The 60,948-nt window shown below is 39.3% G+C and overlaps 1 long non-coding RNA gene across 1 annotated transcript; it reads right to left on the bottom strand.

Moving 5' to 3' along the window:
- Positions 1-21,678: 21,678 nt before the first annotated feature.
- On the bottom strand, positions 21,679-29,530 carry LOC141932640 (uncharacterized). Its single transcript, XR_012625870.1, has 3 exons — positions 29,501-29,530; positions 23,076-23,224; positions 21,679-21,783 (listed from the first exon to the last, which is right to left on the bottom strand). It is a non-coding gene; the product is annotated as an uncharacterized LOC141932640 (long non-coding RNA).
- Between the last annotated feature and the right edge of the window lie 31,418 nt (positions 29,531-60,948).

Genomic DNA, 60,948 nt, shown 5'->3' with positions numbered 1-60,948 from the left:
TACTGCTATATCAAAAATACTTTAGGCCAAATTTAATACTTGGAACAATTAATCACATGAAGTAATATCTTAAAAAAGGCAATTGACTTTGTTCAAAAGGGTTTTGCCATTCAGCCTGTATTAGAGAGAATGCACAGGGCATTAGTGATAATGACGGGTCTGCTGCAAATGCTGTAGATTATCAAGATGAGAGTGTCCCCGCAGGTGAGTGGTGAGTGATTAGTGATTAGTATTTTATTGGCCCTTTGTCAACTTCGGTTATGTTTTTTGAAAATTCTATTTAGAAAGCAACATTCAAAACGCTAGATTTAGGGACCTAAGTGTTAATCAGGTATTTAATATAAACAGATATCTGTACCTCACATAGCCTCAGTGTTGCAATTAACAATTTCAGAAATATTCAGGTATTGGTAGTCTTCAACAACAGAAATTAATTCTTCTAATAAAATAAGATCCCAGTGAAAGATGCTGTTGTGATGTCATGTGCTGAGATTAGCTAGAAACTCCCTAGCAATAAGCCATTATTATTTACTAGTATAGATTTTAAGGACAAGCTTTTCAAAGCCACTTAGGGGCTGAGTATGCCCAATTCTCATTAATTTTATAGGTGATTTGGTATCCAAATCCCTTTGGAAAGCTGAATAGCTCATTTTCTGAAAGTCCAACAGGCATCTATATCAGGATATTTCCTCTTGGGACCACAATTTGTACATGCCCTAGACACCTGAAGAAAGATTTTTTCCATTAACTTTTGATGCAAAAAGTCAGGACTTGACACTCATGCAATATGTATATGAAGCTAAAATGGAAACTTTGATCTAACAAGTCATGTGATATGAACAAAGATAAAAAGTGAGCAAGGAAAAGACAGGAAAGGATTTTCCTTACTGGAATATATTTTACTTCAGGGCAGAGAATCCTCTATTAGAAGGCAAAATGACCCCTGTTCATTAATACAAAAGCCATAGAATCACTAGTAAAGAATAACTTTCTTCATTTGTCTGTTTTTCTCTCAGAACTTCACACTAAATCCACAAATTCTTACAAATTTCTTACAAAGGTGTTCTTAAAACAAGTTTTTCTACCTCAGAAGTGGGAGTTTTCTCACTTGCCTTCATTAGGAGATATCCTGGTATGAGTTAAAAAGTAGGAGTTGTAATGCTAAGAAAAATTTCTAGCAGATCTATACTTCACTCCTGCTAGCAGTGATAGAAGTAGACTAGAATGCAGACAGAGTGCTATATATAAAAAATAGTGATTTCCTAGTATTAGCATTTTTTTTCTGGAATTTGTTTTTAATTGTTTGTAATTGCTGTGGTTTTGGAATAAAGCAATGTTGATTTCAGTGGAGCAGGTGATTAACGAGAAGTGAGTGAATAGTATATTACCAGAAGTAGAGGTTCAAATAATTGACTGTTATATGCTTGAAAATAAGATTTTATAAAAATCATAACATTAAAAATAATAAAGGCAGGGGTTTTAATAATTTATGGGTGTTCTGGGAAAGCTGTAAGTTTTTTCTCAGTTATCTGGAATGTTGGTTTCTTGTTTTTTTTTCTAAATCTCATACAGTTATTTTTTCATAGAAGTTGGTGCTTCCAGTAAATCTTTGTGTGGTGGCATGCTAGGAGATGTCAGTGCCCTGGCTATAGCCACAAGCTGTCACTTGGCCAGCAAAGAATTGGCCATAGTATTAATCAAGGAACATTTGCCTTGATCAATTAAGTATCAACCAACTTGTCTTTCTACCTGACCAATCTTGTTTCCCTGCAGGTATCCATTCTCTAAGACTACTCTCATGAGATTTCCAGTTTGACACCCTGCCTAAACCTGCAATGACATATCTGTGTTTTTCCTATCATGTCCAGATCTGCATCCACAACAGATACTATACAAACCTGCAGAAAAAAAAAAAAAAATTCTGAAAGAATCTGATCTTTTAACTCCGGTTTGTGCTGCCTGAGGAGTGTTTATTGGAACCTGGAAACACAAATACAAATAGCAGGAAAAATAAGAAAGGTTTATCTTCTTTTTTTTTTTCTTTATCTTTTCTTTTTCTTTCTTTTCTTTTCCCCCTAAGCTGACTGTAAGCTTGTTGGGGCAAAGATTGTTTCTTTGCTCTGTATTTACAGGGAGATCCACATCCCTACTGAGCATTCAGCTTCTGCACAATTCTTTGCTCAGGGCAGGGTATAAAGTGCTACACCCATGGTGTGCAGTGGCTTCGTATCTCCCATACAGCACATCAGTTTGCACACATTTCTAATCAACATCTAATTTCGGACTAATTTCTGATTCCCTCCTCTGGGCTTTTGAAATGAGATTGTGAGGTACACTGGCAGTAAGTTTACACTTAAAATGTATCTATATGGTAGAACTACCTCCTAGGTAGTTAACTGACAACAGGATTAAAAACATACCCAAAACAAAAAAAGAAAAAAACAAACAAACAAAAAAAACAACACCTCCCTAATTGTTAGACATCTGGAGTCTTATTTTTTAATTTCATCTGCTAAAATCAAGGAAAGAAACTAAATACTTTCAGCTCCCAGCAGTTTTTTCTTACCTCTCTTTCCATGTATTAAGAGCCTGGGTGTTATTATTATGCTGTTCTTATTTTCCTTCAGTATGCTGATGTGGGAAAGTGGACAGTTTTACTAAACAAAATGCATGCAGTTCAAAATCTATGTTCTTAAGTAATTGCTTCTAAATTATTTGGTAACCCCAGAAATGTTGGGAAAAATATGTACTTTAAATAGAATGAATGCAAATGTTCAACATTAGATGAGCTGTTCTTATTTACCCACACATATGCAGGAATGCATCTTTGGAAGTATGGCAGTAAAATTAGTATTCTTCACACAGCTTGGTATAGGCCAACAAAAGGCACAAACCCTGAAGGGTACCCAGTTACCTTTTCCTCATGAACACAGTAAAAGAGATATAGGGCTAAAGTATGCTGATAGGATCTTGGCAAAATAAATGAATAAACATCTAGGGGCTTCATCAGTAAAAGGATTGCAAAGGATGAAGGAACTTAAAATTTCAACTCATGCTCCCAAATCTAAAATTGACTTCCTGTCAGCCAAAGTTCATATCAGCAGTTAAATTTCTAGGTCCATCCTTAAGACCATCCTTTCCTCCCATTCATCTTAAACCTATACCTACCAGAAACACATGAAGGTAGATATCTTAAGCTTTTTCCCAGTTATTGGAGAGAGATTCCTTCAAAAAGCATTGCAGACCTTTTGTTGACTGAATCACCCCATAGAGACACTTGCAGATTGCAGAGTAAGCCTGACGTGTGAATAGATTCCTGTCTTTCTTGCCAGAGGTGTCAATATTACCTAAGTGCAATCCACATTTAGAATCTAAGGCTTCCTACAGTAAAGCCCTAGGACTGTGAGTTTCAGTGCCTGAAGTATCTGCCTAAGATACCAGAGACTTGCAGATCTGTGGTTTGCTGGAGCAACCAGTGCAGGCCAGCTGGAAAATCCAAAGGCACACAATGCCACTTGACATTGAAACTTACCATTGTCACATGCCCCTTGCAATTTTCAGGCACCTGAATGTTGCTTAGATATTTTTGTGCTGGTACTGAATAAGTATGGTATTCCGATTCCTCAACACAGATGAAAGAGCCATTTCATAGAATCATAGAATAGTTTGGGTTGTAAGGGACCTTTAAAGCTCATCTAGTCCAATCCCCCTGTAATGAGCAGTGGCATCTTCAACTAGATCAGGTTGCTCAGAGTCCTGTCAAACCTGGCCTTGAATGTTTCCAATGATGGGATATCTATAACCTCTTTGGGCAACCTGTGCCCATGTTTCACTATCCTCATTGTAAAAAAATTATTCCTTATACCTAGTCTAAGTCCACCCTCTTTTAAAAACATTACCCCTTGTTCTATCATAATAGGCTCTGCTAAAAAGTCTGTTCCCATCTTTCATGTAAGTCCCCTTTAAGGACTGAAAGGCTGCAGTAAGGTCTTCTCTTCTCCAGGCTGAACAGCCCCAACTGTCTCTAACTTTCTTTATAGGACAGGTGTTCAAGACCTCTAATTATTTTTGTGTCCCTTCTCTGGACCCACTCCAAGAAGTCCATGTCTTTTCTGTGCTGAGAACCCCACAGATGGACGAAGTACTCCAGGTCAGGTGTCACAAGAGCAGAGCAGAGGGGCGGATTTACCTCCCTCCACCTGCTGGCCACACTTGATGCAGCCCAGGTTACAGTGTCTTTCTGTGCTGTGAGAGCACATTGCCAGCTCATGCCCAGCTTTTCATCCACCAGTATCCTCAAGTCCTTCTCCTCAGGGCTGCTCTCAATCCCTTCATCCCCCAGCCTGTATTGACACCGGGAGTTGCCCTGACCCATGTGCAGGACCTTGCTTGAGTCTCATGAGGTTCACATGGGCCCACTTCTCGAGCTTGTCCAGGTTCCTCTAGATGGCATCCTGTCCCTCAGGTGTATCAACTGCACCACACAGCTTGGTGTTGTCTTCAAACTTGCTGAGGGTGCACTCGATCCCACTATATCATTGATGAAGATATTGAACAGTACTGGTCCCAATACTCCAGAGGGACATCATTTGTCACCAATCTCCATGTGGACATTGAGCCATTGACCACTACGCTCTAGATGTGACCATCCAAACAATTCCTCATCCACCAAACAGTCCACCTGTCAAATCCTTATCTCTCCAATTTAGAGAGATGGATGTTGTGGGGGACCATGTCAAGGGCCTTACAGAAGTTCACATAGATGCCACCCGCAGCTCTTCCCTTGGACACTGATGTAGTCACTCCATCATAGAAGGCCACAACGTTGGTCAGGCAAGACTTGCCCTTGGTGAAGCCATGCCGACTGCCTTGAATCACCTCCCTGTTCTCCATGTGCCTTAGCATAGCTTCTAAGAGGATCTGTTCCATGGTCTTCCCAGGCACAGAGGTGAGGCTGACAGGTCAGTAGTTCCCAGGTTCCTCCTTTCTACCCTTTTTAAAATGGGTACAATATTTCCCCTTTTCTGTTCACCAGGGACTTCACCTGACTGCCATGACTTTTCATATATCTTGGAGAGTGGCTTGGCAACTACATTGGCCAGTTCCCTCAGGACTCTGGGATGATTTTGTCAGGCACCATATACTTATGTACTTTCAGGTTCCTCAGGTGATCATGAACCTGATCTTCTCTTACAGTGGGAGGGACTTTGATCCCCCAGTCCCTGTCTTCTGGTCCATCCCCTTGAGAGGTGTGGGAAGAGAGGTTCCCAGTGAAGACTGATGTAAAAAAGTTGTTGAATACCTCAGCCTTCTGCTTGTCTGTTGTTACCAGTTTGCCAGTCTTGCTTACTGAAGGGGTACACTTTCTTTGACCTTCCTTTTCTGGCTGAAATATCTGTAGAAACCCTTATTATTCTTTGCATCCCTTGCTAAGTTCAGCTCCAGCCATGCCTTGGTCTTCCTGACCCCATCCCTACACAACCGGGCAGCATCTCTATACTCTTCCCAGGATACCTGTCCCTGCGCTGCTGCCTGTGGATATACTTCCTTCCCTTTAGTTTGACCAGCAGGTATCAACTCATCCATGCTGGTCGCTTGCCTTCCTTTCCCGAACTCTTACATCTGGGGATTAATAGCTCATATATACACAGCCAGCCAAAGAAACAGGTACACTCAACACTCACACAAACGCAAACAGAGCCCATGGCCTCATCTTGTTCTTCTCACTGTCTGATTATGAGGGTGTAGAGATACATGTGTACAATATGGGTCCATACAACAGCTGGTCTCAGACATTCAGTCTGCCCAGTAGCTGCCCCTGGCTCCCAGTCTTTCCAGTGGCTGGCACCTGGGCATTCAAACTGCTATGGATCCCCTGTGTGCACAGCAAAGCACACAGACACACATATACACACACATGCACATATACACACACGCTGGGTCCCTCCAGTAACTGGGCTTACACAAACAGTCCATCCAGTAGCTGCTCCTGGATCCTCATTCCCCCTTGGTGCCTCCTGCACAGACACACACAGACACACACAAGTGGGTCTCTCAGTTCACCCCCCTAAAAGGTACAGACTCTCCAGGAGCTCTCCTGGATTGCTTGGTCTGTCAGGCAGCCAGGTCCTCCAGGGGCCTCACCCTGAGACACACACACCCCCCTGGCTGTCAGGTCTGCCTCGATACTCACCAGAGCTCACACACTCACTCGCACACTCACACTCACTCCAGGTGCTGAACTGTGGACACACAGACACCATTGAGAGCAAAATGGATACAGATACCCAGAGACACCAGCGTGTGGGGTGTCTGTGCCCAGGCGCTGGCAGGGGGCTGCAGGGCGGCCTCTGTGGGGAGAGGCCGGGGCTGCCCCGTGCCAGACACAGCCGGTCCCAGCCGGTCCCAGCCGGCTCCAACGGCCCCAGCGCAGGACACAGCTGAGCCCCTCAGCCAAGCTGGGGGCGCCCGGGGGAAACCAGGTTTCAGCAAGGGCCAAAGGCGGCCCAGGCAGAGGAGGAGGAAGCCAAGGAGGGAGCAGCAGCAGAGGGACCCCGAGGCCGGAGGACGAGGAGGGCAGGAGGTGCTGCAGGCCCGGAGCAGGGATCCCCTGCAGCCCTGGAGAGACCCCGCGGGAGCAGAGACACACCCTGCTGCATAAGTCATACACAATCCCAGGATACTCTTTCCCTGCATCCCATAAGTTGTCCCATGACCCTAGGCAGTGAACCCACTTAGTGAGGTTACCCAAAGTGCTACTCCTGCTGCCTCATATTGTTGGTGCCACCCCTGGCCCATGGGAGTGGAGCTCTCCTGGGACAGCACTGGCAGGGCCAGGGCAGTGACTCATGTCTCTGATTGGAGTAATGGGCCTCTTCTGCCTTCATTGTATCTCTGAGCTCCTCTGTGTGTACGGAGACAGGCTTTATATCACACAACCTGACAGTGTTAAGCAGTGTGACTTCCTTCTCACTCCAAACCTCTAAGGCATTTACAGCTCAGACATCCCCCTGTCTTGCTCACAGACCTCAATCTCATAGTCATTTTCAGAGTATTCCTAGGAGTTCAGACTGTGAAAGGCACAGGGACAGTAAGCACCTTTAAAAGTATCTTCGAGAGCACTGTTTCCTTTTTGTGGAAGAGGGGAGAGGAAAGGGGCAGAAGAGATAACTTTGAAGCATGAAGAAATTTGGACTCAAACATTCCAGGAGAGTATTCAAACAGCCTGAGTATGGAAGCTGGGAAATCCTGTTCCCTCCTCTTAGAACTCTTCTGTTTTAAATAAGTCTTTGATGGAAAATAAAATAAAAACTGCAAGAAGCAATCTGTGGAACTGAACATACATGTCCCATGACAGAGTTAAAAGACATTTGACTGCTGAAGCTACCATTTTCTGCCATGTTCTGAAATAATGAACTGAATACTATGATTTTTGAAAGCGATGTATCAGATGTTTGACCCCAGTAATCAGTTTAGGATAGAGACCAAAAGCAGAAAGACGCATCTGAACTCCAGAGACAGAATATATAAGAAAATATATATTTGTTCGTTGCAATTCCTATAGTGATAGATGACTGGCTTAAACACATTTTCCTAGGAACTAAAGACAGTGCCCAAAAGGAAAGATTTTTGTCTCTATGTATTTTATGAAGGATTATGCAATTAACAGAGATACTTCTTCTGAGCTTTTAAGTATCTGCAGCCCTCTGTGTAGATCTGTAATTTCCCAACTACAGAACACTATTGAATTCCATGGTGCAAATCCAGAAGGTGGGTATATTTCTATAGCTATTGTATATTTTTTTAATCTAAAAGAAACCTTATCTTCTTGGTAGATCCAGTGACAGAGTCACAAAGGGCTGAAAGGAAATGCCACATAGCAGGTCAGGACCATAACTGAGACTGGAACTGAGGTCTTTGATGTCATTGGTAAAGGTCTAGTTACAAATTCATTATGCTCTCAAGATAAGCTTTTAAACTGCACCTCTGATCCTGTTTCAACTACTGCCTGCCTTTGTTTTTTTATTTTTTCCTGAATGCCTCAAATTCTTTGTTTTCTCTTCTCACTCTGTTAAGTTCAATTAATTGTGAACTCTGAACAAATACTTATTGTAGGACTGGATTACAGTGGAGATAGAGGAACTGTCTGCCATAGCTTGCATTTTGGAAAGGCAGATTTTTTATATACATAAACCTGCCTTGCCACTTTAACAGAAGGACATTTAGAAGGAAAGCTGAAGTGATTAATTATTACACAGTGGACAGTTAAATATTTATTAAATACAGGGGATGCATACTGTAGTGAACCCACTAATGTTCACATGAATTATTACCATTATGGCAATAACTGCATACTCAAATTGAGCTAGGCATCTTGCAAGTATTTAAGATGCCTAGTCCGAAGTGAGTTTGAAGCTTTATATAAGATATTAATGCACAGGTAAATCCATTTAAATTATAGGCTAAACAGTCCTTGCAGAAAAGACCACTTCTTCCTGTACCGAGCACGCTTAAGCAACTCAAGCTGATATCAGAACATGCAATCAGAGCATTTATTTGCATATATGTGTAAGGCCAAACAAGAAAATTCTCTGGAATGCCCTCAGACATAGAGCTAATGAAGGGCATGAACATCTTTTTCTCAGTGGCAGAAAAATTTTCACCAAAAATACATCTTGGGCATCTACCTCTTCATCCCAAAAACCTGTAAACACTTTTTAGGTGTTTAGGGTCCAAAGAAACAAAGCTCATAGATTACTGAATTCTAAAAGTCACTGGTGTGAAAGAAGGACTGGCTTAACAGCACTGCACAATTTTCTACTGCTTCTTTAACTCCTGTTAAGCCTTTCCCAGAGATCCTATGTTTTCCAGAGGGACTAAGGAATAGTCTAGCTACAGCTCCATATGTTGTACAAGTAACGAATACGCTCTTCCCTCAAGTTGTCTACCAGTTGACAGAATTATCTCAGCCTGGTTTTTGTCCAGAATTTATTCTTGGACTTGAGAATTGCTGTTCCTTCTTGTGAGCTGAAGAAGATTTTGTGAAACTCCTGTGCTCTTCAAAGTCTGCTCACCCTTACTGTGTGGATAAATGTAATTAAAAGTAGCACTTATTACAAACTTTGTCTCTGTTATATCTTGTGTACCACCAATGCAACTAATGTAAATGATAAAACTAATGAATGCAATAGGGAGAAAAGACATGATATAATGGTAATAAAATAAGCTACTTTTGTTCTTTAAAGAGCTGCCAGTGAATGTGCAATGGCAGCTAGGAAACCTCAAAGGAATTATGCATCTCAGGCAGATAAAAATCTCAGCAAAAATATCTTTTCTAGCTTGAGTGTGAAGGAGTCACTTCACAATAAATGCCATATCAGAGAAAATGAGGGCTAGGAAAAAACATAGGCATCTAGTGCCACTTGGGTTGCTTGAAATTATTTAAGGTTTCCACACATGACACAGAGCTTATGTGAGTTTAATATCTGTCTGAACAGTCATCTGCAGGCTGTGGTGAGATCTATGACAGGCCTGGTTTTCAATTTTTAGCTAACTGATATGTTGTCTCATGACTGAGTGGTGTTGCACCATTCCACAGATGTTGCTTTCATACACTGGAGGTTGCCTGTTTTGGAGGAATAAAAGGTTTAATGTGAATCCTTCTCATTTTGAATTATGAGATTCCAGTGAAGGAGTCGCATTATGAAGCACAGAGAGGTGTATGAGACTGAGAAAGAAATGAGAGTGACTGTGGGTAAAGGGAAGAAAGAGCAGTAGCAGTCCAGCACTAGGAAGAACAAAGATAGAAGGACATTACATGCAAAGGGAAACCAGTGAGGTAGAGCTCAAACAGGGGGAGTAGAAAGTCAGTTGATGTTGTTGACCATTGGAATTTTTCACTGATTTTCTTGGAATCCTAATCCCTTAACCTTTTCCAACTACTGAAATGTAAGTGCTTTGGTAAGTAAGAATAACCGCACAGTAGTCTTTCCATTAAAAAAAAAAAAAAAAAAAAAAGTAAAAAAAACCCCTGTAGCTTTCAAAAAATAAAGTCATCTTCATTTTGATTCAAAGACTTTTTCAGAAAAAAAAAAGGTTTAAAATGTATTCCATGTATTAAGAGTGTTTCTATGCTCCAAGAGGCTTTCCTTTGGGTACTGTAAGATGGTTTATTATCCATTATCTGTAACACAAAGATAATGAAAGTGGCTCTATTGTACTGTATGTGAAACCCACAGGAATACCAGGATTTGACAGTCATGATATATCTCAGTTAGTTTCTAATGTGTAAAGCCCTCACAAATCATAGAGAAGACAGTCTGTTGGTTAAATAAGTCTACAAAGTAAGATGATAGAGTTCTTCATTTATCTTCATTGAAACAGCTTTGACTGCTGTGTAGTTGATAAAATAAATCTAGTCCTATTCAGAATCTCTCTTCTCTGCCCATTGTAAGCAAGCAGTTTCTATTCTACTGTATTAATTCTTATGCAGCCCTCATCGCCCACAATATTGGAGTATCTTCCATTAGCACACTAAGTAAAGTGACTAACATGTTTCAACTGTAGCTCATTTTCTTGCTCAACCTCTCCCAGGGGAGAGAATTGTGTATGCAGTGAAGTGTTTTGATTGGAAGTTTTTTTTTCTTTTTTCTTTTTCTTTTCTATGTGTTCATAAAAGAGATGGTAGGTCAAAGAAATGCAATAGGAGATGGAGAGGCTCGTTATGATTGTCTGCTTTTAGGATAGCTCATGGTACTTTTGAAGAATGATCCCATGAAATTCCATGAACTTCACGGTTATATAGAAAGTTCAGTGGTGCCAACAGACCAGAGCTGTTGATCACAGTCTCACCACCTCTGTTTTCTAAAAGTGCCTGTTCCTCTCCAATGGCTATAAAGACACTTGAAGAATATGCACACATATACAATACAAACTTTAAGGCTAGACAAGATAAATATATCCTCCATCTCTTGGGGACCATAAATAAGGCTCAAGATTCTGACTTTGACTTGGTGACAAGCAGTGATAAAACCAGACAATTATGTTTGTTATGTCTCCTGGACACGCCAGATCCAATGCAGACAGTATCTGCAATTAATGATTTAATTCCAAGCTATATTTCATGGCTTTAACTCAGCCAAGAAGTGAGAAAATCATGAATGTCACAGTCATTGCTAGAGTAGTGTTAAGTCTCTTTGGGCAGCTGGTGACAAACAGAAGGCATCGCTCAGAAGTGTGGGTCAGTAAGAGTCTAAAATCAGTAAGGAACGCAGAGAGTAATAAACTATAGACTGTGTTGCCCAATGATAGGTATGCATTCTTCATCCAACAGCTGTTTCTTAGTAACAACCTTTTAAAGTGCTTTTCTTTGCTCGTCAGCATCACCGCTGACCTTTATGGCTTTAATTTCAACAAACTGTTTTTCATCTTAGACCTGGACTTGCTTTCCAAGTGTTGTGTCATGTGTACTGAACTGGTGTAGACATATAAATGGTGAAAGGTTCCTGATATGAGTCTATATCATTTTATGACTGCATTTAAATGCCATGAAGGACCAGAGAGATGGTTGATCTTTGGTACCATTTTCCATCACATTCTTTGGATGTACCTCAATATGAAAACATTCCCTTGGAAATATGACTGATGTGTCAAATGACTCAGGGAGGTCTAAGATAAAAATGTCTCTCTTATTCATCCCTGATGGTAGCAAGCCACCTATCATGCCACCAAGACTTTTTATGTGCTGGTCTGAAACTGGATTATATCAGTTCTGAGACATTAGATATAATTTTGCAAGCTTGATATTGACCTTGGACTTGCTTTTATGTGAAATTCCAGTGAAAAAAGATATTTGATTTTGGCAGAGAAAATAAGTCTTTCCTGAAAAGAGTTTTTCTTGAATACAATTATTTGTGTCTTAATCACTTGTTTTCAGGGTGACTTTGAATGGCATGACATAAAGAGAATATAGTATTCAATGAAACACATAAGAAAAAAACAAACAACAAAACCAATTATAGATTCTTAGGGAAGACAGAAGGGGAAGAAAAAAAGAGTGCTATCAGAGTGAGATTTTGAATTGTGAGGAACCAGAGGCTTAAAGTCAAGGTACACTGTTGATTTCCCCCCCCACCTGTAGTATCATTGTGATTTCTTTAGCATATCAATGCTGAAGATATATTAACTATTCAGGTTTCAATAACAAGAGGGAAAAATCAATTTATTCCTGAAATGGAAATTACAGATTACTGTAAATAGTCAGGTTTCCATTTAGGCTGGTGTAGCAGCAGTGTAAAACACTTTTTTTTTTCCTGGCCAGCCTAGTGGAGTCCAGGTAGAAAACAGCAATACACTGACTGTCTGGCAAAAAAATACAAAGTACTTTAAAACATTTACTGATATAACAGATACGACTAGTTGCTTAGTGGACAGAAAAAAAGAGGTAACTGAGTGACAAACACCTTAGGAATTATCTTCCATGTTATACTTTTTCCCCTCTTAAATTAGGCTGACCTCTGTGCTCTTATTCTTTTGTATCAGTAATAAGAGGTATGGTCATGAAAGGTGGCATATTCATTTACAAATTAGCAAAGGAACACTTGTCAGCTCTGGGAGGTCCCAGTGATTCCATTTTGATGAGAGTCATGTAATGATGCTGGGGATGGCACAATGACAAAATATATGAAATGCCTTAAACTTTCTTTTCTTTCACAAATCTTCTGATGAAAGAGAGAAATTGCAGTGCCTAAAACCTCCTGTCAGGCCATATTGGTTCAGGCCTTACCCTTGAGTTCTCCTCAAGCTAACAGAGGACAGAGACCTTGGTGTTCCCACTGTGATCATGTGTAAGATGGTAAATGGTACCATGAACAGCAGAAAGAGGTCATGAAACTGAAGAGAAATGACTCTCTAGAGGGTAACTATTGCACAGCTGCATCATATTTTGAAAAGAAATAAGATAAAAACTTAAGCATAAGATACATTTACAGCTGGGCAAAGGGGTTGTTATGGAGGCTCTCAAAGAAACAACCAACCAACCAACAAAAATTAAGAATTTATTATTAACACAATTAACTAGCTCTCCATAAATTACAGGTTTGAATGTCTGTGAGAGAAGAACAGAACAACTTCCTACGGTTTAAGGACAATCTGAAACATAGAACAAAGCACCACTCCCTAGGGTTTAACGACAACCCAAAATGCTGTATTACTCACCTAAAAAGTGAGGGCTCTCAACCTCGAGGACCTGCTCAGGGCAGCGTCCCGACCCAAGTCACCTCGAGGAGTTTCCTTGGGCACCATCCTGACCCAAGGGGAGAGTCCTCAACTGCAGTGTGCTGCTCCAGCGGACGAGCTCAAAATGGCTCCCCCAGGGAACTCCATTTATACCCAGGCCGAATCTGACCTGTAGTCAATAGCGGCTCCCATTGGCCAAAGGCTCCAACTACTGTGAGGCCCCGAGAGCAAAGGCAATCAGGAGCTGCTACACTTCAGCAGCCAAGAAGCCCTGTTTGCATTGGGTGGGTGCACCTGCCACAGGGGTAAAAACAATTAAATTTCCCTTCCTTTCTTTTTGCAACTCTGATGGCTGTGATGCAAGTGTGTAAGACTTCAATAGCCAGCTAAAGCTGGACTTAATTCAGGAGTGTGTGGTAGAAGGGGAGGGAGAACCAGCACATGGCTGCTAACATCCCTGGTTAAACTGGTGTCACTTTTCTTGAATGAACATAGAAGAAAATGTCCTGTAGCAGAGAATAAGCTTCATATATAATTCTTAAAGCTCTTTTATCAAAATAAATTCCCAAGGATTGTGGTTTACCTACGTGTATTGCCAGTGCTCCTTCTGCTGGAAACTGATTGCTTAGTCACAGAAATAAAATTCTATTTCAAAACAGATCTGAGAAATAAAATTACAATACAGCACAGCACTTTCATCAAGGAGCAATGAGCGTCACTTCCATATATCTGAGTCAAGGATACACTGTGACTTTAAATTAACCTTTGGCAAAACTGTGAAGAAAGTAGGATCAATCTACTTTCCTCAAAAATGTTTGAGGACTGTAATGAATCCTTCATGGAGCTTTGTAGAACCTCGTCCTATGAGGTCTGGATCATCCAGACCTGGGTTCTTCAATTTATATTTATACTTGTGAGATATATTACTACTAACAAACAAGAAATGCTCTTAAATTAGCCTTTACACTGCATGTGAGCTGTAGTGGTATTTTCTACATTAAATTATTTAAATGATATTCCTACAAGTAAATGTAAAGTGTAAAATCTTTGCTCACAGCTGTTTACTGCACTCATTTGTCTATTCATTGATTCTAAAACCAGAATGGACTATAAGGACAAAAGGGCTACTGGTGTAATTTACACTGGGAAAAAGAAAAGCCCGAAACTTATTTGCCTGATGAACTCCACCTGGGATACCCAACACCATTGGATGAAGCAAGAATTTTACTCTAGTTTGCATCTCTGCCTCTAGGGGATTGGTTTCCATTTTTCCACCATTAGTCTGTGAGAAATAAGAGATAAAAAGAACCTCAAATCTGATTTTTTGTCCTTTTTACTGACACAAAATATCTTTTCTTTGTGATTCTTGGTAGTGGAAAGACCCATTATATTTAGGAAAATTTAGAGTGTTTCTAAAGAGATGGACCACCCGCCCCCCCCCCCCCCCCCCCCCAAAAAAAAAAAAAAAAACAAAAACAAACAAAACCCTAACCCTCCTACATTTTACTAAGGTGCTGGGGGAATAAGAGGTAGAAAAGATACAGAAGAGATAGAAAAGATTTTTTTTTTCTCTGGGAATGCTTCATGCATCTTCAGCTAACATGGAACATTTTGAAATTTCTTGACAAAAGTCTGGAAGCAAATCTGATGAAACTCAGCATGTATGACATGTAGTAGGTCCCTCAGAATATAGTGATCTACCAGCTCTGATGCTTTTCTTCATGGTTTCTATCAATATGGATATTTAGGAGGCATCTGTCAGGACTAGTTTGGATAGAGCTGACCCTGACTGGGTGGATGATGTTTTGAGATCCAATCCAGCATCTCAGAGCAGCAAGAGATGGCTGCTCCAAGAGGTAGGATGGTCTGAAAGATGGAGTGACCCCAGCACAGGCAATGCCCTCACTGAGCAGGACTGTATTGAATTGAATGTTAACAGTTTTATAAGGCCTAATCTAGATGAAGAACTAACAAGTGATGTGCTTTCTAACATGAGAGTGGGTCCCTTATAAATTACTCCTGTTGTGGATTTTGATAGAAATAGACCCTTATAATAAAATGTTAAAAGGAAAAAAAAAAAAAAAAAAAAAGAAAATAAAAAGAAAGGTTAATTAGAAATCTGAAGAATAGGTGTATGAGGTGTCTGTGTCCAGGCACTGGCAGGGGGCTGCAGGGCGGCCTCTGTGGGGAGAGGCCGGGGCTGCCCCGTGCCAGACACAGCCGGTCCCAGCCGGTCCCAGCCGGCTCCAACGGCCCCAGCGCAGGACACAGCTGAGCCCCTCAGCCAAGCTCCACCCCCTGTGCCCCTGGAGGGAGAGGAGTTGGGAGCGAAGGGGAGAAGGTGCGACTGGGAAGGGGGTACGGGCAGGTGCATTTTTTAATGTTTGTCTGGGTCTATTTAATTGGCAATAAATGAAAATATTTACATTTAAAAAGGTTAGAATTATTGCTTTTTCTGAAGGAGGACACAACCGATGGAAATATTTTTCCTGACATATATACTTACTCCTAACTTCTTCCTGTAGTAGTTAATACTTTATAATCTTTCTTTTGAAAGGAGACTGAGTACCTATTGATCTGTTTAGATGAGTTTATCACAGGTTATTTTACTCATAATATTTCTATTTAAACATGCTTTCAGCTTTTTCATGGGATTTATCTTCAGAAGAAAATAAATAGTCCTGGCTATTCCTTTCAGTCTCCCTGTGTTTCACTATTAAGGGGATCAAGGAGCTTTGGCTCTCCAGGTGTGCAGCAGACCAGGATAAACTTTTGAAGATTCCAGAGAGCATCCACTAACTCATTAGCCATAGCTAGCGCCACCTGGGTCAGCTTCTCATCCTTTCTCATCTGGTTCCAGACTAATAGACTAACGAATGGACATATGGTTTCTTTATTCATTGTAATATCAAGCAAGCATGATGTCTTGTAAAGGGGGGCAGAAAGTGTTTTCTAAGGTTCAGCTGTCTTGCAACTTAAATTCAAAAGGTCTGGTTTATGATTCAACTTTACAAACATTTAATCCCTTTCTAATACCTTGTTTCATATATCCTCCTATTTATTATCTTCTGTAATACATGTCATGTCCCTTTTAATTGTCAATTTTTACCTAAACAATGAGCTTGTACACAATTTTAAGTCATTTGCAGCGCTCTCTGTTCATTTCATGTTGTGTATTTTGAAATGCTATATTTAGCTATTTCTTGGTTTTCATATTCTCCTCCAGAAAGTACCAGAGGTGTCTTATGTACATCTTCATTAGTCCTTTGATGAATTGCAATCATCCTGCTCATCAGTCTAGTACCAGCTGCTCATCAGTTAAACTGCTGATGTTGACATTAGCATCTGCAATTCTTCCAAAATCAACAGTTGCCCTGGAAGTCAGTCTCAAAGAAATGTATTTTACTTAGGCATACAGTGTAAGCTTGACTTGTTCTATATCTGATCGAAATGGGTACCCCAAGGGAGCCATTTGATGTAAGATGAATATTAATTTTAAAAGAGAACCACCCTTCAGACTCTGTGGACTATAGAGGGAGCCTAGGTGATTAGCGTAGATTTGACTTTTAGATGATTTAAGTTAGGTAATATAAATCCCAACCTGCCTGCCTGGAGTTTATTGGTATTTAATCAACAGATCTTATTTGTATGCAGCTTTTTATTTTTAAACAAATGTAATCTAGCTAATGAAAATAAGCTGAGACAACAAAAGGAAATATTGCAGTTGTAGTGCTAGCTATACTGAAATCAATGGAAATTTGCACTAACTTCTCTACCTACAAGGAAGACTTTGCCTTTGGTTTCAACTCCTGATAGAGAGGTATCGACTGCACATATGAGTGCTGGACCTTTCTTATAGGCATCTCTAAATACTGTTATCAAGATATTTGAATATTTTTAAGGATTGTGAATTTACCTGTTAACCTAATTCAACAGTCAAATAATAAGGAAAAAGAAATCTCTTACCTTGAAACATGTGGTATGATACAACTGTTAGATACTATAATAAGAGAAGGGGATATAGACACCTAAAAACCCCAAACCACCAATAACAGAAAAAGAGATATGCAATGAAAGCAATCTTTCATATATATTGATTTGAACCATTGACAGCTCGTAACAAATTTATACCTATGATAACCTTTTTTTGGTCATTTTTTTCACTATGTTACATGAGGTTTACAGCCCATTAAGATAAGCCATGTCCGTTGACCACTTTTCCCTCTGTAAATAAGTCATCAAAAATTATTTTAGTTGGAAATACTTGTTGTCTACAGCTGGAACTAGCTTAGTATATTATCAGTCATTAAAAAATTCTAAGGTGCAGTATCAGCTTTCAAGTATAGTGGACTCTGTTTAAGATCAGACTAAACAAGCTATTTTCATCAGCTAAGCATAGAATGTATTAAAGAGATATAATAATTAATAAACAGAACTTGGCAGTCATATGCAATATAAAATGGGACTTGTTTTGTTGATGTCAGTAGAGCTAAATGAGTAGCAAATGAAAACTGTAGCCAAAAGAAGGGGGAGTATCTTCCAGTGAAAACAAGTGTCTATTTCTTTTCCTGAAAATTAAGAATAAGAACAAGTGTTCAAACTTAATGGGAAATACAGAAATACCCAAGAGCAAGAGTTCTCACTTTCCATTACAACAGATATTTGGTTCAAACTTGCTCATCTTGAAATCAGTGGAAGCACACTCAACACTTGCTACTATAGAAGATAGTTTGAGTACTTGGTAACTTATATAGATAAACTTTCTGATTGCATCTCAAAAGAGCACTAAATGGAATGACTGTGTTGAGATCTACTCATAAAAATGTATATGTATGTGTTGTGGGTTGACCCTGGCTGGATGCCAGGTGCCCAACAAGCTCTATCACTCCCCTTCCACAACTGGACATGGGAGAGAAAATGTAATGAAAGGCTCATGGGTTGAGATAAGGATAGGGAGAGATCACACGCCAATTACCATCATGGGCAAGACAGACTCAACTTGGGGAAATTAGTTTAATTTATTACCAGTCAAATCAGAGTAAGATAATGAGAAATATAACCAATCTTAAAAACACGCTCCCCCCACATCTCCCTTTTTCCCAGGCTCATTTTCATTCAATTCGTCACACATTGTCTCTGCCACTCATTCCTTGTCACACTCTTCCTCTGCTTCAGTGTGGGGTCCCTCCCACAGGAGACAGTCCTCTATGAACTTCTCCAGCATAAGTCCTTCCCATGACCTGCAGTTCTTCATGAACTTCTCCAACATGGTCCCTCCCACAGGGTGCAGTCCTTCAGGCACAGACTGCTCCAGCGTGGGTCCCCCACAGGGTCACAAGTCCTGCCAGCAAACCTGCTCCAGCATGGGCTCCTCTCTCCATGGGTCCACGGGTCCTGCCAAGAGCTTGCTCCAGCGCAGGCTTTCCAGAGGGTCACAGCATCTTTTAAGGTACATCCACCTGCTCCGCTGTGGGGTCCTCCACGGGCTGCAGGTGGAGATCTGCTCCACCATGGACCTGCATGGGTGCAGGGCACAGCTGCCTCACCATGGGCTGCACCACGGGCTGTAGGGGAATCTCTGCTCTGGCACCTGGAGCATCTCCTGTCCCTCCTTCTTCACTGACCTTGGTGTCTGCAAAGCTGTTTCTCTTAGATATTCTCACTCCTCTCTCTGGCTGAAGTTTCTATTGAGCAGGTTTTTTTCCCCATTCTCAAATACGTTATCACAGAGGCGCTACCACCATTGCTGATTGGCCCAACCTTGGCCAGCAGCAGGTCCATCTTGGAGCCAGCTGACATTGGTTCTTTCGGACATGGGGGAAGCTTCTGGCGTCTTCTCACAGAAGCCACCCCTGTAGCCCCCCTGCTACCAAAACCTTGCCATGAAAATTCGATAAGATCATGTTTCTTTTGTAATGCTTGTTTGAGTGAGTTGAATTTTCTTCTTTAAATAAATATATTCTTAAACAGATTGCCAAATAAGGGTGATCTGATACCTATAAGACTATGGTAGTTCATGGAAGCCATACTTGAATGAATAAATAGATGTATTTCATTACTAATAACTTGTTTGAATACTCACAGGGTATAGGCACAAATACACTTACTTTAGCTTTTGCATTGGAAATGCTAGAACCCCAGATTCAAGAAGAATAAAGAAACAATTTGCCCAGAATAAGAGAAGACTTGTAGTGGAGTGGTTATTTTTTATCCCTCTGACATTTATAGATGAAAGAGTAAAAAAAAAGATTAATGCAGTTGCTGTTTTTTTCCAAGTGATAGGCCTTTTCCAAACCCAACTGACTGCTATGATCAACATGTTTTGCTCAAAATATCTCTGACTTATTTGGTGAAATGTCAGAACAATAAAGCATTTGTTCTCTGGAAGCTGGCCTGAAACTATCAAAAACTACTGGAAACCCCAGGCTTTTCAGCTGTAGCCAAACTACCCCACCTTGAAGATGCTGTTTCAAGAATGTAACACTTACTGACTTTTGGCTGGAAACCTGATATTGTCTAGAATCACTGATTTTAATTGATGCTGCCAAAACTACAAGGCTTCTTAACACAAGACAAGACTGGATTGCGGACAACACAAAACTGGGAGGAGTGCTTGTTCACCAGATGGTTGTGCTACCATTCAGGACCTTGTCAGGCTGGAGAAATGGGTTGACAGAACCCTTGTGAAGTTCAACAAAGGGAAAAGCCAAGTCCTGCACCAAAGGAGGAGTAACCCTATGCACCATTACAGGCTGGGGACCAGGTGTGCAGTGAAGAAGCTGGTGGTCCTGGTGGACACCAAGTTGCACGGGAGTCAGCGGTGTGCCTTTGCAGCAAAAAAGGTCAACAGCCTCTTCCTGTGCTTTAGGCAGAGCGTTGACAGAAGGTCAAACCACCTAAGTTGGTTCTGTAGCACCATGAATGGAGTTCAACATATGCTTTTAAATATATACCATGTAGATATTTATCTCTGCACCCTACAGACAATACAAAGCAACCATCCACAGAAATAAGTGCTATTAGTAAACAATTTATCTAAGCAGTTTTAGATGCACATCTTTGAATAATTTCACTGAGAAGTACCTATTTATCTCCATGACTATATCAGATGAAGACATACACACTTGTTTAAATGAGTCCTATCTCCAGAGAATTTATTCAACAAGAAAGTGGGTTAGTTTGGATACAGAACTGCACAACTGCAATTAATAATGCTGTCACAAGCTGATCTCTACACGGTGCTGCATTGTATAAAGCTGTATGCTTTATAGGCATACTAGTTTGAGCTGCCCTAAATCACGGTCTCCGAAATCTATGCATCATTACACAAATATTTATTTTGCCAGTGATAAATCCCCAAATTAGTTGCAAATTGATATTTTGGAATGTCTTTATTTCCTGTGAATATTTCCATTTTATATAAACATGCCAGGACTCACTGAGAAGTTATTTTGAAGGAAAAAAGACAGCAGTCTAAAGGCACAGTGTGTTCTGGTTCGTCTTGTATCAGTGGCTGTGTTTGTACAAGATCCAAGTTCCTGGGTCCTTGGCTTTCCTTTGTTGATGCCTTAGTTTCTGATGGACATAAACTCAGCACAAGCCAGGAGAGGACCATTGTCTTCTTTGGACAAGCAATCCACGCATACATCAAAGAGGTGGCAAAATATTTAGCACCTCAGAACACCAGGTCACTTTGCCAACCATCTTCTGTGGATTTGGGTATTTCACTGATTTTTTAAAACATCAATTTAAGTTTATCCGAGGTCACATCAATCTCAAGGACTGTGACTTCCAGATCCTCACAATATGTTCTTCATTTCAGTTACCCTAGTTTTCTTTTTAAAATGGCTGGCATTCTGCTTTTACCATCTCTATTCTATCCTGTTTGCATCTCGAACTCTGCAAGGAGGGGGAAGTGAGATGAGTCCAGAATATTTAAAAGGTTAAAGTCTCTGTTTGTAAGTCCATTAAGAGTTTATAGTTTTTAAACAGACTTTACTGGCCATTAAAATTCTGATGCCTTTGCCTGACAAAGATTGTAATGAGAATAGAAAATGGCATTAAATGGAATCCATTCTGAAGATGATTGCAAAAGATACAAGCCTAACTCATTCTCATTATAGCTTTGTGTTGGTATAATTGTGAGTGTTACTCGGATACCTGAAATACTTGGAGAGAATTTTATTGTGATTGTAGAAAGGAGCTACTTAATTTGATTTAAAATTGGAACTGTAGTTGCCTACTTTTGCTGTACTGCAAATGGCATAGGAACAGCTGACACTAATTTTGTGTAGGCCTGTAGGAATATTTTTCTCTTGCTTAAGCCCAGCTACTGCCATTCAAGACATCTATATATGGTTTTAAGACTCAATTTGCTGATCATCCACAAGGCTGACATGTTAGCAGCTCCCATCTTGTAGTTTAGGGTGAAACCAGACTGAAGAAAATGCTGCAATTTTAGATTGTATTGAAGCATGTCCTTAGTGTGGGTGATCTTGAGGATGCTGCCTTGGTATTTTCTTCCAGATAGGGTTGGGTTTTTTCTTTCTGGTGATGAGAAGTGACAAATATCAGCTTCAGAGTCATCCTAGAAAAATTTCAGTGTGGCCTGCCTAGGAATCTAGGAAGCCTCAATTCAAGCTAGTGGATCAGGCTAGTGTGAAAGCACAGAGTTGTTTTTCAGGAGTGCTCAGGCAGCTCCTAGAGCCAATAGGTTTAAGCAAACAGTAAAGGTGGTCTAAGACTGTATGGAAGACTCGAGTCCATTTATTCCTGAGAACTTTAAAACCAAGGAAGCCATGTCATATAGGGTACCACTTGCTAAAATATCAGTGAAATTCATGGAAATTTGGTTTGCAACTGCTGAAGCAAGTACATTTACACCTTTATTTACTGACTTTCATGGAGAAAAGTGCTCAGTTACTCTGCCTAAAAAATTAATGTATATCTATATTTTGCAGTGATCTTAGAGATTATCTGGTACCAAAAAACCTCAAAAATTATTAAAGTACACTGTTTAGAGTTCAGACTTTTAGTTGAGGAGTAAGCATTTGCACTTGTCTGCTATTAGATAACATACAGGTAATATTTTCAAGGGTGTCTAAATGTTGTAGGAGCCTGAATTCCACATTTAAAAATCAAAGGCTTTGGGAAAGAAAGTTTATCTTTAACTATGTACCAGATCCATATTTCATTACCTCTAAGAGGAGTATAATCAGCAGCCAATAATTTGCAAAACAAATTAACTCCTTTCATTTAATTACTACTAGCAGTAACAGTAGAATAAGGAAACTGAAAGCAGAGATCAGGGAATGGCATTGTATTTTGGTGAAGAGGAGGTTTGGAACCGTGCTCTTACCTCTTGCCCTTGTGTGGTCTAACAGAAATATTAGTTGAACCAGAAATTCAATGTGAATTATTCTGCTTCAAGTATCATTTACCCTTTAAGAAGTCAGATGCAAAACAGAGTACTACCAAAGGAACTAGTTGGTTTCTCAGACACCTAACAAAAAACTCAGAGGAGTTTGGCAGAAAAGTACATTATCTTATAAAATTTCTAAGAATGAAGAAAAATGTACTCCAAAGTTAACAGCACTTAAAGAATTGTTTCTGTTTCAGTTTTATATGGTTTGGTTTGTTTTTTTAAAAGAAATAATGTAATTAGTTCTAGATGAGGTCCTGTTTTGAGAGTACATTTGAGTAAGTAAAATATTAGGATGTTTCATCATAACTTTTTCCCAGGTTTCATGCACAGCTACTTATCTGAGGAATAATCTATAAAGAAAGAAAATTTGAACAGCATTTAAATAACCTTAGAGTTTTAATTTCATTTGACTCACATCTCAGATCAACAGAAGGTCATAATCATGGAGAAATTTTAAGCAATCCGTCCTGCAGCGTGAAACATTTGCGAAAATCCTCCAGCTTCACACATAGCAAATGCTTTGTCTTCTACATTTTTTTTATCTCAAAATAGGTGTTTGGATATCTTTTTCAGAAAGGGAGGGAAGAGGAGAGAAAGCAAAAACATAAAAATTACTCAAATTCTCCAAAACAAATACTTGTGCACAGTGAACTCCAAAACTGACCACAGTGGACAGTCCCTTCAAAGCTAATAAAGATTTTTTTCTATTTGCAAAAATAAAATATGAGTTTTCCTCACATCAACTGCTTCTTGGTGTTGATCACAGATCAAGGCTAATGATCGACCCTAAAGCTGCTAAGAAGACTTCTGTCTTAGTACACATCTGAATGCTGTTAATATTGCATTAGAATAAGAGCCAATCCTTTCAAAACATCTATCTTGATTCCTTTTACCCCAATGTGTTATTGATGAATGCCAGTATCAGCTTTTTCTGAGTGGCTATGTACTAAACTTGCTGCAAAAACAAATGAATCCCATGAAAATACTTGTAAGACAGTTAGAGAGACTATTTAGCAACTGGCAATGTAGCATCCTCTGAAGGGAAACAAAATGTCATGAAAATATTACAAGCTGCAGGAAAATGTGGAAGAATCAAAGCTGACAATCAACTGAGGAGAAAAATAAAGTTTTAGCTTACAGCATCACATTTGTCACATGTCTTTATCAAAGTATAAAAATTATCAGCCAAAGTCATACAAGGTAGAATACCTACAGATTTCAATACTGGTGCTCCCTTGTCACAGTCTTGATAATTTCCATATTACTGAACCAGATGGTTGGGGGAAAAAAGAAAAACGAATAAAAAGGAGGCATTGTTGTCAAAGGTAGAATCTTTGCCTTTGTAACAAAGGAAACCACTTCTCATGGCAAACAGTTACAATTAAATCTAATAATAGACACAGAATATTCCCACTGGGGCCCAGAAGCTGAAGAAGACATGGATGTTATTTGTATGTCACAGCACACATATGTCTAAGTGGACGACACTGGCTAAAATTGATCAGGGAAACTTATTTGTCCTATCTCAAGAAAATATTCTGCCACTGTATAATGGTGTATATGTACATACATATAATATATAGAGAGTGGTGAATGTAGATAGAATGCTTGTCTTATCATACAATCTGAGGAAAATAAAATATAGTTGTGGACTGCAACGGTAATCTGAAGCCCATATTCTTTTTTAATTGATTAAGAATCAATATTTCATACAGATAGAATTTGTACTAAATCTAAGAGAAAGATAGCTCAGCCAAGAAACCATTGATCTGTTTTGTGCAATACATGCTGTTTATGCAACTCTGTGTATGCATTTACATATGCACATGTATCTTTGTGTGTAAGCACACATTTGTGTATATTACTTCCCAAGAAATCAATATAATGCCATGTTTTTGCTTAAACTTCTGTTTTGTAATATGGATTCTTAGAAAGGGAGATTCATGGCCTGCTAATGTTGTGCAAATTGTCTTACAAGATTCTTAGCAGTGGTCAATATGTTTACTGTTTTAGAGAATAAAGCATTACCCTTGAGAGATATGGCTCATATCCTAAAGAACAAAGAAATGTTTAGTGAACAAAAAGCAGGGAATGCAAATAGAGAATACACTGAACATATTAATTTAAAATGATGTGACCACATTCTTCAGCACTTGCTCACAGTAGTCTTTCCTTGACATAGTAGAACTGCTTCTGATTTATGTCATGTAAATAATAGGAGAATTTATGCTGTCATTTAAATATGCCTCACTGGAAAACAATAAAAACAAGTCTAAAAGCATGCATTTTTGAACAGCATAAACAGCTCAACTTCACAAGCAAGATATCTATTTTGATCCAAACAAAGTCACTTCAGACATACTGGGGAGAAAATAGAAATAGAGAAAACCAAGTTGTTCTCTTCTTCAGTTCACTGAAGTTCACTGAATTTTTACTACTTCTGTCACCTTTTTATTCTGTTTAACATCTAGGCAAAGTAAGTGAATGAGGTGTAAAAATATTATTTTTTTTTTTTTTTTTAAGACCACTATATACACTTTTATTATTACTTGCATAAGCTTTGTATTGACCTGATCTTGCAAGATTGCATAGCTTGTCTGGACTTGTTTCAGCCTGTGCTGATTTTATCTTCTTTCCATTGTGACAATTGTCAAGCTATCAAGTACGAGTCAACTAAATTTGTTTAAGCTTTAGTTCAGCTTTGTAGAATTCTCTGGTGTGTTGCCTATTCTTCATAGATAAGTAGTAAAGCAAGTACTCTGCACAGGGTCCCCCTTCACAGAATCACAGAATCATCTAGGTTGGAAAAGACCTTGAATATCATCTAGTCCAACCATTAACCTAACACTGACAGATCCCAACTACACCATATCCTTAAGCACTATGTCGACCCTACTCTTAAACACCTCCAGGGCTGGGGACTCCACTATTGCCCTGGGCAGCCCTTTCCAAAGCCTAACAACCTGTTCTGTAAAGAAATACTTTCTAATATCCAGTCGAAACCTTCCCTTCCGAGGCCATTACCTCTTGTCCTATCGCTTGTTACTTAGTTAAAGAGACTCATCCCCAGCTCTCTGCACCCTCCTTTCAGGTAGCTGTAGAGGGCGATGAGGTGTCCCCTCAGCCTCTTCTTCTCCAGACTAAACAACCCCAGTTCCCTCAGCCGCTCCTCATAAGATGTGTGCTATAGACCCTTCACCAGCTTCATTACCCTTCTTTGGACACGCTCGAGTCATTCAATGTCCTTTTTGTAGTGAGGGGCCCAAAACTGAACACAGTCATCGAGGTGCAGCCTCACCAGTGCTGAGTACAGGGGTAAGATCCCTTCCCTGTCCCTGCTGGCCACGCTATTTCTGATGCAAGCCAGGATGCCATTGGCCTTCTTGGCCACCTGGGCACACTGCTGGCTCATGTTCAGCCGGCTGTCAATCAACACCCCCAGGTCCCTCTCTGACTGGCAGCTCTCCAGCCACTCCTCCTCAAGCCTGTAGCGCTGCTGGGGGTTGTTGTGGCCCAAGTGCAGCACCCGGCATTTGGCCTTATTGAAACTCCTACAGTTGGCCTCAGCCCATCGCTCCAGCCTGTCCAGGTCTCTCTGCAGAGCCTCCCTACCCTCGAGCAGATCAACACTCCCACCCAACTTGGTGTCATCTGCAAACTTACTGAGGGTGCACTCGATCTTCTCGTCTAGATCATCAATAAAGATGTTAAACAAGAGTGGCCCCAAAACTGAGCCCCGGGGGACACCACTTGTGACTGGCCACCAACTGGATTTAACTCCATTCACCACTCTTTGGGCCCGGCCATCCAGCCAGTTTTTTACCCAGCAAAGCGTGCAATCATTTAAGCCTCGAGCAGCCAGTTTTGCCAGGAGAATGCTGTAGGAAACGGTGTCAAAAGCCTTACTGAAGTGTCCTGGTTTAGCCAGGATAAGGTTAAGTTTCCCCAGCAGTGGGGGAGGAAGCTCTAGCCGGGTTATTCATATGCTATGCTGACGTCATGTCCAGGCGCCAGAGCGCGGGAAGAATCGGTGATCGCGTGGGGTTGGCGCAGCCGGGTTTTCTCTCACTGCTGTATTGGTAGATATCTTGCTCTGTTCATTGTTATTAGTGTTACTGTTATTGTTGTTGTTTGTTGTGTTGCTGGTGCACTGCTGTATTAAACCTTTCCTTATCTCAGTCTCAGGGCTTTGTATTTCACTCCCTTTGTGGGAGAGGGGCAGCGGCCGCGTGGTCTCAGACCCTGGCAGGGATTAAACCATCACAACTTGAAGTCAAGGTAAACTACATCCACAGCCTTTCCCTCATCCAATAAGCAGGTTGCCCTGTCGTAGAAGGAGATCAGGTTTGTCAAGCAGGACCTGCCTTTCATAAACCCATGTTGACTGGGCCTGATCATCTGGTTGTCCCACATGTGTTGTGTGATGGTGCTCAGGATGAGCTGCTCCATCAGTTTCCTGGGCACTGAAGACAAACTGACAAGCCTGTAATTTCCTGGATCATCCTTCCGACCCTTCTTATAGATGGGCGTCACATTGGCCGATTTCCAATCTGTCGGGACCTCCCCGGTCAGCCAGGACTGCTGGTAAATGATGGAAAGCGGCTTGGCGAGCACCCCAGCCAGCTCCTTCAGCACCCTCGGGTGTATCCCATCCGGTCCCATAGACTTGTGTGTGTCTATGTGATGCAGTAGGTCACTGACTGTCTCCTCCTGGAATGCGGGGGATATCATTCTCCCAGTCTCTGTCTTGTACCTGAGGAGGCTGGATTCCCTCAATACAACTACTCTTGTTATTAAAGACTGAGGCAAAGAAGTCGAGTCAAAGTACCTCAGCCTTTTCCTCATCACTTGTTACCATGTTTCCTCCTGCGTCTAGCAGGGGATGGAAGCTCGCCTTGGTCTTCCTTTTGCTGTTGAAGTACTTACAGAAACATTTCTTGTTATCTTTCACTGCTGAAGCCAGATTAATTTCTAGCTGGGCTTTAGACCTCCTGATTTCCACCCTGCATAGCCTCACAGCATCTTTGTAATCACTGTGAGTGGCTAGTCCCTTCTTCCAAAGCCCGTAAACTCTCATTTTCTCCCTGAGTTCCAGCTAAAGCTCCCTGTTCAGCCAGGGTGGTCTTCCCTGGTGCCGGTTTCTCTTACAGCACCTGGGCACCACCTGCTCCTGAGCCATTAAGACTTCCTTTTTAAAGAGTGCCCAGCCTTCCTGGACCCCTATACCCTTCAGGATCGTCTCCCAAGGGATCCTTTCAAGCTGGTGCCTAAACAAGACAAAGTCAGCCCTTTGGAAGTCCAGGATGTCAGTCCTGCTGCACCCTCTACTGGCCTCTCTAAGAATAGAGAACTCTATTATTTCATGATCGTTGTGCCCTAGTTGGCCTCCAACCGCCACATCATCCACCAGTCCTTCTCTGTTCACACAGAGGAGATCCAGCAGGACACCTTCTCTGGTCGGTTCACTCACCAGCTGCGTCAGGAAGTTGTCTCCCACACATTCCAGGAATCTCCCGGATTGGTCCCGCTCTGCTGTGCTGTATTTCCAGCAGATGTCTGGGAAGTTAAAGTCTCCCACAATAACAAGGGCAAGCAATCGTGAGATTTCTCCTAAGTGCCTATAGAATATTTCATCCACCTCTCTGTCCTGGGTGGGTGGCCTATAGTAAACTCCCACTATAACATCTGCCCTGTTGGCCTTCCCCCTGATTCTAACGCAAAGACACTCCACCCTGTCTTCACTATACTTGTGCTCAAAGCAATCATAACAGTCCCTAACATACAGTGCCACCCCACCACCTCTCCTTCCTTGTCTATCCCTTCTAAAGAGCTTGTAGCCATCAATTAGCGCACTCCAGTCATGGCAGACATCCCACCATGTTTCTGTAATAGCCAATACATCATAGTTTTCCTTTTCATCATGGCTTCAAGCTCCTCCTGTTTGTTACCCACGCTGTGTGCATTCATATAGATGCACTTCAGATGGGCTGATGTCCCCAGCACCTTTTTGCATTTAGAGGTCCTAAGTCCAGCCTGAGCTTTCACAGATGTTACCACAGTTAGTGATCCATCAATTTCCTTTGCATCTTTGTTGTGCAGCATGTCTCCATCCCTTGCCTCCACTGGGATAGCAGGTTGAGGGTCATTATATTGCCTCACTTTTAATTGCAGTAACTATAAATTCTCGGATCTGTATGTAAGGTGCGTTTCCTTTGATCCAGAAGAAGAATTTGTCATATTTTATACACGTAAATGACTCAGATACTTGTGAGTGAAGGTTAGTTATTCCAAACTTAAGTTCTCTTATGCTGGGCCATGCCAGAAATGTGACCAAAGACCCCCTCTCTAGAAGAGGCTCATAGTGGCTGGTTAAGGAAAGAGTGGAGGACATGGGGATATAAGGAACAACTCCTGCCCCTGATTGCCATCCCACTCATTATCAGCCTGAAATTTAGGAAATTCCAGTGCCAAATATGTTTAATAGCTTCTAATGAACTAGTCCTCCATGAATTTGTCTAGGCCCTTTCTGAAGTAATATAGTGTCTTTCGGACATAGCTACCACAATTCAGTTATGCATTTGGTTACAAGGGTAAACAAAATAAAACAAAACAACCCACTACTTCCTTTTTTGAATGCATAGAGTTCTTCCTTCTTTACATCAACATAACTGACAGTGTATCTTACGCTATATGTTTTTTAAATAGTCATCTTCTGAGCTATGCTCTATGTTTATAAACATGTCAGTTATTCTGCACTTCACTAAGAGTTAATGAAAGATGCAGGAGTGATATTATTCAGACTGTTTAGGAATAAATTTTTGAAAAACCTGAAATACTTACAATGCTAAGCCATTGTTCTGGGTTTTTTTTTGGTGGTCTTTTTTTTTTGTTTTGTTTTGGTTTTTTTCTGCCAGCTGAACTCTGAACTCATCTGCTTCTTTCTTGGGACTTCAGAGAGTGTAGGCTGTACTCCAACTTAAACACAAGAACAGGACAACATAGCATATACATAACACGCTACCATTTTGTGATCTGTTAAACCTAATTAAATATGAGATGATTTCTAGATTGAAGCTTAATCTCCTTACACAGTTTACACTCAAAATTCTATGGAAATTAATCTATTTTAGATATTAAGATATAAAATGGAAACTACAAATTCATTCCCTAAACTCACAGTTAGAACAGGTTTCTGTATAGGTCCCTCTATCAAAACATTGTATATCAACAAAGAAATTATTTTTTATTATTAGTGTGTTTTTGAGTCTGAACAACCTTACTTTGGTAGTGTGACAAAGACATCCCTCATAGCTTTGCTTTTATGACTGACATTCAACCCGGGTGAACTCAATTGATACCAAGGGATTTATAACAGGTATAATAAACAGGTCTTGGCATTTCCAAATTCATTTCCTTGATCTAATGTAGAGACATAATTACAATCTTGGGTCTTCGTGCAAGAAAGTTTCCCCATTCCCATTACTGCTGAAACAAATATTAGCAAAGTTTAGGCTGTCATTGACACTGGAGAATATTTTTGCATGAATTTGTCTGGCAGCCCTTCTCTCTTTTTCAATGAGGGCAGACTTCATTCCTGAGTACTTGCATATGTCTATGACAAAGGGATGTAACAAGTAAGCAGTGTCAATACATTTAGAATAGTTCAGTTTTCTTCCTTTTTGGGATTCCTTAATTTTCAAATCAGTATGTGAGTGACTGCCTTCAACTACAGTGGACCAGAGTATTTGTAAAGGATTTTCCTGCTAGCAGGGATTTGCTAGCTAGTTTGGCTCTGGCAAGCAGGAGCTTGTTAAAGAGCATCAGATCCCACATTCAGAAATGCTTTCTGCAGCTGTGTACAGCTGACTGGCATCCCCAGTACCTGTGTATACATGGCCACAGATCATCATAATTGACTCTTTCTGCTCTATTGGTTTAATTACCAAGAAGAGTTTGCTTATAAAAAGAGTAGTGAGGTTTTATACCTTATTAACTTTGTTACATTACAGTGGCAGTGTTGCGCAACTCCAGTTAATGTGTTGTCTGTCTTTTGTGACCTCTCTGACTTTTTTCCATTCCTTCTTCCAAAATTTATTAATTTTATCAACAACGTAGACAGAAGATTGCACGGAATGTACCATGGTTGGCCGAAGATGACAGCAAAGAGCTCTGAACAGACTAGAAATACAACATAAGAACTGGAAGACAAGCTGAGGCAGCAGATGTTGCAAATTTGGAACATCTCCTGAGGACTGGAGATGCTAAGAAAGGATCTGAGTAATCTTATTCAGTCACTGAGCCACAGGATGATGTTATTAAAAATAATTTACTTCTGAATGTGAACACATTCGTGTGGAGTAAAGGATGATAATGCAGAGATCTTTGACTCAGGCAAAGGAACCTGGGAAAATCCAGATGATTTTGCACAGTGTTTATAATTTTACCCAGTTGAGCTTAGAAGCAGCCTAGCTGAGTTTGCTGTGAATGGTGCCCCAGCATATAAATCCTCTCTGTTGGCAGAGATGCAATACCACACAAATACAGCGAAGAATATCTTTGTGCTGCTTTTCATTTACCCACCTTTCTGGTCCAGATAAGTATGCAGCGTTAGCTGCTCCTTGTATAAACTCAACAATGCTTTACAAGGCAGAGCATCGGAAGACTACAATGCTTAGCACAGCACTCCTTCAAGAACATACTCTCCCCTTTCTTCCTGTCCCAATCTGTGGTCAAAGGTTAATGATTTAAAAATTATTCCTGTTTCACTTGGCCTTACTCTTACTAAGAGCTTATGAAAACATCTTACTTGATGTGAAAATGAGCTGCGTGTGTCCTATCCAGAGTCCTGAAAACCTTCACACCTCCTCAGGCCCTCATGCTACTTTCATCTATTAATGGTCATGGCCAGCTGCCCTGTTATGAACTGAAACCACAATTTAATCAACATGGACTTTAAGAACAATTGTGCACCAGGTCTTACGTCGTGAATCATTATAGTTCCCCTGTGTTATACTGTGATATCTATTATAGGTCCTTGCTGGTCAGTAGTAATGTCTGGAATTCCTCAGATAGTTCATGCAGGAATGTACTACCACGTGTAGTGTCCAACACTACTAATACATGTTAGCATTATCTCTTAATGCTGGGTGAGCTGTTCCCTGAAAAAAAAAAAAAAAAAAAAAGCCCTGAATATTACATGATCAGAGCAGATTGCTTGAATCATGCTATAAAGCTGAGTTCATTTACATAGAAAAACAAGACTTCTCTGAGACTACAAATATAAGCAGTATAAATATGATTTTATTCAGATAATATCCAAGATTTGGTGAAAGTCTCCTGTGTCAACCCCAGTGTTCCCTGTGTATAGATGTGTAACAGTTTACGTGAATGTCTTGGACTTTCTTACAAGATCTACTGACCTGAATCAATCAAAATAGAACTAAAATTAATCTTTACAGAGGATGTGTTCCTGGATCTAGTAACCAGTCTTCTTGCATCCTTGTCACTGTTTAGCTATGCATATTCACTTCTTTAGGTTTCAAAGGAAATAATTGCTCCAAGATAAAGTGAGGTTGAATTCATGACATTTTTCACCAAGGATGTTTTGCGATCCTTAGATGACAACTACTATATTATGGGAAAGTGTATAGCTGCATATGTCATGATATATCAAGAAATAAATGCTTCAGAAAAATTTGACCATTTGGAAATATTCTAGCCAGATTAAAAAAGTGCCAGTAAAAATCATTGTCTGTCTTTATTACATAAGAATGTAGGATAGGGATTTCACCTAACAGTTATGCTGATAATAAGACAGAAAGTAGACTGAGATACTTTATGGACATCCTACTCATTAGCCATGACTGTATATTCAGTGAGCAGAAGTATTGCAGTTCCTCATAACAAGGGATCAGATCATAATTCTGTCAGTCTAGTGTCTTGCCTGAAGCTCTGGACAATACCAGGTAACAGATGACAGTTACAGCATCTCTCACAGTTAAGTAGGTTTGTTACATTACAGGTCATTTGCATTAAATCAAACAGAAAGGGAAAAGCTCCTGCCCACACAGAAATAATAGACTGACCACTGTATCACACAGACACACTCCTTGTCGGCCCAAGCTGCTCTCTGCAAGAGTCAACATTTTCCCACAGGTATCACCTGATGACTAATGCAACAATTAAGGATCTGTCACATCACACGCACTTGGCAGTGATTTCTCTTAGCATTGTGTTGCCAGGATTTCAGGCAATTTTTCATGAGGCTAATAATGGTTCAAAATATAACTACCATTCAGCAATAAGATACCATTTCAAATGGTTTGTAAAAATGGGAATGCTGTATAGAAGACATGGGAGACAGTCATTCAGCTGTATTTTGTTACTGGGGACTTATTCTGAGAAAAGCAGAAATGGCTTAAGGTGGTAACTTTTCTTTTAGCTTTGAGAGAGGAGGAAGATACTCCAACAGGAAAAGGACAAGAAAAATACAAATGTTGATCAATTGTCTTCATTATGAAAAATATAAAAAAAAAAACCATTAATTTGAAGAAAGATGTTTGGAACTGCAGTCTATTCTTTTGGTAGGAGAAGCTTCATCTTCAGCAGTCTTTGTGATCAGTTTAGTCAGCAAGTCAGAGATGTTGTAAGTGTGGTTGGCCCAGGTGAGAGGAAGGGACTGTATTAAACAAGTTATTGAAGTGACTTCCATCTCTTCTTTTCAGTGACTGAGGCCTTTTCCTTACTTTGTTATCCACATATCTGCCTCCAAATTCCTGTTTTAGTTTCCCAGGCTCTTCCAGACTGGTTCCAGAATCAAATTCAAAATAGAATAAAATGCAGATTTTCAATTTTTGAGTTTCCTGCATTGCAACTCCAGAATTTTTTCTTTTTTTTTTTTTTAATTTCCACAAGGAGCTCAGGTGCCTACCTTCAAATGTATTTACATATCACATTCTGATTGTCATTGTTACCTGTACTTTGCTTCCCACAACATAATAATAGTTAATTAAATGGTCTCCTAAGCCACAGATACTTCAAGAACACAAGTCTGAAGACAGTTTGCCAACCTGAGCTCCAGAATCCTTTAGGATGTTCTTCATCACAAAGATGTAAGAAAAACTTAACTGAACAATGGAGATCGCGAAAAAACAAAAAAAGTACACTATCTATACCATTTAAGAGCACTTTCTCTATTAGTTGTCTACACCAATATATGCAAAACTTTCCATTTAGTACATCTGTTACAAAGTACAAAACAGACAAAGACTGAGACTTTTTGTCCTTTAATGGTGTATCTATACTGTTAATGAAAAAAGGGTTTCTTAAAATAAAATGACCTTCCCAGCAAAATACCTTTAAATTGTGTTGTGCTGTCTTTTATCAACACCAGTAAGTAAAAATTTATTGATTTAATTCTTTGTCCTTCTTTGACTGACTGCAGGGGTACTCAGTGTGCTGACTTTGGTGGTATGGAAACATCATATTTTGAATCAGGATTACACAAGATTTCTCAGCGTGATTTCTCAGTGTGAATGAAAAAGGCACCACATAACAGTGTTTTTCGCTTCCAAACTGCACTAGGGTCAACATAGAATTTTAAGGTAACTTTGTCTAAAGCCCTCCAGAATCCAGAATGGACCTCCTGAAAGTCCATTACCATTCTTTTTGGCAATCCCTCCTAGAGTTTCAATTCTCATGCAACCTCTGCCCTGCACTAAAGAAATAATGAGTACTAAATTTCTTGGTATGTCCATTTGGCACTTCCATGTTCCCTTCCTCTCTCTGCAAGAAAAGAGCAGGATTTTTAGCCTACTAGAGCCCTGTGCATAAATGTTTACTAAAAAATTATTTCAGCAAATTGTTTTCCTGATGCAGATTTTTTTCCCATTCATCATAAAATGCTGATTCATCCCAAGGAAAACTTTACTGGGAATGTATTGTCTTGGTTGCATTTGGGAATTTCCCAATGTTGAAGGTGGAAATCTGGGTCAGAGGAATTCCTCTCCATTGCTGAATGGCCCAAATCACTATGGAGTATACACAGCCCAATTCCTTTGTTCCTCCTTTACCTCATTCAAGACCTGTTCAACGAAAGTGGAACATAACTTTCACCATCAGAAGATATCATATGAATAAGTGGAAAATTATTCTGGGGGTTTTTTTAATCATTTTTTCCCCTCTACAATGAATCTTACGGGCAGGTTTGTTTGTTTGTTTGATGTTTACAGTAAGGGACTAGGCTGCATTCTGAATCACATGAAAACAAGTGCTTAAACTTAAGTCAGTTAATATACTGGATAAGAAAAGGGATACGTTGTTACTCATTTATACTAATTTGCAAGTTCTTAAATCTTACATTTTTGTGCTGAATTGCTAACAGTTGGGGGCGTGAGGGTGGGTAATATGTTAGGGAAGAGAATAAGAACAAAGATTTTAAAAAATGCTAAGGATAGAAACATCCAGTGTTCTTTTAGCAAGATATACCTGAAAGAAATTCATCTGACTGCAAGAAAATTAAGGAAACAGCTGCATCTCTTTATGGCATGGCTGGCAAGAATGAGTAGTGAAACCTCAAAAGGCTCAGTTGTTAAGCTGAGACAAATCTCCTAAGAGCCACAGAAAATCCTGCCTTGAGTTACACGTATGCAGTCTGGCTGACTTCTCTGAGTGTGAATGAAGGTACTCTTAGACCTTTGAGTTACAGGATGCTCACATGGGCTCTATTTCCCACAAATTGCACTCTAGTCCTTTAGTCTTGCTGGGAACACTAAGACCATAACACAGAGGACTGAAATAACAATACTTCAATGTTCTGTTATATCTTTTCCATCAATGCACAGAAAGGATTCTGGTCTAGTAGGAAAGGAGTATCTGATCTATATACCTATTGCTTCTCCCACTTGTGTGTGCTAGTAACTCAGGAGAAAGAAAAGAGCAGAGTGGGCCTAAAAGTCTACAATGAGTCTGAAAACAAAGGATATTAGAAGGAAAATACTGAGCCTTTAGAACTTTATATTTCTAGTTCAAATCTGGTACCAAAATTGACATACACTTGTAAGAAGGGAGGAAATGTCATTTTGGTTTTATCCACTTCACTTATATTATTCAAAACTCATCATTTCTAATCTTCATACTATATTGCCATCCAAACCACCAGCTATTTGGGAAACTGGAACGTATGAGTAGCTGCTACAGTATATTTACAAATTAAACTAATCTTTGGTGATAATAGCACTTATCAAGGATAATCTGATGGATTTGAAATATTTATCTAGTCTTCACCCCTCTCTTCTGCCTTTCCAGTTCCAATGCAGCCTTTGTAGCACTGCTTTGCAGTATGTTTCTGATGTATTCTGCCCTTGTCTGTGTAATTCATGTTTGAAATGCAACAAAAGATTCTGGAGAACAAGAGAACTACATAAATCCTTCCTTAAATCCTTCAATCTGTAGATTAAAAAAATCCCCATGTTAATGTTTGCAAACCCAATAATAGGACCTGGTCCAATCATTTATGGCTACATTTGCAATTCAGTTCTCTACTAACATGAAGATTAAAGGAAGGATTAATTTCCAGCCCAAAGAGACATTGTTTAGAAGCCAAAGTATGCATTGATCACTGGATGTGCCAAAACATAAAAATACAGGAAAAATCAAAATGGTAATTTCTGATATCCTTCTTTGAAACAAAGAATAAAACCATTTTAAATGCACTCATACGTTCATTCCATGGACTTTTAACAGGTGAGCTGCCTTGGCATTCTGTATGGCCCCACAGGACTTGCCTAACTGCTCTTCTTGACTCTGTCTCATTGAAGTTAAAAATTACAAAGTCACCAGCTTTGGTGTCTTTATGCTGAGGGTAATTTGACAGTGTTACTAGAGGTGAGCTGCTTCTCCTATGCACTGACCCAGGGTAGCAAAATGGCAGTCTGATCTGGCAGATAAACAAGTCTGTGACAAATAGCACTGACATTCCTGTCAAAAGAAAAGACATGACTCAGACCTGATATCTATACGCAGACCAGTGCTAGCTTTCAGTGACAAATGGTTTTAGTCTGACAGTGTGTTTCACTGCTTGAACTTTCATCTATCAAAACAAGACACAGAAGCATGGGGACAGACAAGAAGAAAGGAGCATGAAAGAAAGCCAAAGATACAGGCAGACAGCCTGGACTGCCCTCTCATAAGAGTACTTACAGTTCTTTCCAGCCTCTTAGTACCTTTATCAATCCCTGGTGAATATTTTACTTCTCCTGCCTGTTTTGCTAAAGTCAAAAAATAAACCAAAGAAGGTTTATTTTAATTATCTGCAGATTCAAGCTTTAGAAAACCAGAAGAAAGCATGTGATTTTTTGACTCAATCACTTTGTACACAGGACACTAAATTTCACTCACAGGGACAGACTTTAAGAGTTAGTATTAGACTAATAGAAAATTTACTAAACTTACAACCAGATATCCTCTCGTGCTTTAAAGGCATCAGCAGGTAGAGAAACAACACCAGGCAGTTCATTCTGGAAGTTAATCACCTTGCTGCATTAACAGTTTAGATGGGGATTTCTATTTTTGTTTTGTCAGCCTCTAACTTCCAGCCATGAATTCATTTCAAGTTTTTCTATGCAAGAACGAAAAAAAATAAAAATCAGTGGACCATAGTACTGTGTGTCCATGTCAAGGTGTTGGCAGGGAGGCTCTGCAGGGTCTCCTCTGTGAGGCTGTGTCTGGCATGGGGGGCTGCCCATGCTGTCCCAGCCGGTCCCAGCCGGCTCCAACGGCCCCAGCGCAGGACACAGCTGAGCCCCTCAGCCAAGCTGGGGGCGCCCGGGGGAAACCAGGTTTCAGCAAGGGCCAAAGGCGGCCCAGGCAGAGGAGGAGGAAGCCAAGGAGGGAGCAGCAGCAGAGGGACCCCGAGGCCGGAGGACGAGGAGGGCAGGAGGTGCTGCAGGCCCGGAGCAGGGATCCCCTGCAGCCCTGGAGAGACCCCGCGGGAGCAGAGCACCCATGGCCTCATCTTGTTCATCTCACTGTCTGATTATGGCAGGGGGCTGCAGGGCGGCCTCTGTGGGGAGAGGCCAGGGCTGCCCCGTGCCGGACACAGCCGGTCCCAGCCAGTCCCAGCTGGCTCCAACTGCCAGGAGCCATCATCCATATGAACCTGCATCATCTCATTAGTTTTTTCATAAAACCTATATTCGAAGGGTGGTTTTACTGTCATTAATTACATTCCTGTCATTTAATTGTCCATAACATGAAACTTGAGTGATGGCTTTCCTTACTTTAACAGGCTTACAGTTACCAAGTCAGCCCACATACTCTTTTTTTTTTTTTTAATACTGGGCAAATGTTTATATTCTCCAAGCTTTTGTAATGTTCTATTATTATATCCCTTAATAAATATCTAACTCTCTATCCAGAGATCTGCTCAACAAACTCCCGAAGTCACTTGGGCACAATTTTGGAGGCCTTCTGTTTTAATGAAGACAGAAAGTGACTGCTTCAATTACCAGTAATTCAAAACTACCTATGTGGTGCAATAACAGGTTTTTTTCCCAAATATAGAAGAAAACTTCTGGATTTTCTTAACAATTTATAATATTACCTGTAACTAGTAGACTTATCCTCAGAACTTGTTTCTCATATGCCTAGTCTTCTTCATTGTTTATTTGAGCCATCAATTTTCTTTTATGTGTTTGGCTTTTCATATTTTACTCTTAATAACTTCTAATTTATATTGATTATTATCTGTGTCCTTTTTGTTCCTTTTGATAGATATTGATTTTGATTTTCCACTTATTGCTGTCATTTTTACACTAGGACATGTTAAGTACTACACCAAAACTGTCTTTTTGACAAATATGGAATCATTACTGCTCAATAAATAGAAAAATAATTTCAGAAATTCTTTTAATAAAGCTCAATTTTTCAAAGATAGTGTTGCTTCCTTTTTTATTTATTTCTTCCATTTCCCATTTAATTCTTCTTAGCTTGGAAATTGAGCTTGTCTGAAACACCATATATAATTCATACAGACAAGCTAATCACCAGCTTGGAAGCTGGTGGTTTCCTAGGAAGTGGTGGTCAGGACCATCTTACAATCAATGAAATGAAATAAAAGTGGTTGGGACTATCTTTTATCTGCTTATATTAAATATGAGCTGGTTATAATCACTGGTCTCTAAGCAACAGCCAGATACTAATCCAGCAATTAATTCATCTTTATCCATATAATGAGGTCCAAAACAGAGCTAGCTGGTGTTAAGCGTGACGCCTCTAGTGTGAGGGAAAAAAAGAACCCATCCATATATACATGTAGTCAAGAACTCTAATGACTAACTACTGCCTGTGTGAGACCTTTAATACATCTCTGAAATTGAAATCCTCCTTAGTAAAACAGCTTTTCTTTCTCTTACATACAGATATTAAAGTAAATCCTCTGTTCTCTGATTTAATGTAGGAATCTTGAATAGACTCTGTTTCCATTCTTTGTTCTTTAGCCCTTTGGTCCCTGTGGTGGTTTAATCCCAGCTGGCAACTAAGCCCCACACAGATGCTCACTCACTCCCCGCCACAGTGGGATGGGGAAGAGAATCCAAAGGATGAAAGAAAACTCATAGGTTGAGATAAGAACAGTTTAATAATTGAAATAAAATATAATAAAATAAAATATAATAATAATAATAATAATAATAATAAATGATGTAATGAAAAGGAAAATAACAAATTGAGAAACAAAATCCAAGAAAAACAAGTCATACAAATGAAAAACAATTTCTCACCACCAAGTGTTCAACATGTAGCCTGTTCCTGACCAGTGGCCCCCAGCGAGCTTTCCCCCCAGTTTATATGTTGAACATGATGTCATATGGCATGGCGTATCCCTTTGGCCAGTTGGGGTCAGCTGTCCCAGCTGTGTTCCCTCTCAAATTCTTGTGCACCCCCAGCCTCCTCGCTGGCAGGGCAGCATAAGAAGCTGAAAAGTCCTTGACTTAGAGTAAGCACTGCTCAGCAACAACTAAAACATCAGTGTATTATCAACATTATTCTGATGCTAAATTCAAAACACAGTGCTATACCAGGTACTAGGAAGAAAACTAACTCTATCCCAGCCAAAACCAGGACAGTTCCTTAACATTGAGGTTCCTAGACCTATCATCCCTAAAACTGGTACTGACATGCTACTACTGAGTGCCATCATTTCTTCTCCTCTTCACCCTTACTTTTCACTTGTTCAATCCTCTCTGTTCTTGCTAAACACATTATAAGCAGAGCTGGCAATTTCAGTCATGTAAATTAGCCCAACATCAATGTTACAGTGACTCTAGTTATATCTGTTTTCACAGAAGTTGGACAGTCAAGTCTGGTCCTCAGTTTTCTACCACAGATATACAAGTAACGAGGGGGAAAGTGGGAAACTTTGTTCCACGGTGTTTGTTAGAGCTCTTTAGTGTGCATTGTACAGATTTTTATTTTAATGCAATTTTAATCTAAATTCAATCTGTTCGGTCTTGACTAGCTACACTCTAAGTGAGAGAAAGTCTCCATATTTGCATCCCTGTAAGATATAGGCTATCCCATACTCATAATGCATTAACTATGCTGCCAGAAGGCTCTTGCCATCGCTTGTTCATTGGTCCTGTTGAATCACTAGTGAACGTTAACAACCAACGGTGCTTAAGAGATCCACCTTCAGTGAAACTAGACTTTCACATTAATATAAAAAAGGAATTTTTAGTCTTAAGCACACATGGCTAGCTATCAGTTAGCTCCATGAGGATGTTATAAATGTGCTATGGAATCTTAAATGGCGATAAGACATCCATGTCAAATACATTGCACCCCAAGGAAAGAGTCAGTAGAAGACTCTTATATTTAGGTAATTGTTTACACATTACTACTTCTAATTTTACTTTTCTCCCTGACCGCATCTCCCAGTGTTTATAGAATTTCTTAGTAGTATATAGCATAGTATATAGTATAAATATACTTTTTATTAGTAGTGTGCTATTTCTTAATAGTAGAACTGAAACTAAGGTAATATACTCAGAAGATATTCATATTGCCTGCAACTTTTATTTGCTCTGTTAAGTTGCTGAAAGTATTCAGGTGGAGGACACCTGCGTTTTCTGGGTATAGCTGTGACATAAAATTTTATGTAATTCTTAACCACTCATTACTGCTCAGCAGGTTGAGACTATACCCCTCCAAAATCAACAGACAAGTTTATTTAAGTGCTCACTATTCATTGGTAGAATTACCAGTTTTGTTGAGATTAACAAACTATTGCAGTTAATCTAGGTCATTTTGCCAGATTTTAAGCAGGTACTGCTCATGAAAGTTTTTGAGGGCTAAATGAAAGGGTTGGTAATATGCAGGGGAAAGGTAGTGAAGAAGAGGTAAAGACAATAATCTCTTTTAGCCTAACAGATCCTGAAGTGAATGTCTGTAAAGGGCTTCAGTTACCAGGAAACAAGATGGAAACGTTACACATAATCCCCACACAGACTACACTGGAAGTTACAAACCACCACCCAACAGAAGAAGAGAAATGTGCCAAATTAGCACAGCTGCAAGCTCCTTTGCTCCTGTTCAAGATAGCAGATCACTGTCATTTCTTCTTCCTGTTTCTTAGATCCCTTTATCTAGACTTTAAACTTACCTTGCAAACTCATTAGGACAGAGCCATGGTAAAAGGTCAAAACCAATCAGGAAAGTCTCTGAAGTATTCTGGTTTTCATCTGGTTCCATGTGGTATTGAACCATTGGCTTCAACGTGTGCTGACACCATTAGAGATTCTAAAGTGGTTTTTTTTTAGAGACACATTGCCAGTTCTCTCTATGTTCTCTTCTGGATATTCTGGGCACTTCAATGCTTTTTACTGTTAATATTCAGATCTGTCTGAAATCAGAAAGAGTTGAGAAGATTCACCATCTACTCCTTCAGAATATAAGAATTTGGTTTTTGCCTATCATTACAAATCCCAAGAAATTTGGGCCGTTAATTCACATTGTCAAAAATGGAATTTACTTGTTCTTATTTCCCCAAAGTAGGAATTATTTAAAGTAGTCTTAGGCAACAGAAAAATAGGTGTCTAACTAAATCAACCATACTGGCTCCCTCTGCAGTTAATACCTCCAGAAAGAAAGTAATTTGATTTATCTTATATATTTATTTTAGAATGGAAAGAGTCATCTTATGGAGCTATCTACTTCCAGTCACTATAGAGGAGTCCTAGCTGTCCATGTTAGATACATCACCTTTCGATAGATACAATGAAGCCAACCTTGAGTTACCTTGCAGAGCATTTGAGACAGTCTGCATGGGCAAACCTGGTGGTATGATAACTGGTCGGGAGAGAATCTACTCTGGAAGGTAAAGCCACATATGGGGTGAGTTTGACATTGACAGACACCCCTGGGCTGTCATCAGCATTCACAGTAAATATCTCCAAGAAGGACTAAAAAGAAGTAAATAAAGTTTAGTATACTATCTCACTCTTTGTTAGGGTGAACGCAGCTTTATTTAAACATTGTTAAAAACGTACCCCAATGTCGGCCACCCGAATGGGATTTTTCTTCAATGATTTCTTTTAATTTTATTTTTCAGAGAAAGTAGCTGAAATAAGCACAAGGATGTGGTGTGCAGTTCTAATAAAATATATCCCCATACGAAACTGCTCTACATGCCTCTTTAGAATATTAAACTACTTCTATTTTTTATGTGCTATTTAATCTGACATGGAGATTTGTGGATATTCAAAGTCCAGAGACTATAAAAGGACATTCATAGAGAAGTAGGATAGGAGGGATTGGTTGGGTTGTTTGTTTACTTTTTCAATGTAAAATTTATTTTTGAGCTAACTTGAGCTCCATTATTTACTAAGTGCATGAATTGCTTATCTATGTTTGAAAACACTTCAGTTCCATCTTAGCCACTTCATTTATGTGCAGAGATTTAACACTGCTCTCAATAGTTCCTTCTTTTGTCAGATTCTGATTTACAACGTACAAAAGTCTCTGAAAATTCCTATTCCTCGTGTAATTGAATGAACTCTAAGGTCTTTTAGAAATGTGTCCTAAATTACTATATTCTAAGCATTTTGGAAAATGAAAGCTTATGTAAAATTCATACATTATACTTTTGTTTAAATGTAAGCAAATTTTATAGTTTAGGGTGTTAGACCAAAATTTCAGACTCTGTAAACACTAAAAATTACTGATTAGTTATTCAATATAAAGACTAATCACTTTAACTTAGTGTGAAATGAAAGAAGGTATCTTTTCCTGAAATAAAATATGTGAAACCTATTTTCCTCCCTGTAATTTCCAATTCCCCAAATGTCAGTTATTAACTAATGCTACTTTAGTTCATTGAATATAAATAAACTGATCCAACTGTTCCTGTACTTCTAAGAGTTTTTAAACATACTGTGGTTCAGTTAGAGGGCAGGTGCATCATGGTTAAAATGTTCAAAACTGTATTTACGAAAGTTTCTAGTTTCTCACCTGTTTGAAAAAGGCAGCAACATAACTGCCTACCAGTTCAGATTCTCCTGGAAGTCAGGGAAACATGTTTTCAATCTTCCACGTGAATCCCCAATTTCACCAGTAGGTGTTTCTACACATCTGGCTATTAGGGAACCGTGCAATGGTGCTGCAACAAAGGAATGAATAGATTTTAGTGAAATTTCTACAATATAGCTGGAAAACAGAAAATTTTCTGATTTAGTGTTTGAATCAGATCTAAGAATTGCAATCAGTTGATTATCATTTAAGAGTTTCAGAACTACAAAGAATTAAGGGTAGGCTTCATCTGACCAATACAGACATCTGTAATGTAGACATCTAGGTAGCTACCTGTCTACCACACCTGAATCTAGCTTTACTAGACAGTGGAGAAATATGGGCATTTTTAGGGAACAAGACAACTACCCTACTCTAGTTGTTCATTACACAATGAAATAGAACAAACATTTGAAGTGCCAATTTTGTTCCTTGATTAATTTAGATAGTAAGCTTAGATACACCTCTCTACACTGTCAGTTCTTACAGCTGATTCCCCCTCAGTGGGTTGGATTTATCCCACCAGTTTCAAGCTCTTATTTTTTAGATAGGTTTTGTCACAATGTGGCAGAACTGTGATCTCTCCATTCTCATCAGAGGGACAAATGTTTGGCTTTTCCTTGGATCTTAGCTTTTAAATCTACAGAGAATGAATCCCATCCCTGGTGTTGATTTGAAAGCTATTCAGGTTCAGCTGACATTTGTATCTAAACTCTGAGTTCGACCCTGAAATGCAACGAAAAATTTGAGGTGGATCTAAGCAAAGAAAAAAACGTGCTGAATTCTATTGACCAAAATTATTTGAATATAGGCATTTACTTTGGACTTTACTAAAATAGTTACTCTTTCAGCTGATGTGAATTAAAATTAACAGAATTTTACAGAAATCAGCAAAGTTACAGTGATTTATGCTGTCTGTGTTATATCACAGAAAATATCTAAAATAGACAAATAAATGATTGGGGATTTAAAATTAATTGTATGGCTACATTTTTCCCTCTGTCACAAAGCCTGTGAATATTTTTATTATGCTGCTCAGTATCTGACAACTATCTCCAATTTATTGTATGTAACTGTCCCTTCAGTTATAACTTTTGTGTCTTTCCCTGGATAGACCCTATTTAATTCAAGGCATGTAAATGAGGTTTATAGGCTTGGAGTTTCATTGCTCTTCTTTGCTAGTCAATAGAGATACACCTCGAGAAACAAATAAAATATAAAGCTAATTTGATTTTTGGAGTCTTCTTTCTCTACAGTGACAGGAAAACAATGACACCAACTTAGATATTTCCTTTCATTTTTCAGTCAATTTCCTCCAGTTTGGAGGGGCCAAATTCAGCCTTTGTGTTGGACATAATAGTAGCTGCAGTTTGAAGGCTCAATATACTCTGTAGTAGTATAACCATCTTCACAGTACAGAACAGAATGACTCTGTTTACATGAACTATCACCTTTAAAAAGTATTTTTTCATTTGATGCTGCTCCATTTTAAGGCTGAGATTGGTAGGCTTGTTTTTCAGTTGTGCACAGCTCCATTTCCTGCTGACTTCTTTTGGAGTTGAATGCATTCTGGTCATAGTGTTAGGGACTGTCATATGGTATCACTCAAGCCAAAATGGAATATCTGGGCCCAAAAATATGGACGTTTATTTTCCAGTGACTCAGTTTACCTTTCTTATTAAAAGAACTGAGTAGTAACATATTTCTTTTTCACATAAATGATAAATGCTTGAATTCACTAATTCTTGCAGTTGTGCTTAGAGGCCATCTGGTGGAAGATGTTTCTTACAGAAGAACAAAATATTTCATAGTTTATAATTTTTTTTTCTTCTATGGTGTGAATAAAAAAAATTAAAATAAATATATATTATGGAGAGATTTAAGTGTCAGCCACTGAAATTCAAAGTATTCTTTCATCTGATTTCCATGGAAGTGAGGTGAAGTCTCTCTAAGGGGGGGGAAAGGGAGAACAACACCCTGAAGTACTCACCCATTATATCTTTTCTTTTGTAAATAAATGTAAAAAATAAATTATCATTAAAAAGCAAGTAGAAAGTAGTCTGGGAATAATTAATTACCACTATGAATCTCAGACATTTATTCAATTATGCACAATTCATGATAATAAAATTATGCACTGTTCCACTGTTGTAACTCCTTAACCATACATATTCATCAAAAATGCTAAGTTCAGGAAAAGCAATGAAAAACAGAGTATTACAATTACTGAAATGGTATTTGAGCATCAGAGCAGTATGAGAAACAATAATAACAGTGGTCACTATATCACAGAAACACGGAAACAAAGGCTGTTGAATCTGAAGAGGTCGTCTCATCAATCTGGTGTGATGAAGGAAGAGCCATACATCTTTTGTGGGCATCTTTGTTTTATTCTTAGTAACTCTTGCTATGGAAATTTTGTTCCAGGGACTTTGCCTGTTCCTGCTACTAAAAAAAAATTAAATTGTTTTCTTATTTGTTTAAGCAAGTATCCCTCATCTTAAAGTACACAACTGTTTCCACCTGGGTGGGTGTTTCTTTTTCTGTTCCCACAAGATACAGACAGAAATTAAATATGATCTTGCCAACAGAAAAACTCTTTTCATATATGAAAAAGTTCATCTTATCTCTTATTCAGTAAGGTTTTTTTTTGTAGGTTTAGTAAACTCAGTCTTTTAAACTTCTTTCTAATGAAGTGAATTTTTATACTGAAGAGAGAATTTAAGAAGCTATCACCATAAAATTATTTGTCCTTATAAGGACGTTGTCATGTGGACATGTGGAAGGAGGAGTTATTTTCAGCCTAATCCAGTCTATTCTTAACAGAGGAAGAGAAACAGAAGTGAGAAAAACTGTGTTGAAGGACAAAATAGAGCAACTACCATAAGAAAGAAACATTTTTTAGGAATATACAGGTTTTCACCCACTTTATAGAGAAATAAGCCTACAGGACTTCTGTTAAGGAAAATAAGTTACATACTATGGCTTTTCAGGAAAAAAAAATAGTTTTTCTGTTTTTTCGTTTGGTTTGGTTTTTTGTTTTTTTTTTTTCCCCCAGATGCCTGGGATTCACTGCAGCAACTTAACATGTCCTTCTAAATGTAATTGTCAACAGAATTAGACATTGTTCTGCCTGAATCCTATTGGTCATCTATACCCAGGTACACTGACCTCACCACAGACAACGGCAACGTGAGCGGTTTGGACCTACCTCTGTGAGTGACTTTTTTTCCTGTAGAGTCTCTACCTAGTTCCCACCGATGACACCACAAACACTCTGGGTCTCCATCAGTTTAAGTTGTCTGGAGGAGACATTTGGCTTCTTGGTCAGAATTTGTTTCTTGAGCAGGCAGCACTTTTTCATCTGAGCAAAAGATGCTGAGCCACAGCTAGAACCTTGCTGAATCATATTTTTTTCTCACAACACAGTTACTTCATCATTGTGCATTTCTCTTTTATTTTCTTCTTTTTTTTCAATTAACAAATAAATAAAGAACAGCCTTAGATGATAGTGGCGATCCTCTTATTTATTCACTTGCTTGTCTTTTGGGGTTTCTTTGTGGCAGACTCATGCAGGGAGAAGGCGATCCAGGTTCAAATTCAGTGTGAGCAAGTTACCCACAAGATCATACCTTAGCCACCAGACTTTAAGATGACTTGAGGGTGAGAGAAGGGTCCTGACAAAGTTGCTTACTGTGCAAAAAGGAGGTGCAAGTTCTTTGAGAATGAAGGACTGTGTCTTCGGGAATATCACTCCTCCACCTTCCAGCTGGACACTCCTATTTCCCTGAAATTTGTATACCTTTTGCCCAGTTACTGTTTAACATAAACCTTGGTTCTCTGACTTGGGTGAGTACTCTAACCTTTGTGGGGTTTTTTAATTTTTTGGTTTTGGTTTTGTTGTTTGGTTGTTTTGTTTTGTGGGGTTTTTTCACAAAAAAGGGGAGAGTTTGAGTTACCATTAGCTTCGGCTCTAGGCATGCATAAAAAGAGAAACCCTGGCTGGAAAAATCCTGAAATAAAATGCATACATACATACCTTTCAGATGTCATATGTTGCAAACAGATGGAGTAACATTTTAAATCTCTTAATGACATGCCCAATATAGCATTGCAGAGTTTCAGACACTGTCAGGTAACATATCCTGCTGTTACCCTGTGGGCATGTTGTGAGATTTCCAACTGCACGTACTATATTGTTTTCAACCTTGTTTGCTAGGACTTAATTTTCCTACACACTGTTAAAGAGACGAGGTTTTTGAGTTCTTCTGTAAGGAAAAGGGTTATGCATTTTACAATGTAAACTAAATTCTAGGTTCTTATGCTAATAACAAAGGTTTCACTAACTTCACTGGATATGAAATTAAGCTTTCACTGCCCTAGAGTAATGAAATCAATGTTTTCTTCATCATGAACATGTCTGATTGAATTAATTAGAAATAGCTTGCTTTGGGATTTGATCTGGGTTCTCTTTCATGTTTTTAATTAATTATTTGTGATCTGATCCTCTTTTTCTAGTTTTAGGGGGTTTTTTAATTGATTTGTGTTCAACTAATGTCCATCAAAGTGTAAACTTCAGTTTGCTCATATTACATGTGTCTTTTCTATATGCCAATTCAAGATGCATTTTTTAAGAGAGAAGGCTGATTAAGGAAATACATTTATTTGTTTTGCTAGAGATTTTTTTGTCTGCTTCCTGATGGGATGAATAAGAAAGTATTAGTGAGAAAATAAGTATCAAATGATGAACAACTCACTTTCTGTTATGATATTTTAGATTAATATCTCTTGTTCTAAAACTCTGCAATATTTCTGAGCTTCCTGAAACTTAACATGAGTACTCAGCAGGTGCTTGGGAAACATGGTTTGTTTGTTGGTTTGGGTTCTTTTGAAGCCAGTTCTATCATAAAGCAATATTTCATTTTTGTGCAAATCATCTCATAAAACTCTTAATTGCACTAGTGAATTTAACACAAAAAGTGATTTGTTTTCCATGACATGCTTGTAATTACATTACATCAGCTGAAGTGAACTAGGAGGGTTTAATTTTGTTGTATTACAACACACCGGTTTTACTTCTGCAGCCATGAAGCAGCTAAGTACCATTGTGGGAGAAACCATGGAAAATGCAACATCAGACAGATTATGACAGATGAAATCATAATGAAAGGGAGAAAGGATAGGGCTAAAATAGAAATAGTATCCATTACCCTAGTAATATGTTCTAAAATTAATAAGTGCCAGACTGAGCCTAATATGCTATGAAACATTCTAATGACCACTGAGTACATAAGTATAACTGAATTAGGAAGTCCACCTAAATCAAATAAATCTCATAACTTAGTATTTACAGTTTATTTTTAAAACTTAATTTGAAGAATAATAAGGGCTGCTCAGGGAAGATTTCATCACTGTGAAACCATAGCCACAGGTGACTTACAATTCCCTGTAATAATCAAAGACAAATTTTCTTTTGATTTCTAATAACTGCTTGAAGTACTTTGTAGTTTGCCTTCACTTATAATTTCCATCATATGCAATGAGAATACAGTGGTGGGACAATTACAGCACACCGATGACCACAGGTTATGGATTTCAGTATTTAGTTAGAAGTTATTTGCAGTTAGTTAGTAGGATTATTTGCAAACATGTTTCAAAGAATAAAGAATTATTAAGAAAAAAAACAATAAAGACAAAAATAACAGATTTTGATGTGGCTTTATATTTCAGTGGCCTTTGGTTCCAACCAGTATATCAAAAGGAAGTGTTGAAGATTCAAATTAACCTTAGAGCTCTGTGGTTCATTCCTTTCGTGCACATACTTTAAAATGTTACCAGTCTGGAAAGTAACTGTCAGTTCTAGAGATAGTATGTCATAGCCTCAATGATTTGAGTTATTTACATTAGCATGAAACCTATGTCATTTAATATCAGTTAATTATTTCATGGCAATTTTCCATTCAGGTTGAGTTCTCAGTTTGACAAAGGCTATCCAATTCTCTGATGATCATCTCCAGTGAAAACTAGCTACAAAATTCTGCTCTCTGTTAAGACAGCGGTTAACAAAATCTCTGCTGTTAAACAGAAATAACACAAAAATACATACACACACAGAGAAGTCCTTCATTGATACAATAATATATGGTCTTTGTTTATTATTTGGGATGGAGGTGGTTTGCCATGAAAGGTAGTTAACACTGGATGTTCTTCTGCTGCGGCTCACCACAGCAGCTTGGACAACTGGCACCTCAAAACTATGTAAGAACCTATTACTGACAGATGCCACTGTCATCTGAATCAAGTTCCTGGACTCTACTTTTCTTTTCTGTGATATATTACATTCTGAAGGTTGCGTTTTCTTCATTTCCCACATCTTGTTTCTCTTTTTTCTTTGCTTGAAAGACTGAAATTGCTCATTATCCGCTATAAATTGGCTTCAGAGTTATCCCAATTTATACCAGCTGGACCAAAGCAGTGAATGGCTATAAAATGCTGTTCTATTTTATGATAGAGTTGGCTTGGTTTTAAACTATTATTTTTATTTCACTGGCAGGTTTTCTTTCTCTCCATCATCTTGCAATAAAAGTATTTAGTAAATAAACATATTAAGCTGTAATAGTTCTCCTTAATTTAAAAACACAGTTCATATCAGCCAGACTGGATAAAGCACGTTTGAAAAACTATTGAAGCAAAAAATGTGCAATGTTAGTTATGTGATAAAAGCTCGTATACAAACCCACAAAGGAGCTCAGAGAGATCAGGAGGTCGTGACCAGGTAGTACCTGCATGCAGCTACTCCCAGGCCCAGCCCAGGAGCCATCAGCCCATCAAAGGCCCACATGCAGAAGCCCAGAGGAGCACTGGAGCACAATGGCAGGGGAAGCCCAAATTAAGAACTCAGATGAAGAGACATCCTGTCTGGGCCCCTCCCAGGGCTGTCCCAGGAGACTCTCAGACCTCTCTTCAGGTGTGAAACCCATTATGATGAGTCAATGCTGGAGCACCCTTTGAACTGAGGGGCTTTGCTGCCTGTGGGGTATGGGGCACATTATGCAGAGGAAGAGCATCTTGGGATTGTAGAGGATTTATGAGATATTTAGGGATCAAGGGCAGGAAAAGAGGCAACTGCAGGCTGTGGTATGAAGTTACAGCCTGGTTCAGCTATGCACACAGTGCACATTTAAACAATATGCATGTTAGTTCTAGAACTCGTTTACTATTGCTGCAACTCTGTACTCAAGGCATTTGGGCTGTTAACCTGGTCATAATCCTAAAAAGAGCATACAGGTTCTTAAAACTGTTTTGGATGTATTCAAAACCATAAAATCCTTTTGGTCACTTTGAGTTTTCTGATAAGTTTGACTCAGATTGGTTTCTATTTCTTCTAGATTTGTTCGCCTATTTCTACTTGTTTACTTTTGTTTTAAAATATCCAAACCTCCTTTGATGAAGGAAATGTCAGTCAGTTTGAATAAGGATCATAATGGATCTCCTTAAAAAAAGAACAATTCTGTCAGTGAAGAATAGGTGCGAATAGCATTTTCTAGCATTTCAGTTTAGATTTTCCCCACAGTACTAAACACTCTCAATAATTTAGCTGGCATTTAACTATAATATTGCTAACTGGTAGAAATAATTATAGTGATTTCTTAATATCAGAAATCTCTAGTGTGCAAGATAGAGAGTCACTGAATGGTACAAAATGCGCAAAGGATTTAACTAGAAGATCTGAGTTCATTTAAATGTTGAATTGAAATAAGAACATATAAAAAAAATCATAACAGGATCTACTTTCTAAATTCAATCAAGAAATGGGACTACAGGTTATCCAGATGCATACGAGTATAGCAGGAGAGTACATGCAATGAGTCAGAACTTTAGGTTATACACCACAGAACAGCATCAGTGCATCATGTTGATTTATACCCTCCAGAAATATATATATATATATAAAAGGCCAGTGCAATAGATACAGAACAAAGATCTATCTATTTGTTCAGAAGTATTCTCTATAACTGTACCTAGAAAGTTTGATGAACTGTAGCACTGCTCTAATTAAACTGTCTGCGGTGTCATCTAGCTAAAGCTGGTGTTACATGGAATCAGATTCCCTCCTTCAATGTTATGGGGTTCAATGGCACCAGAAAAATCAGGCTAAGCATTCAGAGGTTCTGTTGAAAAATATTTTAGAATCATAGAATGAACCACAGAATGGTATGGGTTGGCCTTTAAACATCATCTAGTCCAACCCCCTGCAATGAGCAGGGACATCTTCAACTATACCAGGTTGCTCAGAGCCCTGTCCAGCCTAACCTTGAATGTTTCCAGGGATGGGACATCTACCACCTCCCTGGGCAACCTGTTCCAATGTTTCACCACCCTCATCGTAAAAAATTTCTTCTTTGTATCTAGTCTGAATCTACCCTCCTTTAGTTTAAAATCAATACCCCTTGTCCTATTGCAACAGGCCCTACTAAAAAATCTGTCCTCACCTTTCCTGTAGCACCCTTTAAGTACTGGAAGTCCACTATAAAGTCTCCCTGGAGCCTTCTCTTCTCCAGGCTGAACAACCGAACTCTCTCAGCCTGTCCTCATAGGAGAGGTGTTCCATCCCTCTAATCATTTTTGCAGCTTCTTCTGGACCTGCTCCAACAGGTCCATGTCTTTCCTGTGCTGAGGACTCCAGAGCTGGATGCAGTACTCCAGGTGGGGTCTCACCAGAGCAGAATAGAGGGGCAGAATCACCTCCCTCGACCTGCCGGCCACACTTCTCTTGATGCGGCCCAGGATACAACATTTTTCTTGGCTGTGAACATGCATTGCTGGCTCATGTCCAGCTTTTCTCCACCAGTATCTCCAAGTCCTTCTCTTCAGGGCTGCTCTCAATCCCTTCATCCCCCAGCCTGTACTGATACTGGGGGTTACATCAACCCAGGTGCAGGACCTTGCACTTGGCCTTGTTAAACCTCATGAAGTTCATATGGGCCCACTTCTCAAGCTGTTATATATGTATATTCTGTTAGGGAGAGCAAGGAGAATAATGTAGCACAAAAGTAAGGCTGGTGTAGATTCCCAAATGAGGGAAAAATCTTATGATACCTTGAATCTCAAATACCTTTGAGGCAAAAAAAGATAAACATCATTTTCTTAAACTAAGGAGCCCCAATGATTTTATCAAGTAACACTATACTTTTAAATATTAATTAGAAATTATCATCTCTCTAGGAAAATAAAACAAACAACAAACAGCCAAATAAGCACAATGATGAGAAGCTAGGCAATTACAACTCAAAGACTGTGAATTCAGGTGCTGTGAAGAGAAGGCATAGCGTTTGGGAACCTCAGACACATTGAGCAGCAAACCGCAGCCCTACTCCGACCAGACATCCACTTCTCCAACAGCAGAACTACTGTGGGCAGACCTGCCTCCCATCACCCATTTCCACCCCTCCACATATTGGGATATTTTGGATATTGATATTCTATTTTGGACATTTGGATATTCTGTTTTTCAAGTGTTCTCTTGCAATTTTCTTTTTTTTTGTCATGACATTCCAAAAATAGTATTTTCCTAACTAGTCCTAACACTAAAATCTAAGGAAGATCTGATTTTTAATTCTTAAATTATTGTATAGGATGCTGTGCAAGCATTGATGGCGTTTTATTATTCTGATCACTTTTTCATTAAAAAATGTATTGAATATCTAACTAGTTGTGAGATTACAGAATTACATAAACTGACTTCCTACATACTATTAGCTAATTTAAAGAGCTTGCTTGTGTTACATTTTTATATCATGTTCAGTTTAGCTTTAAATGCATGGTGCACACAATAATAATAATTAAAAAATAATCTTTTTTCTGTCTGCATATTTCTCTCAATGAGCTCAAATGAACTACTTGATTTAAAAAATGTTGCATTTCCAACTATGCTTACCAGAAATACATATAAAGATAAATATATAATATGTATCTATATACAGAGAAAGAGAGGCATGCACATATATTTAAAATTAAAGTGGATTAATGAAAAAAATTTCAATGTATTTGATTACTATTTTATCCTGGCCTGTTGTTTACTGAGGAATAATGGTAGACGGTTAAATCAATAGGGTTGCTGGTAAAAAGAAAGAACTGGAGTAATATCTGTAGATGAGCCATCCTTCAACCAGTACTTCAAAGTGAAGAGGGCAATAATAAAACCATTACTTGAAGCCATGAACTCTAGGCTCTCATTAAGTTGTGCAACATTTTTGCCATGAAAATTAAACTTTACTATATTCATACATAGATATGTGTGTGTGTGAGATCCCTCATAATTCCTGTAGAAAGGGAGTCTAGGATTTCCTAATAAATAATTTTTATCCATCCCAATTACTATTTTCCATTAGCATGCATAATGGCTGAACCTCTTTTTCCCATCAAAAACTATCCTGATGCTAAATATAGATTTTAAGAAAATGCCGAAAGTCGGAAGGTTTCATGCAAATCCATTGTACAGTAGTCCCAAATAATTTGTTTCTGTTTATAAAACCAAAATGCAGTGTGTACATGTCAGCTGATAGAGCACATCAACTTTTTTACTATTTTTCATCTGTGCAGTTATTTACACTTTGAGAAGAAAAGCAAAGATGATGGATGAAGCTAGTAAAATTACAATAATGATTATTTCTCTCTTCTTTCTCACTCATTCTCATTCTCGTTCTCGTTCTCGTTCTCATTCTTGTTCTTGTTTCCATTTCATCTCTTTCCCTTTCCCCCCCCCACCCTCTCTCCCTTCCCTTCTTCTAGTTTTTCCTATACTTCTTTCTGAAATGCAAAAAAAGAGAGGGAAAAAGGGGGAGGGCAGAAGAAAAAATCATTGTTAGATACATTCTATTTCTGTAACAAACTCAATATTGTCACTTCCTGCCTTTGTTCAGGATGAAAAAGAAATCCTTCAATCACTAAAATATCAAAATTTTTTGTGAAATGAAAATCTTATTTTCAGTCATCTTTATTGACAAAACTAGTGTCATGATTGTAGCTATGCAGTATTTGAGCTGGTGGGTTTATTATGTTTTAATTCTACTCTTGAAGCTTCATCTATTTTTTTAACCTTAATGGATCTGAATATTGAGATTTCATAAATCAGATAGTACTAATACTTTATCTGGGTGGGAGCATGTTTGGATGGATCCTACTGTGACTGAAATGTTGGATTTGGGTTTATGATTTTGCTTAGATGTTCGAAGACTGCAGCTTTGCTCTCTTGTCCCATCTTGTATAGGTATAATTAAGAAATAAAATAAAACCACCATAAATTGTAACACCAGCAGCAGAAATATTCACTTTTCTTGTATATTCACAGGGAGTTCAATTTATTGATCCAACTTACTCAGGTTAACATAAAATCCAAACTATGGTTATAGTTTTCATATGAATCAGCTAACCACAAATTGTATTTTTGCTCCCAAGAAGCAGAACACTTAACTGAATGCAATAATCATGTGAATTTTGACCATATTTGAGAGTACATTGTAATTTTTTGTCACGGGTGTTCTGTTTGCCCATCTTCTGTATTTGAATAACTCTTTTAAGGTACAAACAGCTCAGAATACCTTTGATGTTTGTCTCGTCCTTGATCTCAGGATAAGCTTCTACACAAACTTTAATTCAGTCTCTTACTTCCCCTCTGCTCAGCGCTGGTGAGGCCACACCTCGAGTTCTGTATCTGTTTCTGGGCTCTCCAATATGAGACATGGACATAGTGGAGAGTACAGTGAAGGGCCTTGAAGATGATAAAGGAACTGGAGCATCTATGAGGAAATGCTGAAAGAGCTGGTGGGATTACTCAGCCCACAGAAGGCTCAGGGGGGATCTTATTAATGCATATAAATACCTGAAGGCAGAGTGCAATGAGGATGGAGTCAAGCTCTTTTCAGTGGTGTCCAGTGACAGGACAAGAGGCAATGGGGCACAAACTGAAACACAGGATATTCTCCCTGAATGTGAAGAAATACTTTTTAACTGTGAGGAAGACAGAGCTCTGACACAGGTTTGCCAGAGAGGCTGTGGCATCTCCATCCCTGCAGCATTAAAAAATTGTCTAGACATGGTCCTAGGCAACCAGGTCTGGGTGGCTCTGCTTGAGCAGGGAGTTGGACCAGATGATCTCCAGAAGTCCCTTCCAACTTCAGCCATTTTATGTTTCTGTTATTCTGTATGGACAAGCTTTCTCTTTTTTCCAAAACTGGATGGATTTCTTTCTATGTCTTCATGTACTAAGAACTGGATTGATATCGATGCCTGAACTATGCATGCACATTAATGGTGGTCCATGAAGAGGATTCAGACAATTCACAGAAAGGGTTAACTGGCTGGAAGCAGGAATGCCAGAGACAGAAGAGCTCCCTGCAAGGGACTGAAATTTCCCTTGATAATGAGATTAACAGTTGAAGCATTGCCTTGTAACCATTCTGAACTATGAACACTCAGGGGCCACCACTGGGCAGCAGAGCTGGGCTAGAGGATGGACCCACGGCTGAGCTGAGGTACCCAGGCAACTGCTCTTGGGATTGGTGCTGGTGCAAGTGTACATAAGGAATCAGCTCATGACATGTCTTTGCAGACTTCTCATAGAACTGTTTATGGTGGTAGGACTCCAACCAATGTTCTTTTTTTTTTTTTTTTTTTTTTTTTTTTTAATATCTAAGCACAGTTATGTTTAATTCACCTCAAGGGGTACCATAAAAATTTCCCAGCAACCTCCATATAGAAGTTTTAATACTCCAACTCATACTTCTTACCTATGCTTACTTTTCTTTGCACACAAAAGGAAAAGTAGCAAAACAACAAGTTCTGCTGCTTTCCTGTTTTGCACATGCTACAAAATAGAAATACAGAGCAGAATGAAACATGGTGATTTAGTACTCCTCTGGATCTTGTCAGATCCTGTCCTGAAGGCAGACTGCAGGTACATGATGTGTGCCACCTCTACTTGACAATTCCTGAGTTAATCGGACACACAGCATGAGTTTGCATTTACCTTTTGATGTTTGTTCTTTCTGAAAGGAACTGGGCAATTCGAGGTGAAGAAACCTTACACTCATGTGCAGAGATAGACACCCCATGCACAGTGCTCTGGGTAAAAACAGTCTTGGAAGCACATGCAGTGAGTTTTGTTCAAATTATATCTGAAGACTTGGGGGTGACCCTGCTTCTAGAACATAAATGCAGGACCGGCCAGTAGAGAACAGCATATAATGGCACTTCTGATTATCCAAGTGTCTATGATATGAGTTACTGTCAAATGTAGCTAACAGGAATATTTTGCTTAATATTCAGTTCATGAGAAAGTTAATGTCCTATTCCACTGAGTCTGTTGATCTACACAATGATATTATGAAGCTCTGGTTAGATCTGATTAGTGCAGGAAAGTGCAGGGGCAAGAGGATGGATACCAGAGGGGATTCAATTTCTCAAGGAGTTTAAGGTCTGAGAGTGGCATATCTGGGATAATTTAAAGAAATAAATAGTTGTACTGACACAGTAGAGACAAAGTAGTGTAAACCAACAACCAGCTAGGAATTCAAGTTTCTATTAAACATAGCCAGATACCACAGTTTGAACTCATTTTGCAAAATTTTCTACAACATTGCAATGTGGTCACTGTTACTGTTACACACCCAGTTAACTAGACACAATGGTACAGTCTCCCTTTCAAAATGGTGTATAAACTTAGCAGGTTCACTTCACCTGATTTAAGCATCCAGAAACTGGTAGCTAGTCCTAAACTTGCTGCCTCAGCTTCCTCCTGTAGTGACTGGAGAACAAGAGGTATTTCCTGAAAAAGACATTTCAGATAGACATCAGGAATCACTTTCTGAAGGAAGTTCTCACACTCTCTACTGATTATAGAAACTAGATTAATAGCTTCGCCACGTAATTTAGAGATGGCTAAAATGAGTTAAGATTAATACCATGCATTTGAACTGTACCAGTCCTGGATAATTAACCTGAACTAGAAGAAGACAGAAGTGGACATTAATTTGTTAGTTCACAGCACATGCCATCATGTTTAGGGGTCAGAAGACTCCACAGGAGAGGTAGCTTGTTTAGGAATTGGCTACACTATCCTGTGGCAGAGGAATGCATGAGCTGACTGATTTATTGGCATCCTATAATAAACTTTATTAGGAAGCCCAAAACATCAAAAACTTTAGGCCTGGCTATCTTTGCATTTTGAAATTTTCTCCTTAGAACGTGATATTAGAACATGATTTAGCCAGCTGAACATGAGCCAGCAGTGTGCCCAGGTGGCCAAGAAGGCCAATGGCATCCTGGCCTGTATCAGAAATAGCGTGGCCAGCAGGGACAGGGAAGTGATCTTACCCCCGTACTCGTCACTGGTGAGGCCGCACCTTGATTACTGTGTTCAATTTTGGGCCCCTCACTACAAAAAGGACATTGAATGACTCGAGCGTGTCCAGAGAAGGGCAACGAAGCTGGTGCAGGGTCTGGAGCACATGTCGTACGAGGAGCGGCTGAGGGAACTGGGGTTGTTTAGTCTGGAGAAGAGGAGGCTGAGGGGAGACCTCATCGCCCTCTACAGCTGTCTGAAAGGAGGTTGCAGAGAGCTGGGGATGAGTCTCTTTAACCAAGTAACAAGTGATAGCACAAGAGGTAATGGCCTCAAATTCTGCCAGGGAAGGTTTAGACTAGATATTAGGAAGCATCTCTTTACAGAACAGGATGTTAGACATTGGAATGGGCTGCCCAGGGAGGTGGTGGAGTCCCCATCCCTGGAAGTGTTTAAGAGGCGGGTTGACATAGCGCTTGGGTATATGGTGTAGTTGGGAACTGTCAGTGCTAGGTTAGCGGTTGGACTAGATGATCTTCAAGGTCCTTTCCAACCTAGATGATTCTGTGATTCTGTGATATATGAACATGTTGGGTAAATTATTCTCTTTTCATTTCAGTAAACAGTTAAAAAGAAAAAAATACAGAGGCAGCTGCTTATTTGGGATTGAAGACAAGTTTGTATTACATCTTGTGCTTAGTGCTGGGTGCCAAACACCTTTCTACATACTGGCTCATTGTTTAACAACATCTGGCCCAAGATCCAGCCAGACCTTTCTCTGGGGATTGCAAGGAAAAGGAATGATAACCTTCCAGTCTTCCACCTCTCATTTCCATACCTCTTAGTTTCTTTCTGTTAAGAAATTATCTCAATCATTTTTTTCTTCTTTGCCTTCTTAGTTTGAACTACATAAACACTAAACAGAAAAAAATAAGTTTTAAGCAATTCATTTCTATGTCACACCTTGATCCTCATCTGTTTGTCCCCTTGTATCTCATGGGACATTTATTTTGGGAAAATACGTCAGCTGTGGATTAGACATCTCTCCATGCTGCATAGACTCATAGCAGAATCCTCCAAAGCATTTGCTTTTAACCTTTCCATTCCTGTGCCATGTAGTCACTAGATAATTTGATGCATGGCAAGTCTGAGACCAGATCTTTGTCAAAAATGTGTGCAAAGTTAGAGCAAAAGGTGAAGACTCTGAGTAGCTCCTGAGTTGGTAAATGACCATCATGAAATGGGAAAGGAGACTGTAGAGGGGTGTAATCAGACTTTCTATTGCGACTCCTTCAGATTTTGCTTTCTGTCTTATGTGGTTTCCTTTCACTATCCACCTAACTTTGCAAACCCTACACCTTTGTACTGACCACAATTACTGTTCACATTTCCAAGGTAACATTGACTTAAATTATTGACACCTTAGTGTTCTAGTTCAACAACTGCAGCATCTGTCTTCTCTGTTTCTAAACCCTGAACAGGTTGAACCTGTGTCATAAAACAGGCAAAAAATACAATTCAAACACTGTTTTATCATAAAAAAGTCTGTCAGTGCAGACTCACTTTGACATGTTGCCTTTCTCTTTCTTCTGCCACATGTATCTCTCTCTTGTCCAAAAACTGAAGAGTACAGAAGAACATAGCACAGATACACTAGCTAAGGGCAGTAGGCAGTAGTAGATGCTTAGAAAAAGATGTAAGAACAGAGAAAGAATATAGTGATAGTTTCTCACAATTATATTTCCAAGTTACAGAACCCTTTGGTTTAGTGGCTTTCTCAACCAAAGAATTTATATAAATCTTTCTGTTCTATATCCTTGGATGGGCTTTATTTCCAAGGCACCATATCAGTGAGGTTCAGAAAGAAGAAACAGTGGTTTTAATACATAAATAGACAGGAAGGAGAAACATAGCAATGAGTAAAAAAAAGAACAAACATAGACAGTGATAGATTAATTGGATCACGTGAAAATTATAAACTCTCAGAGTGCATTTGGTTTACGTGGCAAGGTTTTGGTTGCAGGGGATGGGATAGGGGGGCTGCAGGGGTGGCCTCTTTGAGAAAACAGCAGAAGCTTCCCCCATGTCAGATAGAGCCAATTTTAGCCAGCTTCAAAGCTGAGCCCATCAGCGACATTTGTAATGCCTCTGTGTTAACATATTCAAGAAAGGGTAAAAAATGCTGTACAGCAGCTGTGAGAAAGGAGTGAGAATATGTGAGATAAACAATTCTGCAGACACCAAAGTCAGTGAAGAACGAGGGGGAGGAGGTGCTCCAGGAGCTGGAGCAGAGATTCCCCTGCAGCCCGTGGTGAAGATCAAGGAAGCTGTGGCCTGTGGAGACCCCATGCTGGAGTAGGGTCCTGGAAGGAGCTGCAGCCTGTGGAGGGGAGCCTGTGCAGCAGCAGAATTTCTGCAGGATCTGTGGCCCCTCTGGGGGACCCGCACTGGAGCAGTTTGTTCCTGAAATCTGTTTCCATGATCTCCATGGAAAGGACCCATACTGGAGAAGCTCATGGAGGACTGTCTCTCGTGGAAGGAACCCCACACTGGAGCAGAAGAGCGTGAGGAGGAAGGAGCGGCAGAGATGCAGTGTTATGAACTGACTGTAACCCTTATTCCCTGTCCCCCTGTGCTGCTCAGGGCGGGAGAAAGTAGATGAGTTGAGAGAGAAGTTGAGTGTGTGAAGAAGGGACAGTGGGGAGAAGGTATTTTAGTTTTGTTCTTATTTCTTACTAACCTACTTTTTTATTCATTGGCAATAAATTAAATTAATCTTCCCAAGCTGAGTCTGATTTGCCCATGACAGTAACTGGTGAGTGACCTTCCTGTCCTTATCTTGACCCATGAGGTTTTTATTGTATTTTTTCCCTATGTCTTGCTAGAAGGTGGAGTGATAGAGCAGCTTGAAAGGCACCTGGTGGACAGCCCAGGTCAACCCTGCACACAGAGTTATTAACAGTCCCATTTTGCAAGTACAGATCCACCTTTCTTTGCTGAAGACTCCTGTGAGAGGAAATTAAGGAAAATAGTAAATATGTCCCTTTATAATTGTGTTAAGGTATATGGCTACAAAGAAACCAAGAAATTACCGTGTGTTTCCTAGAGATTCTCTTCTCTTTCTTAGTCTACTATGTTTAAAGTCATTTTGGACAGACAGTTTGAGAAAGTTTTGGCTCCCAGTCCTGTTCTCTACTTCCTAGAATACAATCCTTTCTTTCTCAGTTTACAAAGAAGTTTCATATCTTTTAAAGACGTAATCATCCACTTTAAAAAATAAAAATAGAAAGAAAACCTGCCTAATGAACATAAATGCAAAAGACACTGGATTACCAGATCAGTGAATTTGCTAATTCAGTATGTACATTTCTCCAGGTGCTCTCTC

The sequence above is a fragment of the Strix aluco genome, chromosome 1 (genome assembly GCF_031877795.1).
Source record: "Strix aluco isolate bStrAlu1 chromosome 1, bStrAlu1.hap1, whole genome shotgun sequence".
In the NCBI taxonomy this organism is placed as follows: Eukaryota; Metazoa; Chordata; class Aves; order Strigiformes; family Strigidae; genus Strix; species Strix aluco.
This window is presented reverse-complemented; position numbering and strand designations above follow the sequence as displayed.